Source organism: Heteronotia binoei, chromosome 13 (assembly GCF_032191835.1).
Source record: "Heteronotia binoei isolate CCM8104 ecotype False Entrance Well chromosome 13, APGP_CSIRO_Hbin_v1, whole genome shotgun sequence".
NCBI classification, from domain to species: Eukaryota; Metazoa; Chordata; class Lepidosauria; order Squamata; family Gekkonidae; genus Heteronotia; species Heteronotia binoei.
This window is the reverse complement of record NC_083235.1, coordinates 36,704,554-36,775,437: the sequence shown is the minus strand read 5'-3', so window position 1 is coordinate 36,775,437 and position 70,884 is coordinate 36,704,554. Positions and strand designations below refer to the sequence as shown.

The 70,884-nt window shown below is 46.6% G+C and overlaps 2 protein-coding genes across 2 annotated transcripts in view; both read left to right on the top strand.

Moving 5' to 3' along the window:
• Positions 1–16,099: 16,099 nt before the first annotated feature.
• Positions 16,100–62,630, top strand: LMBR1L (limb development membrane protein 1 like). Its single transcript, XM_060252372.1, has 17 exons — positions 16,100–16,483; positions 42,085–42,166; positions 43,680–43,716; positions 45,004–45,143; positions 46,380–46,483; positions 46,579–46,705; positions 47,748–47,816; positions 50,666–50,730; positions 52,802–52,877; positions 53,075–53,158; positions 54,630–54,706; positions 55,862–55,939; positions 56,957–57,030; positions 57,435–57,525; positions 58,453–58,519; positions 59,748–59,909; positions 60,424–62,630. The coding sequence occupies exons 1-17, from the start codon at positions 16,412–16,414 to the stop codon at positions 60,480–60,482; spliced, it is 1,464 nt and encodes a 487-aa protein (XP_060108355.1). The 5' UTR covers positions 16,100–16,411; the 3' UTR covers positions 60,483–62,630.
• Positions 62,631–66,465: 3,835 nt separating this feature from the next.
• The window catches only part of DHH (desert hedgehog signaling molecule), a 24,523-nt gene continuing 20,104 nt past the window's right edge, over positions 66,466–70,884 (top strand). The window contains exon 1 of the mRNA XM_060253112.1: positions 66,466–66,778. Coding sequence (XP_060109095.1) covers positions 66,470–66,778 — 309 coding nt within the window. The 5' untranslated portion in view covers positions 66,466–66,469. The remainder of the gene's footprint in view (positions 66,779–70,884) is intronic.

Here is a 70,884-nt window from a genome sequence, read left to right as displayed (position 1 = left end):
TAGTTTTTGCCTCTGCAACCTGTTCCTTCCAAGCTCAGATTCATGAAAGCTAGCTGCAGTTACTCAAGGAAACTCACCCTGTGTGTGCTCAGAAGCGCTCTCATTATTGTCTGTATTTTGAACTGAGCCCTGGCATTTGAAACAAGGTTTGGAGAGGGGTTTTCATTCGAATTCAGCCCTGATTAAAACTCTGGAAACTGCATAACTGTTGAAAAGAGACAAATTCTCTAATAATGAAGAGGCAAGTGGCTACTTGAAAGATTAACTGAGGTGCCACTAACCTCTTGTTTATTAAAGAAATGTTGGCTTATAAGTAGCCACTGAGCTTTAATTATTTTTTTAAATTTTTTACAGCAATAAAATGACCACTCCTCCAAGCTGCTATTTTGTGCAGATCCTCTAGATGGCACTACATACATTTGGTTATTATTGGGTGGAACTGGAACTTTGTTTCAGGGAGATGGACAGAAAAACTCGTTCCCATGAATTGCAGTCATCAGATTACCAGAAAACTGGATTCTATCGTAGCAGATTGTAAGCAGCTGTCTCCCTGCGACCTGCTATATAATAAAAACACATGATACCATCTATTGTTTGAAACACTTCAGTCATTTATGTGCCATATAGTGAATCTTGCATTCACTACATAGCTGCTTGAATGAATTGTAGCTAGGGTTGCCAGCTCTGGATTGGTAAATACCTGGAAATCTAGAGAGCAGTACCTGGGGAGTGGGTTTTGAGGTGGAGAGACCTCAGCAGAGTATACTGCCATAGAACCCACCCTTCAAAGCAGCCATTTCCTCCAGGGGAACTGATTTTGTTTGTCTGACGATCAATTGTAGTCACAGATTTCCAGGTGCCACCTGGAGATTGGCAAGCCTACATATATAGCAGTAAGGCAGCAGTATCCCCTGCTATCCCTGTTTCCACATGGTTGTGAAAGGGTAATGCTTGTTATGGATCTGCTCATTCACTGAGATCATCCTCTGAAGTCCTTCTGTGGGTAGTCCTGCTTTTAGGGACTATGTGGGTGGCAGCTAGGGGAAAATCTTATCTATATGTATGCAGCCTGTGTTGTAATCAGTACAATCCTAAGCAGTTACTGTCTTCTAATTCCACCAACATCAGTAACAGGGCTAGCCTGTCCACTAGGCAATAGGTGATCACCTAGGGTGCCAGAACTGGGGGGAGGCAAAAAGAATTAGAAGGCACAAAATTAGAAGATGCACAAAAGCTTATACCCAGAATGAAACCTTGTTGGTCTTAAAGGTGTCACTGAACTCAAACATTGTTCTACATGCAGCATCCCTTTATGGTTGTCAGCTGTGCCTTCTCAGAAGTAAATCCCAGTGTTTTCAATGGGATTTACTCCCAGGTGAGCATGCTTAGGATTGCAGTCCTTGGAATGTGACAGCCGATGTTTCATGTTTATTTATGTATGTATGATGAATGGGGGACATGAAGTCATAGTCTGCCCGAGGTGTTTGGGTCAGCCCTGATCTATGAGCTTAGAGGAGTATAATTCTACTCAGAATTGTACTATTAGGCTCAGGGGTCCCTCCTTGAAGTTTCACAAACTGAAGAAGTTAAAATTTGATGATTCTCCCCCAGCAGATCAGTGACTCCCTCTAAGCTAATCGTGGGGTCCCTCATCTATTGGGAGCAAAATGTTGAGGGTTGTTTTGGGCTGCACTCACCACAAGTGAGAATTTTTGCATCTGTTAAAATGGGGGGTTTTTTGTTCAGTCGCAGTCAAGTTCAACTCTTTGAGACCCCATGGACCAAGTCATGCCAGGCCCTCCTGTCTTCCTCCATCCTCTGAAGTCCACTCAAATTCATGTCAGTTACATCAGTAATGCTGTCCAGCCATCTGATCTTTTGTCGTCTCCTTCTTTTGCCTTCTGTCTTTCCCAGCATCAGGGTCTTCTCCAGTGAGTGCTGCCTTCTCATTTGGTGGCCAAAGTATTTGAGCTTCAGCATCTGACCTTCCAGGGAACAGTCAGGGTTGATTTCCCTTAGGACTGGAAATGTTAGGTGGGATCAAAGACCAAATTAAAACAATATTCTCTCAAGCTCTCATTATTATTTTTGTTATCCTGCTTTTTCTTAATTTTGTATTGCCAAAGGTATGTTAATTGCATTTAATTTGCTTATTACTGATGGGAAGTTGTCTCCAGTCTTCTTTGTGGAAAAGTGGGAGAAGAACAGTATAATGTACTGAGTTGCGAGACGGGTTGAAGGCAACATGTTTTATTCAGTGGTACATTACAAGAAAGGGAACATGCGGGCCGGGTCCCACTTATATATATTTCCCGGAACTGCCCCCAGTCTGACCAGTCCAATCCTGGTCAGTCAAACTTCCCGCCACAGATCTTGATGGGGGGGCCTCTGGCGAGCTACATCCGGGGACCCGTGGGGTCGCCTCTGTAGCGATCGCCATGCGGTACATCAGCTTATGTTTCAAGACATAACACTCCTTCCCCCCCCCCTAGTTCAGCACACATAGTCTTGTAAGTAAGCGGGGGCCTTGCGTTCCCGGGTTGACCTCCTTGGGGTTACTTGTGGAATAGGAGCGGTCACCAGGGCCGCGGCTGCCATGGCGGATGGGGCGGCAGTTTCCCCGCGTGGGAGTAGCACCGGCCTATGGTTGTCCGCGCCCTGCTGCTCTTCTGGTGTCCCTACTCTTGGGGTTTCTCCCCTGCTCCAGTGTGGTCCTTCTGCCTGAACGGTCAGAGCGGTCAGCAGGGGCGGGGTAGCTCTCAGCGGAGGTGCAGCTGCTGGTTCCTCCTCGTTCCATACTGCAGCCAGCTCTTCCAGCAAGGTGCGGCAGCGTATCTGATCTATATGCCTTCGCAGGATTTGGCTCCCCTCCATTGAGACGTCATAGTGGCGGGACCCCGTCACGCGCAGCACCTGACCCGCTACCCACTCGGGGCCACTAGCGTAGTTCCTGGCGTATACCGGATCCCCCGGAAAGAACCCCCTAGCCACTTCCCTGATCTCGGGAGAGCTGCGGAAATCGGTCCAACCTTGTGATCAGCTTCCTGCACTATGCGTCCCAGGGCCTCTTTAGTGGTGTGTACCATCCGCTCTGCTTGGCCGTTGGTGGCCGGATGGAAGGGGGCGGACCATATGTGTTTTATTAGGTATCTCTGCAAGAACTCCCGGAATTCCTGGGAGGTGAACGCGGTCCCATTATCCGAGACGATGGTGTCAGGAATCCCGTGTGTGCAAAGGACCCTGTGCAATGCTCGGACTGCCGCCGCCGTTGAGGTGGAGGCTACGGGGATGACCTCCAACCACTTGGTGTAAGCGCCCACCAGAATGAAGAATGTTTGGCCCTGAAATGGCCTCGCAAAGTCAATATGTAACCTAGACCACGGCCTCTTATGGGCTTCCCAGCAGTGGATCGGGGCACTGGGCAGTTCGGGCCGGGACTCCTGGCAGGCTTGGCACCTTCGAACCCACCCCTCGATCTCTTCGTCCATTCCCAACCACCATACATAACTGCGCGTTAGGGCCTTCATCCGTACAATCCCGGGATGATTTTCGTGTAGGGCCTCCAGCACTTGTTTCTGCAATGGGGGGGGGGGGACTACCACCCTGCTTCCCCAGAGAAGACACCCCTTGTGCGAGAAGAGTTCTTCCCTGCGAGATGTGAATGCCCTGAATTCTTCGGCCTGTTTTCCCTCGGGCCAGTCGAGAACCCGCGCGAGTATTTTGTCCCGCCCCGTGGCCTTCGCTACCTCGGTGGCATGTAGAGGTCTCTCCGGTAGTGTTTCAATGAGCATCACATGGTGGGCTGGGGCTGGGACCGGATCCATGGAGGGCAGTGGAAGGCGACTGAGGGCGTCCGCATGACCCATCGCCTTGCCCGGGTGGTGGACCAGGGCATATGAGTAAGAGTTCAGGAACCGATTCCACCGCAGGATGCGCTGTGACAGAATCTGTGGCGTCTGGGGCGAGGAGTCCCAGGAGTGGCTTGTGATCCGTGGCGATCATAAAACGTCTACCGTACAGGTAGTCATTAAATTTATGAGCCCCCGCCACGATTGCCAAGGCCTCCTTATCAATCTGGGCATAGTTGCGCTCCACGGGGGTAAGGGTTCTGGAGTAATATGCTATCGGGACCTCCCTCCCGTCAGGGAGTTAGTGGCCCAGGACGATGCCCACCCCATATGGTGATGCATCGCACGCTAAGACGACCGGCAGGGCTTCATCAAAATGGTGGAGCACGTTATTGGATATGAGAAGCTCCTTGACCGCCTGAAAAGCGGCTTCCTGCTTCTTTCCCCAGACCCACGGGGCGTTTTTATCTAAGAGCCTATGGAGGAGTTCTGCTAAGGCCACTTTGTGGGGCAAGAATGAATGACAAAAATTTAATAACCCCAAGAAACTTTGTAGCTCCGCCCTGCACGTGGGGGCCGGGGCCTCCACAATGGCCTTGGTTTTGTCGGCCATCGGGTGGATCCCTGCAGCGTCCACCGCAAACCCTAAGAACTCCACCCTCGGCACCCCGAGGGAACATTTTTCCCACTTGACCTTCAGTCTGGCCGCCTGGAACCTGCGGAGGACCTCTCACAGCCAGTTGCTGAATTCCTCCGCATCTGGTGCGGCGATTAGAACATCATCGAAAAACGGTTGCACCCCGGGGATCCCTTTGAGGAGAGAATCCATCAGGCTCTGAAAGACCCCCGGAGCCACACTCACCCCAAATTGCAACCGCCGCACCCTGAAAGCCCCCTTATGGGTCACTATGGTCTGGGCTTCCGCCGTATTGGCGTCCACTGGGAGCTGCTGGTACGCCTGGGCCAAGTCCAGCTTCCCAAAATTTTTTGACCCCGCTAGTGCTGCCAAAACGTGACTGACTACTGGGACGGGGTAGGGGTTATCTTGTAGTGCCTTGTTTATGGTGCACTTGTAGTCAGCGCATATGCGCACGTCCCCATTTGGCTTCACCGGGGTTACTATCGGGGTTTCCCATGTGGCATAGGAAACCAGTTCTAGCACTCCCTGGGCTGTGAGGCAGTCCAGCTCTGCTTCGATTTTGGGCTTCAGAGCGAACGGAACCCGCCTGGCCTTTAGCCGTATCGGCCGCACGTGGGGGTCGAGGGGTAAGGCTATAGGAGGACCCTTGTAGCACCCTAGGGCCCCATCAAACACCTCCGGAAATTCCCTGCACACATGCTGAAACCCTTGCATCCCCAGCTGCTGCACCCCCACGATCTGAATTCCCAACGGATGAAACCATGCCAGCTCCAACAGTGTGGTGAGCTGGCGTTTGACCACAAGTATATCCAATTTCCCCCTAAAGCTGTTAAACTCCACCCCCACCGTGGCCCATCCCAGGATCTGTACGGGGTTCTTTTGGAAGTCCCGTAGTATGAAACCAGCCAGTCGCAGTCTGGGCCGACCACGTGGGCACAGTTTTCTTAGGGACTCCTCCAAAATTATGGAGATGGAGGAGCCCGAGTCCAATTCCATCAGGCAGCGGCTGCCCTTGATCCTGATCGATACCTTGACCTTGTCGGGGGTATTGTTGGGCAAGTTCATTATCTGCAGGTTGGTTGAGGCGGTCGAGTAGTCCTCGGTCGAGTCTTGGTTGGTGGACTGGCATCTGCGGGCGGCCTTGGCCTGGCAAGCCTGCGCAATGTGCAGCCGGCCTTGGCCCGGCAAGCCTGCGCATTTTCCCGCAGTTCCTGCAGTCCACGTTGTGATAAGGGCAGTCCCGATGCTCGTGCGGGTCCCTGCAGCTTGCGCACTTGGTGATGATTGGTTTCGCCGACACTCCGCCGCTGGGTCGCTCTCGGTCCCGTCCCTGGTGGGCAGCGTAGCTGGTGCGTCTCCTCCTCCTCTGGGTGACTCTGCGCCGTCTTCTCCTGGTGGACAGCTTCTGCCCTCGGGTTGTGGAAAGCTTTAGTGGCTCTCTCGAATGTGGTGACCTCGTTGAAGGCGCCTTGGAGGGTGAGCTCTTCCTTTGCAAAGAGCTTCTGCTGTAGTCTTTCGTCCCTCAGGCCCCAGGCGAAACGGTCCCTCAGGGCCTCCTCTAGCTTGTCGAAGCTACAGTTTCCCGCAATTTGGCGGAGAGCGGCCAGGTATTCGGCTGTCGTCTCTCCCGCCTCTTGGTCCCTCTTGTGGAAGAGGAATCGGCGGGCAGTGATTGAGGGCTGGGGCAAGAAGTGCCCCATGAGCAGTCGGACTATCTCCTCATACGTCTTCTCCGTGATTCTTGCGGGGGCCGAGAAACCCTTGGCGATCTCGAATGTGGCCTCTCCTCAGACGCTCAGGAGCACGTCTCTTTTCCGGCTGTTGTCCGTTATCACGTTTGCTCGAAGGTAGCAATCGACCCGCTCCGTGTAGGTCCCCCACCTCTCCGGTTTAGCGGGGTTGAACTCTTCGAGGCGACCCGTCGCTCCGCTCGGGTTAGCCATGGCGGCTGCGGCAGCGGTGCTTTCGTTTCCCTGGACGGCGTGCCTTCTCCATCTCCGGCCAGCTCCACGAAGGTCCTCTTCAGGAGTTACCTGGCTAGGATCCCATCCTCGTCGCCACTATAATGTATTGAGTTGCGACAGTATGTTTTCAGTGCAATCCTAAGAACACTTTCCTGGGAGTAGGTCTTGTTGAATGGATCTGAGTAGGATTCTGAGTAGACCTACTTTGGATTGCTCTGCTACTGTGCAAATCACTTGCTCCACCACATGGTCAGGCACTAGAGACAATCAGCTCTCCATACAGGTACATCTCACCACACGGTGGCTCTAATGTCCATGTTGCAAATGGTTGATGGAACCCTCATGTTCTTGGGTCGCATTACAAGCTGTACTTTCACAGTGGCACACAGCAATGCTCACTCATGCTTCCAGAGTGGGGAAAACGAGAAGCTGTTTACTTCCAAGACTGTTTTTTTCTGCCATGTCAAATACCCCTCATTCAATCAGGAGTTTCATTTCTTCCAATGCACTTCAGAAGAGGATGAAACTTGATAGAATATTTAGCACAACTAGAAATCAAAATACGTTTCTAAAAATACAAGATGTTAAAAACTAAAAGTTAAGATTGATTGGATGACTGATTTGCTGTTCCACTGTAAATTTATCCCACCCAGGTATGCAACCTACATTGAAACCTCATACATCATACTGTTTTTATCTCTACTCTACTCTTCTGCAAGATGGTACAAAAATCTTTCAAAGTAATGCATTTGGCTAATCTATCTCAATTGATCTCTCATGCTTTCTGCACACCAGCTGCTCTTGGGAATTTGATCCTTTGACAACCGTTAACTCCTCAGAGGACTTGTTCAGCATGTTCCTTGCTCTTTCTAACTGGCCTCAGATTTTATCTCCATGTTTTAACAGTTTCTGCAAAAGAGAAAGGAAATGTGACCTGGATTTGTAGGGATATACAGAAACAGCAATAGAATTTCAGTGTAATCCTATGCAGAGTAACTCCATTGTAAACCCAATGGGTATGGTGAACTTAGACTGGTGTAACTTTGTATAGGATTGCATTGCTAGACATGCAGATAAATAAATCATAACTAGTGATACACTGAATTACAACAGAGGATGCCCACAGCAATTTCATACTAATTAGAAGATTATCATAAGGGCACTTGCCTAATTAAATATCAAGCAGCAAATAGTTTGTGCACCAGTAGTGGAAACCAAGAGGAAGTTCAGGGAAGGATGATTGTGCAAGAAGCATTCCTATGACACAAATGAATCAAGCTGCATGTAATTAGTTTCTTCATTCTGCCATAGACTGGACAAACCTTTGCAATACACATTGACTAGCTGTAATGTACCGTGGCTGGAGACGATGATAAGGCAACATGTTTTATTGGTGGCACATCACAAGAAGGAAGCACGCGGGCCGGGTCCCGCTTATATACATTACCCGGAACCACCTCCCAGGCCGGCCAGTCCAATCCCGGCCAGTTAAACTTCCCGCCACTGATGGTGATAGGCGGAGTACTGCGCGCGCTGCGCGGAGTCGCCTGGGGCTTCCCCAGTCACCTCCTCTGCATGGCCGCGCGGCTATGGCTAACGCCTTGGCGTCATAACGTAATAACGTAATAGTGTATTATTGCCATACACTACACTCCTCCCCCCCTGGTTAATGTACAAAGTCCTGTAGGTAGGCAGGAGCCCGGCGCTCCCGGGTTGATCGCCTAGGGGCTGCTTGTGGTGTTGGAGTGGCTTCCGTAGCGGGAGTCTCCCCCGGGAGTGACGCCTCTGGTGGCTGTCAGACTGGTTCCGCTGGGGGCTCTGGTTCTGCCGGTCCCGGGGAATCGTGCGCGGTCAGGATCGGCTTTGGTGCGGCCGCTTCCGGCCGGCCCGTGGTTGGCTTATCCCTGGGCCTCGCTTCCCCTGCCTCTGTGGGTTCCTCCAGCGGGGTGCGGCGGCGCATCTGATCAATGTGCTATCTTAGAATCTGGCCCCCCTCCGTTGACACATCATAATGGCAGGACCCTACTACGCGCAGCACTCGCCCCGCAACCCATTCCGGGCCCTTCGTGTAGTTCCTGGCGAACACTGGATCCCCCGCAAAGAAACTCCTGGCCGCATCCCTGATCTCGGGGGACCCGCGGACGTCCGAGGCTCTGTCAGGATGCATCCTGTCCAACCTTGTGGTGAGCTTGCGCCCCATGAGGAGCTCCGCCGGGCTAACCCCCGTGACTGGGTTGGGATTACCCTGTTATCAAACAGGAAGGCGGCTAGCCGGTGGTCCCAATTGCCCTGCACGATCCGACCCAGGGCCTCCTTAGTGGTGCGCACCATGCGCTCCTCCTGGCCGTTGGTGGCCGGGTGGAATGGGGCGGACCGTATGTGTTTGATTAGGTACCTCTGGAGGAACGCCTGGAATTCCCCAGAGGTAAAAGCCGTCCCGTTATCTGACACTATTGTGTCCGGGATGTCGTGTGTGCTCAGGGTTCTGCGCAGTGCTCTCATTGCGGCTGCTGATGAGGTGGACGCTACAGGAATGACCTCCAGCCACTTGGTGTAAGCGTCCACCACAATCAAGAATATCTTACCCTGGAAGGGGCCCGCAAAGTCTATGTGGAGCCTCGACCATGGTTTTCGGTTGGTTTCTCATCTTGTGGCGGGGGCGCTGGGCGGTTTGGGTCGAGATTCCTGGCACACGCTACACCTCTGAACCCAGTTCTCTATCTCCTCGTCCATCCCCGGCCACCAGACATAGCTCCGCGCTAGGGCTTTCATTCTTACTATTCCTGGGTGGGTTTCGTGGAGCGACTCTAGAACTCGCTTCTGTAGTGGGGGGGGGGAACCACCACCCTGCTTCCCCACAAGAGGCACCCTTTGTGAGCGGCGAGTTCCTCCCTCCTTATGTTGTATAGCTTGAACTCTTCCCCCATCTTCCCATCTGGCCACCCCCTAACCACCCAGTTGAGAACACTCGCCAGTGTTTTATTCTTCGCCGTGGCTTTTGCAACCTCAGCCGCGTGTAGGGGCTGCTCCGGGAGTGTTTCGACTAACATAACATGGTGGGCCGGGGTTGGGTCTGGGTCCATGGCGGGTAGCGGCAAATGGCTGAGCGCGTCCGCGTGGCCCATTGCCTTGCCGGGCCGGTGGACCAAGGTGTACGTGTATGAGTTAAGGAATTGGTTCCACCTCAACACGCGCTGCGATAGGATTTGTGGGGTTTGGCGGTCCGGGGCTAACAGACCCAAGAGTGGCTTGTGGTCTGTGGCTATGGTGAACCTCCTCCCATACAAATAATCATTGAACTTGTGGACCCCCGCTACGATTGCCAGAGCCTCTTTGTCTATTTGAGCGTAATTACGCTCTGCTGGTGTTAGTGTTCGGGAGTAATACGCCACAGGAACCTCCCTCCCGTCCGGGAGTTGGTGCCCCAGGACTGCGCCCACCCCATATGGCGACGCATCGCAAGCCAGGATCACAGGGAGGCTCTCGTCAAAGTGGTGGAGCACTGCGTTTGAGACAAGGATGTCTTTCACTGCCTGGAACGCGGCGGCTTGTCGCTTGCCCCATTCCCAAGGGGCTTGTTTGTCCAGCAGCCGGTGAAGTGGTTCCGCGATGGCTGCTTTATGGGGCAGGAACGAATGATAGAAGTTGAGCAATCCTAAGAAGCTCTGTAGCTCCGCCTTGCATGTGGGGGCCGGGGCTTGCACGATGGCTCGGGTCTTGTCCTCTGTTGGGTGGATTCCCGTGGTGTCCACGGCGAACCCCAGAAATTCCACCCGCGGTACCCCTAGCAAGCATTTCTCCCTCTTGACCTTAAGCCCCGCCGCTTGGAACCGGCGGAGTACCTCTCTTAGGCGGTTGCTGAACTCCTCTGGGTCCAGGGCGGCGATTAAAACATCGTCGAAAAATGGTTGAACTCCGGGGATCCCTTTGAGAAGAGAGTCCATTATGCTCTGGAAAATCCCCGGAGCTACACTGACCCCAAACTGCAGCCTCCTCACCCTGAAGGCCCCCCTGTGGGTCACTATTGTCTGGGCCTCAGCTGTTTTGGCGTCTACTGGGAGCTGTTGGTAGGCTTGTGCCAGATCCAGCTTCCCGAATATCTTGGGCCCAGCTAAGGCCTCCAATACGTGGCTGACCACCGGTACGGGGTAGGGATTGTCCTGCAATGCCTTGTTTATTGTGCACTTGTAGTCTGCACATATCCGCACCTCCCCGTTGGGCTTCACCGGGGTCACTATGGGAGTTTCCCACGTGGCATAATCAACTGGTTCCAGGACCCCTTGGGCTGGTGAGGCGGTCCAGTTCTGCCTCGATTTTGGGTTTCAAGGCGAACGGGACCCGCCTAGCCTTAAGCCGAATCGGTCTGACTGTGGGGTCGAGCGGTAGGGAGATGGCTGGCCCTTTGTAGCTCCCCAGGGACCCATCGAACACGTCGGGGAACTCGCAACATACCTCCCCGAACCCCCTGGTTGTCTGGATTTGCCCCACACCCTCTAAACGGATCCCCAAAGGGCGAAACCATGCCAGCCCGAGCAAGGTGGTGAGCTGGCGCTTGACCACCAGGATTTCCAGTGGTCCCCGGAAAGCCCCTCTCTCCACTTGCACCCGGGCCCACCCCACGATGTGCACCGGGTTTTTTTGAAAGTCCCGCAGGATAAAGTCCGCCAGCCTCAGTTGGAGCCGGTGGCGGGGGCACAGTTTCCTCAGGGTTTCCTCCGCAATTATGGAAATAGAGGAACCCGAGTCCACTTCCATGATGCATGGGGCCCCTTCAATGAGGACCGCCATTTTGACCTTGTCGGGGGTGGCGAGGGGCAAGTTCAGTACCTGTAGACTGGTGGATGCTGTCGTGTGGGTCTCCGCTGACTCGTGATGAGTGGTCGGTCTTCTGCGGCTGGACTTGGCTCGGCAAGCCCGCACAATGTGGCCGGTCTTCCCGCAGCTCCGGCAGGCCCAGTTCTGGTACTGGCAGTCCCTTCGTTCGTGGGGGTCGCCGCAGCTGGCGCACTTCGTTGCGGGTGGCCTCTCTGACGTCCGGGGTCACGGTGGCGCTCGGGTGGTTGCCCCGGCGGAGCGGCGCAGCTGGAACGCTTCTCCTTCTTCCTGTCGGTCGGGGTCCAGCTCCTCTCGATGGACCATGTCGGCTCTCGCCTTGGGGAAGGGTCCTCGTGGTCCTTTCGAACGCCACGGCTTCACTGAAGGCGATCTGGAGGGTGAGCTCTTCCTTCGCGAAGAGCTTCTGTTGGAGCCTCTCGTCTCGTAGGCCCCACGTGAATCGGTCCGCCAGGGTCTCCTCCAGCTGTGTGAAGCTGCAGTTTTCTGAGATCTGGCGGAGGGCCGCCAGGTAGTTGGCGGCCGATTCCCCTACTGCCTGGTCCCTCTGGTGGAAGAGGAAACGGCGGGCCACTCTTGAGGGTTGAGGAAAGAGGTCGCCGGTGAGGAGTCTGACGATTTCCTCGTAGGACTTCTCCGTGATTCTTGCGGGAGCCGAGATACCCTTGGCGATCTCGAACGTGGCCGCCCCGCAGATGCTCAGGAGAATGTCCCTCTTCATACTGTTCTCTGTAATTCGGTTGGCCCTCAGGTAGCACTCAACCCGTTCCGAGTAGGACTCCCAGCCCTCTGGATTCGAGGGGTTGAACGCCTCGACGTGACCGATGGTTCCGCTCTGGCTAGCCATGGTGGCTGTGGCGGCGGCGGTCGTTGCCTGTGGGTTGCCCTTGAGTCTCCGATGTAGGCCGGTTACCCGGCTAGTATCCCACCTTCGTCGCCACTGTAATGTACCGTGGCTGGAGACGATGATAGGGCAACATGCTTTATTGGTGGCACATCACAAGAAGGAAGCACGTGGGCCAGGTCCCGCTTATATACATTACCCGGAACCACCTCCCAGTCCAATCCCGACCAGTTAAACTTACCGCCACTGATGGTGATAGGCGGAGTACTTCGCGCGCTGCGCGGAGTCGCCTGGGGCTTCCCCAGTCACCTCCGCTGCATGGCCGCATGGCTATGGCTAACGCCTTGGCGTCCTAACGTAATAACGTAATAGTGTATTATTGCCATACACTACACTAGCATAATATGCAAATTATTGAGCAAAAGGAGAGCTACATATATCACAGAAGTGGAATGGTTGTCACAGCCTGTAGTTAAGATAAGAAGGAGCAGAGATAGACTTGTGGCCCCTGCTTCATTTGCCCAGATAACGTCTGCTAGAATTTCAGCAGATGGGCCAGGCTTTCTACTTTCAGGCATTCACACTGTGGTGTTCCTTGCCAAGAGAAGCCTGCATAAAAGTACTTCGCTACCAGATGTAGAGTCCTCCATAAAAGTACTTCGCTACGAGATGTAGAGTCCGTTTTTGTTTTGAAAGAGCTTATGCTGGTAGTTAATACCACCAGCAGGGTTTTTTTTTCTGGGGGGAACGCAGCTGAACAGAATTCTATAACCTCTTAATGGAACCAAAATTCTCCAAAAAAGTTTAAAAGTTCATGAGGGGCACCCGTGTGTTTCTCCTTCATTTCCCTTTTGAGAGTTTTAGCTCCTCCTTTCCCAGAAGAAAAGCCCTGACCACCAGTGATTATTTTTATTGAGTTACTTCATAAGTTACCCTGCATTGCTCCCCAATGGGGGGCCAAAACAACTTATATCATTCCGCCCTCCTCCATTTTACCCTCACAATAGCAACCCTGTGAGGTTGGCCAGAGTCAAAGTGAGCGACTGGCTGGTCCTCCAGCAAACTTCCATGGCATGGTGGGAATCTAAATCTGTGTCTTCTGGGTCCTATTTCAGCATTCTAACCCACTATACCACACTGGCTGCCACTAATATCAATGGGCTTTTTGTTGATGACTCAGATTTTCTACTTTTGTTACGGTTTTATTGTTGATTTTACTGATGGTTTTCTTTGTCTTTAATTCTGCATTCTGTAACTGTTTATATCCCTGTTTACTGTTCAGATTGTGTACTGTTTATGGATTAGATTTTTGTAAGTATTTTAATATTTTAATTTAGGTGAAGGTATGTTTTCAAATTGCCTTCCATTTGTGGGCAGAGAAATCAATTTTAAAATGTTGAAACAAACCCAATAAATATTCCATGTTCTCAAGCTGATGCCGGTACACAGCCAGGTTGGGCATCTAACTGGGACCACATGGACTTGCCAAGCTCTTGTATGATCTACATACCCCCCAAAACTGTGGAACAATAATGAAACAATATTTCAAAAACAGTGATTCTTATATCTATTATACCATTTATAAATAGAAATTATTGTAGTCAATCTATAATAACAAGCAGGGGTGGAATTCTAGCAGGAGCTCCTTTGCATATTAGGCCACACAACGCTGATGTAGCCAATCCTCCAAGAGCTTACAAAAAAGAGCCTTATAGGCTCTTGGAGGATTGGCTAAGCTCTTGGAGGATTGGCTACATCAGGGGTGTGTGGCCTAATATGTAAAGGAGCCCCTGCTAGAATTCTACCCCTGATAATAAGAAAACACAGTAAAGAATACTAAAATGTTCAAAGTTTCAAATAAGCGTGTCCGTTTCCGACTTCAAATACTTCAGACGATTTGCCCCCTCCTATGGGGAAATCAGTGCTCCAATGATTCCGTGCATTTCAATTCCTTACAGTCTTGAGTGTTTTCTTTCGGGATTTCAAGTCGCAAGGTTGAAAGCTTTGCAAATTCAAAAGACGGTTTTCTTCAACAGTGGGTATCACAGTAGCCTCAACAGCAACGCTAGCATGTGTTACTGTTTCTGATAACACCTTCTTCATGGAGGCATTTCCCACACATCAGTTAACATTGGATCACTTCACATAGCACTATGCATGGAGAAAGAATTTGAAACTTTGAACATTTTAGTATTCTTTACTGTGATTTCTTGTTATTATAGATTGACTACAATAATTTCTATTTATAAATAGTATAATTGATATAAGAATAACTGTTTTTGGAACATTGTTTCGTTATTGTTCCACAGTTTTTTGGGGTTTGTTAGAGTTGCTTATTACTGTGGTACTCTTGGCTTACCAAGCTCTTCTATGGAGTAGAAGACATCCTTCCCTCAAGGCCTCTTCTCTCCCAGGGGAACAGGGCCGGTGCTAGGCTTTCTGGCACCCTAGGCGAATCACCCACTAGCGCCTCCCCGTTATTAAAAAATATAGGGAAAATGAAGAGTGCCAAACTTGAAACTTTTCACATTTTTAATTTACTGATTTTTAATTTTAATTTTTTTAAAAAAATGTGATGTTATTTATAAAATTGTGAGAATAAGTGCTTGCCAGCCATGCCAGGAAGGAGGATGGCAGGATAAGATGAGGTGGGAGGCCAAGTTGCACATCGGAGAGAGGCGGGGTGGCATGGCTTTGTCGAGGGCAGCTTGATGATGGGAGGGGACAACTTGACAGTGGTCAGGAGCCAGAGTCATGTGTCGGGGAGGGGAGGGGGCGCCCAGTGGTGTCCCCTAGGCCAGGTAGCGTAGGCAACTGCCTATTTTGCCTACTCCCACACACCGGCCCTGTGGGGGAATTAAGCATGAAAATGAAAGAGCTGCAGTTCTTTTTTTCCTGAGGGAAGAGGTAAATTTCTTACCCCCCAAGCCTTGAAACTTAAGTCCATCCAGTAACAAATAAATACTTCTTAGTCCAGCTCTAACAAAGTATAATTCTTCTCCCGTGGTTCTAGGCCGTTCAGCCTTTAGCACTTATACAACACGACTAGAAGAAGGTTAAAGTGCCGAAGCAGAGTTACAACTTAACATCAAAAAGACAGAAAAAGTGTATATCGAGAAATCACACAATTTTAAGGTTGATAATGAAGAAATTGTCAAAGGTTTTCTATTCCTTGGCTCCATCATCCATTAAAAGGGAGACTGCAACCAAGAACTCAAAAGGAGATGGAGACTTGGAGTGGCAACCACAAAGGAACTAAAACATCTTTAAGTGTAAAGGTTCAAGATAATTCATACCATGGTATTCCCTATTACCATGAATGGATGTGAAAACTGGACAGTGAATAAAGCTGATTAATCTGAAATGTGGTATAATAACAACAACAACAACTTTTTATTTGTATCCCGCCCTCCCCGCAAGCAGGCTCAGGGCGGCTCACAACATGTGAGGACGAGTTTTACTAACCACCAAATAGTCCCTCCGCTAAGCAAATAAGTCTCTTCTTGATCAAATCAAGCTTGAATTCTCCACAGAAAATATCGATTTCTAAATAACTAAATTGAAGCTTTCCTATTTTGGTCAGATAAGACAAACCACAGTGGAACAGACAATACTGCTAGGGTAAGCTGAAGGCAGCAGGAAAAGAGGAAAACCGCCCAACATGTTGATAAGTTGGCTCAGTAAAGGAAGCCACGCCCTCAGTTTGCAAGACAGGCTGTAAAAGGACGTTTAGGTCCAATTAAACCTCCCCCCCCCCCCATTTTTAAAATGAGAAGCTGGCGGCTGCAACAAAGTACTTGAATCCCGGGGGAGAACAAGAGCACCCAAGTCACTGTGGAGAGCAGGCAGCGGGGAGGCTGTTCAAGACATAAAGAACGCTGAGCTCAGCCTATCAGATTGAGGACTGGTCTCCCTAGCCAGCCAATGAGGAGCGGATCATTTCGCCCTTAGCCAGCCAATCGGCGCCCTCTCTGGCACGGCTTCGGAGGTGGAGGCTCTTCCCGTTCCTTTGCTGTCCGGCGGCGAAGAGAGGAGGGCAGTGGCGGTCGGCTGGCGCGCGGGGGGCGTCTCTGGGCGAGAGGAACGCGGCGGGGGATGCCTTTGTGACGTGACTGGAACGCTGAAGCGTTTTAAAAGTTGCGCTTGGAAGAGCGAGTGGGGAAACGGCCCGCCGCCTCCTTCCAGCGTGGCTCCCCCTTTGGGGCTCTGGGATCTTCGGTCCCTGCTTCCCCAGGCGCCGCTGCTGCCCACCCTTTTAACCTTCAGCCATGCTGACCAGAGAATGGACTCGGGGGAGTACGATGTGTTGTCGGTGCGGGAGCAGCTCTTTCACGAGAGGGTCCGGGAATGCATCGTGAGTACTGGCGGGCTGCATCGGTTTGTATTGGGGGAGAGGGGGAAAGCTGGCTGGGCTTGGTGACCTGGTTCGGGATGAGTGGTGGCCAGAAATATTCAGGAAGGGTTGTAGCAACAAGTTCGGTGAGATTTGCTTAGCCTCGTTCCGGGCTTGCGTGCAGTACCGACGAGGTCTGGGTGGGCGGTTAGTGACAAACAGATTTCGCTTACAGCAGTCGCTATGACTGTTTTAAGTTCTCCGTTGCTGTTTGGTTTATCTTAAAACTTCTGCATCACCTTTCTTCGGGCAAAGGTGGTTTGCTGGTGGGTAAACTGACGGATAACAGGTAGGCTGCGGGCAATGTTCCCTTTAAGCTGCACAGTCTGGTGAGCAAAAATTCTACTTCGTGAGCTACTGGTATTAAAGTTGTGAGCAACTGCAGAAATTAGTGTGCTTCCTGAGCTAAGACAAAATGTGTGAGCTGGAGGCTAAAAATCTGTGAGCTAGCTCACGCTAACTCAGTTTAGAGGGAACACTGGCTGCGGGTGGGCCACATCGGGACCCCCCCCCCGGGCCATTTCAGATAGGAAAAGTTATGGGAAAGGAGGCATAAACCCCTTCTCGTTGGGTGCAGAGGGCCTGATCCGGCTGTGCTGGACATTCACATACTTGGAAATTCAGCTCCAACACCTGTGTATTTTTGACAGGCTGCTTGGTGAATAGGGGATTACTCATAAATAGTGTGGCCGACTTTCCCCAAGATGGTCCAGCCAGCTTAGAATTGGTACCTAGCTTTTAAAAAAAAAATCCAAGTGGCACCATAAATGGGTTGATCTATATATAGAATATCATAACAAAAAACAAAATGGGTTCCTGTCCTGAAAGTCTTAAGATCTGGATGCTTCTCTACAATATTTTTACTTAAATGTTGTGTCCACCTAGCTGAATGGAGAAAGAAGATGATACTGGATTTATATCCCATCCTATACTCTGAATCTCAGAGCAGTCACAAGCTGCTTTACCTTCTCCCCCCCCCCCACCCACAACAGACACCCTGTGAGGGACTGAGAGAGCTCTTGCAGCAGCTGCCCTTTCAAGGACAACTCCTTGTGAAAGCTATGGCTGACCCAAGGCCATTACAACAAGTGCAAGTGGAGGAGTGGGGAATCAAACCCATTTTTCCCAGATAAGAGTCAGCACACTTAAGCACTACACCAAACTGGCTCTCTATAAGAAAGCCTTTGGCCATGACTTTGTCTGACCAAGAAAAATCTTTTTAGTAGCAGAGCATATGTTCCAGACTGACATTCTAAAGCAAGAGGTCCCCAATTTGCATAAATAGCTCTTCTTTATGCTTGCTTTTGGCAGTGGTGGAGTCAAGAGGCAATACAAGCAGATAGCCAAAGGTGGTCTATTCCAGGGTGAAGGCATCTTTGTTTTACACTGAAGAAATTTGTGTGGCAAAAGCTTATACCCAGAATTAAACGTTGTGGCACTGGACTCAAACTTTGTTCTCTTAAAAAATCTTGTCTGGCTAGGTGACCTTTGCTTCCTGATGCAATCTGTGTGCTTTCCATTGAATTAGAGGAATGTTTTCTTTGTGGTCCCTTTGTTGAATTGATTGTTTATCCTTTGTTCCTTTAAAGATAATGTTGCTCTCTCACTGCTTTGGAGATTCTCTTTGTAACTTTGCATTCATACCTTGAGAGGCAGTGACTCTCAGTTTCTCTACCCCATCATTCTCCTGACCCTTTTATTTACTCCCCTCTTCTATCTGCTTTAAGAGCCCCATGGCGCAGAGTGATAAAGCTGCAGTACAGCAGTCAGAGTCCTCTGCTCACGACCTGAGTTCGAGTCCAGCAGAAGCTGGTTCAGGCAGCTGGCTCAAGGTTGACTCAGCCTTTCATCCTTCCGAGGTTGGTAAAATGAGTACCCAGCTTGCTGGGGGGAAAGTGTAATGACCAGGGAAGGCAATAGCAAACCATCCCATAAAAAGGTCTGCCGTGAAAATGTTGTGAAAGCAGCGTCACCCCAGAGTCGGACGACTGGTGCTTGCACAGGGGACCCTTCCATTTCCTTTTCTATCTGCTTTGGGGACAAATCCAAGTGGGCAGCCATGTTGGTCTGAAGCAGTTGAACAAAGCAGAAGTCAAGTTGCACCTTTAAGACCAACTAATTTTTATTTAGAATGTAAATTTTCGTGTGCTCTTAAGCACAGTTTATCAGACGAGGAATCCAGCACAGTGAACAAAGCCCACTCACACAAATCCAGCTCACTGTGCTGGATTCCTCGTCTGATGACGTGTGCTTAAGAGCACACGAAAGCTTATTAAAAAAAAATTGGTTGGTCTTAAAGGTGCAGCTTGACTCCTGCTTTGTTCAACTGCTTTGGGGACATGCTTTGCATCCTGTTTCGTACAGCAGATAGGAGTGGGGCAGAAAAGGGTGTAGAGCAGCCAGGACAAACCATGGTTGCATCATATGTCCAACAGTGAGTTCAAAGGTACTGGGATGAATTTCTAGGTTGTGACCTGGCAACAGCTAATGTTTCAAGGCTGCTTACTGTGTTACCCTGATCATTTATTTTACACTAAGTCAAATATACATTTCAATTAAGATAAGTTCTCCATCTTACAGTTAAAATTAATGCTTAAGGGACAAAAGCAGAAGTCAAGGCCTTCTCAAGAGCATGCATAATCGCACCAGTGTTTGCCTTTAGGGATGTAAATTTTATGTTAAAAAAAGCAACATGAAACTATTAAAGCTGTAAATGTTAACTAGAAACAGCCCCAGGTAAGGGAATCAGCCCTGCATATCTTCTTGTTTTCTCTCTCTACTTTAAATAGCAGATGTTCCCTGCTTATCACTGGCCTTATTGATCAAGCATTTAGACCCACATTTACATTAAATGAATTTGTAATAGCTCAGTAATTTACTTCTCCTCTTGCATTACTCAATTGCTGTCTCTCTCCAAGCGTTTTTGAGTGCTCCATCCCACCCCAAGCATCTGGTTCTGAATTCTTCTTTATGTGTGCTGACTTCATTGTGTGGTTTCTATGATGTCCTCAGAGACATCTGGGCGTATTTTGGTTACTGGGGTGGGATAGAAATTAAAGGTAATAATAATAAATAATAATAATAATAATAATAGCTCTTAAGAAGCAGGGGCAGAACATTATCATTGTGATGTACTATCGAGCACCCCAAATGTATTGCAGTCTCTCTCAACCCACATGCATGGACAGCAACTCCCACTGTGATAAACTCTGTTTTTGCCCTGTGAACATTTATGCCCCCCAGAAAGTCAGTTTCAAGTAACACAAGCATTTTGTCTGTTTTTTTGAGAGAGATTCCAGATGATTAGTTATTTTTTTGTTTTTAGGCTGTGCTATGTTTTCTTGTTTGCTTAGCCGGAATCCACATTTGGGTCTCTTAATTCTGGGAAACCAGATAGGGACTTTGCTTTGTGAAAGCCTGTCACAGCGTTGGGAACTCCTAGAAAGCAGCAATTATGATGTGCAGTTGGGCATTCAAGCTGAATGGGAGTGCATCTGAGCTGTACCTTGCTTGCAAAAATTGGTGGGCTTACTTGGTTCTCTCTCTAATGCAATGCTGTTGCCTTCATCTGCAAGGGAATAGCCTCTGTTTGACCTGCTTGGGATATTATCCTGGCCTGGCCCATAGTTTAAATAAGGATTCTGCTGTGTTGCAGGGAGCAGCAAGCCTGAGTCTTCCTGAAAGCTTGCAAAGAGCTATATTTTGATACCTGATGCCAAGTGGCTCAGTTTCAGAGTGCTTGGCGCAGGTTCTCAGATAGTGATACAGCAAATGGCATCTTTATTTGTAGGCCCATCTCTGCCCAGAGACTGCCACCCACACAGCTTGTGCATGATATGAGAGGGTTGGCAAGTGGAGAGATTCTTGGCATCTTTCTCTGGGGAGAGGGCCAGGGAGTTCATCCTTCCCAGCATGGCTTTGTGTGCTAAAGGTGAGTCCAGAGTCCCGTCTGCAGACTCTAGCATATTTGCAGGGATTTGGAGTTTGATCATGGCTGCAGTTATCCGCTTAGCAGGGAGAGCTCAGTGAGGTATGAAAAAGGAGCGGCTAGTCCTGGGGTGCCAAGTTGGCATTAGGGGTTGGTTTCAGAGGTTCCTGCCCATCCAGGAGGAGCTAACTTTGAGTTATACTGACAGCGGAGGAGAAAACATTTAGTTCCTCAGGGAGTAAACAGCGGGGGAAGAAAATTTTTGGATTAGCTTTAGTGTTTCATAGTGCTGCAGAAGATTATATATAAACAGGGGTAATCATTTGGTGCCTGGGGTCTGTACTAAGCGATAGAGCCAGTACTATTTGCCCGTCTGCCTATATACTACCTCAGTTTATACTCTCACAGGTACGGAGAGGCAATCATTCAAACATGAAAACCAGCATCTTTCCCTTTGGCTCCTGTGGTCTGTGACTCCTTTACTGTTGAGCTAGTACTGCCATGCCCTAAGAGAGCAGCCATCATGCGGAATTTTTGATGAACCCAGCAGAGGTTTCTATTCACAGTAGGGCCACACATGTGATTGTGGTTCTGCTATAGAGCAAGACTGGACTGACCAGTTTCTGGTGAGCCAGTGAGGCTGCTGGTATTCTTGTAGACCAGATGGACCTTAATCTGATTCAGTCTGATGTCTTTAAGCAAGATTGTCTATGCTCATGGCCAGTGGGTGGGAGTAGGTGAAGTAGGCGGCTGCCTCAGGTGCCACCTTGCCACAGGGCATCTTCAGGCACCCTCTCCCACTGCTCTGAGAGTTGCGGGATTGCAAGCCAGTGTGTGCTCTCCTCCAAGCAGGGCTTGGTGGAGAATGGCCTCGCTCTTGGGCTGCCTCCTCTTGCAGTGGAGGCAGCCTCAGAGCAAGGCACAGTAGTCCCGCGGCCCCTTTCGCCCGCCCAGTACCTGGGCAGATGAAAGAGGCTGCACGGCCTCATTCGTGGCTGCTTCCCCTGCAAGAAGAGACAGCCTTGGAATGAGGCACAGCAGCCGCATGGCCCATTTCGTCCACCTGGCATCCGGGTGGACGAAGAAGGCACTGCTGCCTCTCTCTGACATCGTGGTGGCCTGGGGCGGAAAAAAACCCAGTTTCACCCCTGTCCAGGCTAGCCTATTTTGGAAGTTAGGCTGGACTGGCCCTGGTTAGTTCTTGGATAGGAAACCACTAAGGAGGTGCAGGATTGCTGTGCAGAGGCAGGCAATGGCAAACCACCTTTGTTAGTCGCTTGCTATGAGTCACCATAAATCAGCTGCAACTTGAATGTACTTTCCAGGATGCAGGATTGCATAAGGTAGATAAGTTTTGCCTAGTGCCTAGTGCCTTTGCCCAGGCTGGGCTAAGGACAACTGATGCTCTAAGCACGTCCCAGCAATGGTGGCCCTCAAACCTTCCATTGCTTAGCTGACAAGTCATTAAGACTGAGGCCCTGACCTGACCTGGATAGCCCAGGCAAGCCTGATCTCATCAGATCTCAGGAAGCTGAGCAGCGTTGACTGTGGTTAGCACTTGGATGGGAGGACTGACCTTGAAATACCAGCTGTTGGGAGGACAGAGGGAAGGCTCTCTTCAGCCACCCCTCTGAATATCCTCCAGGCCCCCAGTAGGGGTCAGTCACCAAGAAGTTGCCATGACTTCCAGGTGCAGCCACACACACAAGAAAATACCAAAAGAAAAAAAACTTTCCAACCTTAATCTGGCATAACAAATCTGTTTTTATGCCTAGCAGAGACAAGGCATCCAGACTGTCTTGTCGCATAGGTGTTCTGTGGGATTTTTAACGTGCTTGAGCTGAGAAAATAAATGCTCAGCTGTACAATTTGTGACCTTTAATTTTAAAAAATATATGCAAGGCAATGTCTACATTTGGAAATGCACACTCAATTTTGTCTTTGAAAAATTATTTTATAAAGTTCAGCATGACAGAATCTGCTTTTTACAGTTGTTGTTGCACTGAATTTATGGTGCACGAGTGAGTGAAACTGCTGAAGCTCAGCAGAGAGATTAGTGTCCGAGTACTCTGGGTAAGCATCAGTTGTCTTTTGAGAACACAGAGTACCTTTCAGTTTCAGTGGATGAAGTGGCATTATTTGCCAGTTCACTTAGAAAATAAAAGATGCCCGCTATTTCTTTGTACACCTCTCCTCTACTTCTCATCTGGGTTTCTGATTTGTCAAAAATGGTATAAAAGGTGGTGATACAAAGTTTATCTCTGGCATTCAGGTCTACTTGTGGTGCATCTCCGTCTTTAGGTACCTTCTTTCTGATTTGGGTATCTTCTTTCTGATATGTTTGCAAGTTTGAGCTGCATTATAATCAACATCTGGTAGTATTTCCTTTGCGAGTGCTTCAGATCTTTCATACTCAAAAGTGGCACTGAAAGAGTGAAGGGCATTATAACTAGAGAAAACAAAAATCTGTGGCTCCCCTTCCCTTGGTGCCCTAAGCACATGCTTATTTTGCATAATGGTTAATCCAGGGCAGCCTTTGCAGGATATACGTTTCTGTTAAATATGCATAAAAGCACAATATTTCAGTAGACCATGAAGATTTTTTGTGTGTTTTTTTAAATAGGCCATACAAGGCTGAAGTAAGTCCATTCTTGCTCTAGATTATACACAGTATTTTCCAGGGAACATTCATTTATAACGCCTATAAATTATGTCACAACTTGAACATGCATTTATCACAGTCTGAGGGTTAAGTTGTTATAATATGTCCTCCTTTGTCTTCCTCCTTGACTTTTTAGTTATTTCAAGGTCATTCTGAGTTTGGATCAGGAGAGACGGTAATATTTACCTAGCCTTAAGCTGCTTTAGAGGCCTGGTACTCATATTAGTTTGGTGGTGGAGTTTATTTCTCTGATTTTTCTAGTTTATTAGATTCTTCTTTCTTGACAAACAGAGGAATACCATCTCTAAAGCATACTTTCTTATCCTTTCTATAGAATTTATATTTAGAGATTACATCCCATGGATTTTCTCCATTCTGCTAGATTTCTGAAATAACAATATACTTGAGTTTTAGGTGTCAAAAACTTTATCCTTGCCCCCAAGTTTGGGGTTTAGAATCTGCTAAAATTAGCACATATACATCTTTACATGTGTCCTTTTTCTCCAGGTGCTCTTTGTGCAACCCTTTGGTCTCCTATGTGACTGTCACTTCCTTCTCTGTGGCTGTTGCTTTTTCCCATTTAGATGAACTAGAATAGATCATTTGCACCGATAGATACAGCCAACTGATATGTTCCCTGGTGCAAGCTTGCTTCTTCCCCAAAGCAGAGGGCTTGTCTTGACTTTCTTTTATCCCTTGAATCACAAGGTGCTTCAGAAGACCCCACAAAGCATTCTCTCTGGGTCTACAGAGATTGCCTATTTGGAAATAGTAGCCTCCATCATAGGAGGACATCTTAAACAGAACCTCCAAACACTTTGTGATTGCCTTCCCATGGCAGCATCATGTGATTGAGCCCCGTCTCCGATGACAGCCATTTGGTAGTGATACCTACTGCTCTTTCTCAAAATTTGAAAACTATTCAACAAAGTAGGGTAATCCTGATTTACACTATTATCCTTTAGGGATAATTTTCTCTGCATTGGGCGGTCGTGTTGACTTTTTCTTGAAGTAGAGTTGCCATCTTTCCCCCTAGAGCATGATTGCCCGCTAATCCACTTGGGAAGGGCAGGTTATAAATAAAAAATAAATGAATAAAATAATAAATAAATAATGCTGATTGTTGCAGTGGGAAAAAGTAGGGGTTGGAAATTACATCCAAACCTGGAAGTGACAGTAACTAGGTAGGCACACCCCTGTATCTGTATGGACTGTATGGTTTAGACAAACATACCACCCACTTTCTCCTTCCACAGTGATCAGCAGGTCTGGCAACCTTATCCTGAAGTGTCCTCTTTTAATTTGAAATATCAGCTGTCCAGTTCCATTGTAATTTATGTTAGAGCCCATCTCTTTTGTTCCATATTTCATAACAAATCTAAGCCCTTCTTTCTGATACTGCCATGTCATCCAGATTCTGAAATGCTTCAACTCTACCTGCATATCTAGTCCTGTACATGAAATGGATAGCATTTTTTGTGGATGTTACCTTCAAGTTCTAGACCTCCAACATAGCAGCCTAAACTTTTCTTCCAGGACCACTTGACTGTTTCCCCCAGTGTTGTGGGTGTCGACATATATCATGACCCCCATTCAAGAATACTGGATTGGATCTTGCCTAGATTTCTGTAGGTGTGCAAGGAGGGTAAGAAGTTTTAGATTATTCCCACATTAACCTCAAATGCTGTTCTTTGGGGAATCCCCCATAATAGTTCGGGCAAATCTGATGTTTCTTGTTGGAGGCAGGGATTAGCAAAAATTGACCTGTGAAAATCTAGGCAGGATTCAAGCCAATGGCTCCTGAAAATATTGAGAACTTGTTCTGTATTACAAAATGTCTGTATCTTAATTTCTATTCTGCTGAAAATTTTGTAATTCTTCGCTTCTGGTTTATCCATCCCGTATGTTTCACAGGCCTTTTACTTTAAACAAAGAAACAGATCTGCCAAAGTATTCTCCTTCCTCCACCTTTGTCTCCTAATTACTTGAAGGAACATGCCCTTAACCCCAAGCATTCTTTCCTGATTCCCATTTGCCTTTTGGTGCTGATCTCCCAATTGGAGCCCTTCCCTTGTTCCTTCCCAGACTGTTCAGCAGCCAGCAAGCACCTGTGCTGCATCTTAACAGTTGTCTGCAGGGCTTCTTCAGATGTGCCAGTGCTGTGTCGGTGTACGTCACTTGGCACTCCTTCACAAGGTGAAGATGTTCGTCTCTTCTGTTTCCTTCCGCTTCGTCATGCTGCAGCTGAATGCACGCCTCCAGCACAGAATGGCACCAGCTGGTGCCCTTGAGAAATAGTGAGGAGGAACAAGTTGAGCCCCCCCTCTTGAAATTTCCTTCTCCAATCCGAGGAGTCTGAACACACTAATTCTGACTCCCTTCTTTCCCTTTGACTGACTCTCAGTGTTCTGTGCTTTCTGAAACATATTCAGCCCTCATGAGACTCTTTTGCTCTTGCTTAGGTTAATTTATCAAGTCACAGTTTTCTGTATACCTGAGTACTTGTCTGTGTCATAGATCCTGAGGAAGGAGGAGTTTGGGAGTTTGCATTTGGTAATTGTATGAATGTATGGTCCCCTGTTTTAAAACAGGACTCCTGTGCTACCTTTGAACTAACAAAAAAAATTCTAGTATAAGCATTTGTGAGTTACAACGTATTTCATCAGATGCATGTAGTGCACATAATTAGGTTGATCCCTTTACATAGGTAATCCCCAGTGTGGTGTCCTTTGAAGCTGCTTTATAGTGAATCAGACCCTTGGTCAATCAACAACAGTATTGTCTACTGGGAGTTGAAGCAGTTCTCCAGGGTCTCAGGCAGAGATCTTTCACATGGGCGATTGCCTGATTATTTTAGCTGGAGATACTGGGGTTGAAACTGAGAGACCTTCTTCATGCTAATCAGATGTTCAAACACTGAGCTGCTCCCCTCCCCATGCCATTTTGTTTCTTGGTGCCCGTTCACTTCTTGTATCTTGAGGAAAAATGTCAAACTATCTTGAATGGAACAGGAAAAAATAGTTCCAGGTTTCCAGCTGGTTGACTAGCAAAGCACTGAGTAGCTGTGCCACAGCTGTGCACCTTCAGTTTGGCCATAGATTTCCTTGTTTCTGAGTTTGGCAATTTCTTCCTTTGGCTGTGTGGGTAGGGAGCCCTCTCCTTTCTTTGGAAACTGGAAGCAGCACACCTGATCCTGCCCTCATTGGCAGCAATTTTGTGATGGCGCTGCCCCATTGGCAGACATTGTGGCTTGACCTCTCCGCTGCCATCTTGCTGTTGTACCCACTACGCTTTCTCAAAATACCAAGGGTCTTTTGTGGCTCAACAAGGATGGAGACCCCTGATTTATCTACACAACAGAAGGATGGGAAGGTAGAGAGGAAGATGCTTCAAAATGAGGCCAGTGTTCTCTTTTGATTGGATCTTGTTTTAATCAGTCCATTCAGAGTGAGTAAGGAAAGCTCCCAACTGTTAGGCAAAGTAGGATTAACACAAAACTTGTAGGATGGAACAAGATACACAGATAGAATAGGTCATTACTGAAGTATCATCTATAACACTGCTTGTAGTTTTCTCTCAAACAAGCTCAATGTGTTTGGTAGCCTGGATCTCCAAATACGGGAAACAATCACAACACTCCTGGAGCATGCAGAACTAATGTGACCCCAGCTCCCCACCCCAAAAAAGGTTAAGAACATAAGAGAAGCCATGTTGGATCAGGCCAGTGGCCCATCCAGTCCAACACTCTGTGTCACACAGTGGCCAAAAAAAAATTATATACACACACACACACACTGTGGCTAATAGCAACTGATGGACCTCTGCTCTATATTTTTATCTAACCCCCTCTTGAAGCTGGCTATGCTTGTAGCCGCTACCACCTCCTGTGGCAGTGAATTCCACATGTTAATCACCCTTTGGGTGAAGAAGTACCTCCTTTTATCCATTCTAACCCGACTGCTCAGCAATTTCATCGAATGCCCACAAGTTCTTGTAGTGTGAGAAAGGGAGAAAAGTACTTCTTTATCTTCTCCATCCCATGCATAATCTTGTAAACCTCTATCATGTCACCCCGAAGTCGATGTTTCTCCAAGCTAAAGAGCCCCAAGCGTTTTAACCTTTCTTCATAGGGAAAATATTCTAAACCCCTAATCATTCTAGTTGCCCTTTTCTGCACTTTTTCCAATGCTATAATATCCTTTTTGAGGTGCGGTGACCAGAATTGCACACAGGTTGTGTTATTCCTCTTGCTTTTTGTAAATGATGTCAGCTGTCCCTTGACTTGCAGTCTTTGGTTCATTTTCTTTTGTTTTTTTTTAAGCCTCTTGGCATTCTACCTACATGGCACATTGTTCAGACAAACAGCAACAGTCTGGAGTTGCCATCATTCATGCACAAGCACTTTTGGTTATCAGAAAGATTATTAAAATTGTTCTCTGGTCCCATCTGTGCTGGAGGTCTGAGACACCTGCGATGCTCTGGGGCTCCAGCCAACAACCCGGCGTTATTGGTTTTACGGCACTGAAGGGGGATGGGCCTTTTAATATAGGCCAGTTCTTGGCTTGGAGAATAGCTGAAGCAGCAAATACTGCACATGGAGCCAGAATAAAGTTGGACACAGCAGCTGTAGAAAGATAGATATGCAATGTCCAAGCTCCCAGCACTTTTACTTGGTAGTCTTGGAGAAAGCAGAAAGGCTTCTGGGAAGTTTGTTTTTTCTGTGCCAACAGGGAATAAATCCAGAGCCAGTGAAGCTTTATCCCAGAGGCAGGATGTCCAGCCTCAATGTCTTCCCTTTCTAAGCCAAGAGCCTCTACCCTTTGTATGTATACTGCCTCCATACTTCTTGTTTTGATAAGTCCTTCTCTGGTGATGAGAGGATATTTCATCCTGTCTTTTGGCTTCTTGCTTAACTTCTTGTGGGACATGGGGACTTCAGAGTCCTGCTTGAGGGTTCCAATAAACAAGCAACTGTAGATTCAGGCCAAAGTAGCAGAATGATAGAGCCTGGTATCTGAGAATCAACTTGTTAATTTTGTATTGGTTGTAAAATTCAGCATTTTGACATATCTTGGTTTTAATTTTTTTTTAAAAAAAAATTAAAGCCAAGATAATTTAAAAAAAAAAAATTAAAGCAAATTTATATCCTCCCTGGCGATGGAAACAGGAAGAGTGTATAATAGAACAATGGCTTGAAACTATGTGAGAATTTCCATGGGCGGAACGATTTCTGCTTGCAGAGCACCACTTTCTTGCCTCCTGCCCTCCTCTGCAGTCCAAAGTGCCCCTCTACTTCAGGGAGCTTTTTTTAGATGCAATGGTGGGTGGGAAAGTGAGGTTATGCTCTATGGGCAGAAATCTGGAAATGCTCTTTTTTAAAAATCCAAGTCAGAAGTCTGGTAGCAAGCTGGGAGCATGAGAGATCTGAGAATTTTCTGAGGGTTGTATGTGGGGCTTTTGGTGCACAGTGCAGACTGAGTAACATGCAGTGATTGGGTCTGTTTCTGCTACACGGATTGTCAATTGGGGTGTGTGTTTATATTCCTAAACATATAAAGCCCAATTCAGATCAGGAGGCAGGGACATTGGGCTTCCACCTCCCTGTGCCGTTTTCCCAGCCTGATAGGGCCCAAGGGGTGCTGTTTGTCCTGTTGAAGGTTCTATGTGTGCTGAAAGGGTGCACAAATTACATCCCTTTGGGTCATCTCAGGTCAGGAAAATGGCATAGGGGAAAGCTGTAAGCACCCTTTCTGCATGTGTCACAGTCCCAATTCACACAGGGCCCCATGCATCTGGAAATTGAATTCCCCACAGGGTGCTTGCAAATGTTGGTGAATCGAATGGGCTGGGACAAGAAACATAATGAGTAGTTAGGCCCTTAGTGTCAGGTGTTGTCGTTTCCTAACACAGAACAATGTAGAGTAGAGCCAAAGTTGTCTTGAACCCTGAAGAGGAGCTGGAAGGGTTAACAGACCTGGAAGAGTTGCCAGCCAGTTCCTCAGCTGAACAAACAGCAGCTAGCCCATCAATCACTTTCCAGGCACCAGTGTCAGCTGTTGACGATCAATCTCCTCCAAGCTCTCCTTCTCCCATCCCAAGAGTTCGAAGCAGGCTCCAGAAAGAACTTTCAGAGTGAAGACATGAGGCACACTGATGTTTCAGATCTCTCAGCCCTGAGTTCTAGCAGAGTCACTGCCACCCAGAGAGCAGGCTGATTGAGACTCCCATATAGCTCCCACCCAGGATCTAGTAACCTTGTGGAAGCAACAAGTCTATTCTCTGGCTTGCATCCACGCTCCTTCCTGATCCTGACCTGCTTGATTTCCTTGGCACCCTGACCTTTTGGCTTTTGGACATTGACTTCTGATTCTGGTTTGTGATTCTGCATTGGTGACTTGGCTGCTACTTGATTTCCTGGACTTTGACTTTGGACTGGCTTTGGACTCCTGCCTGCCTGCACTCTGAGAATGTGACAAAAGTAGTCTATCTCAAGTTAGCCAAGAGACTCTTACAGAATCTGAGTTACAGAACTCCCATGCTATGAAGGGCTGTTTTGAAAGTCAGCCAGTTTCTGGGAGCTGGCAGGTAAACATGGACTTGGTAGTCTTCCCTCCCATCTTGTTATGCTTGTATGCAAGTCGATTGCAGCACTTTTTGAATGTTAGCACTGGTCTCAAAACTTTGTCTGAGGCATAGATTATTATAGAAATCAGAGCAACATCTTTATAATACCTTTTTTGAGGAGCAGAGTAATGACACATAACTGTGTTTGAACTTTTGAGTTCATGATGATGCTGTGGCCCTCTTAGCAAGGGGGAGTGTACCTGCAGCAGCTGATCAAAAGGCAGATTTGTTTAATGTCCCTGGATTTATTTTTTTAGTATTCATGTTTCTTTGGTGCCCCATTTGTAGAAGGGTACCCATGAAGTTGCATCAGAATTTGACACATGCATGGCTTGTTGAGAGAGTCGGATGGTATATCACACTTTTTGTAGGATCTTCTCCCTGAAAAATCCCTGTTGATGATCAAATCCAGCTTGGCCTTTCTCAAGTATATCTGATTCCAAGCTAATCAGGGCTGTAGTTCAACACAAATAGAGCTGAAAGTCCCATTGACCAAGTTGGGACTTCCTTCTGAGTAACCATGCCTAAGGTTTCTCTGAGTGAAATTGATTGACTCGTTGTACAGGAATTGTAGAAGAGAGACTCCACGTTCACTTCTGTGAATGCAAATAAAGTCTTCATCTGTGTGACATCCCTAACACAAATCAGATAAGTGCATTTCTACTTGAGACCAATTCCCCTCCCCCAGTCAGACTCTGACCTGGGTTTTTTTCTTCTCTTCTGCTATCCACTGTGGCTAGAGTCTCCACTAGAAGTTCCTTGTCTCAGCACAGAGACAGCGTGGAGCTCTGACCTTTCAGCTTGTTCACTCTTGCATCAGTCCCCCATTGTGAAAGACAACATGGCAATAAAAATGTGTACCTGCCATTAACCTACCATTAATGTTATCTGCAAAGTTTCTAAAAAGAGTCCAGGGATCTCATGCCTGAGCCCCAAAACAGCAAACGTGTGCATGTTTAGCTGAGGGATTTAGAGTGCTCATTTGTAAAGGATCCTGACTGGAGGGGGGGGGCACGTACTTCCTCAGACATGCCAACATTTCTGTCAGCCAAAGGTTGTACTGTGAACATGCAGGCTTCCAGTATGCTGTGTTTCTTGGTTTCCCTTCTGCATTCTTAAATGGGAAAGTGATTCCTTCAACTGCTAATAAACTAGGATAGTGATGCATAGGCAACCAGAGTAGTGTTGTGGCTAGGGTGTGAGATCAGGATCTAGGAGCCTTGGGTCTGAATCCCCACTCTGCCGTGAAAACTCACCAGGTGGTCTTGAGCCTGTTGCATGCTATAACAGCACCCGCCTCATGGTCTTACTGGATCGCTTTTATGTGCTGTTTATGGCTACCCCAGCCCCTCTTTCTCCTCAGTTGTTCCTTTTAAAACTTTTACCTCAGGACTAAAGGGGTGGGTATGATATGGATTTCTCTGTACAAGTCTCTTCGGGGTTTTTGCTTTCAGATAGATATATATATTCACTTCGTAGGGGATCACAGCAGTTTTGTTAGTTTTCCCAAGTTATAGGCACCAGAGAACTTTAAAATAAACCAAAGATCTTTAATTAAACACAGTCTCAAACTGGGGATATGGGAGATATATACATGGGCTATCATGTATCTCTCACAGTTAACAAGTTGCTCAGTTGTTTCAGGCTTTCTAATATCTTTTCTTAGGTCTCTCAGGTTCACAGTTCCTCTATATAATACACTCTCCACCACTAGTATAGGCTGGCCTCTTGGGTGTAATGTGCCAAGTCTCTCAAGTCGACTGGAGCCTCTACTCCCAGCCCTTCAGACTCCTAGACCCACAAATGTTCCCTCAGCCACCTCTCTAGCTCTTAAGAGATGTTTATATATGTCTGTGACCGTTCAGGTCTTCAGTGACTCTCCTTAGTCACACACAGCCCCTTGCTGTTTTCATATAGAGCTAGCAGTCAGCTTTGCTTCTCTCCTCAGCTGCTGTCTCAGCTCCCTCAAAGACCAACTCTCTCCAGCTCTGTCAGGCCCCAACTCTCTCCGGCTCTGTCAGGCACTAACTGACTCTCTCAGCCTCTGTCAGACTTGCTGACTGACTCTCCTCAGCCGTTAGCTGTCAATCTCACTGAGAGTTCCAAGCACTCTGGCCCCCACCCTCAGATCACCTGACGCAGGCTTGGCGCGTCTTCAGTTTTCTGTTTAACCCATACCTTACTGTCACACATGCATTCAGCCTTGCCTATCTATGGGTGATGTTTTGCCTTCTCTGTATATAAATTTCCATTTTTGTGGGGGCTGCCAATGAGCTAGATAAGATTCCCATGTAGCCTTTCAGCCACCACGATAATCCTTGGTTGAAGAGGCTGTAAGCAAAGGAGGGCAAGCAAGCTTACAGAGTAATTATATGTCTCTGGAGCATAACCTCTGCATGCTGAGCCTTGACTCTACGCTTTCTTGTTTTCTCTGTCATGAAATCTGAGAGACAAAAAAGCAAGTGTGAAATCTGTAGCTAATCAGGAGGAGTCTGGGTTCTATCCTGGAAACCAAATGTCAGCAAAACAGCAAAGGGTGTTTGGGTTTTGTAGGACAGATCCATGCAAAGGCTACTCTTGAGCAGACAGCAGTTTAGCAACCTGATTATTGGCCATTTCATTCTCTGATAACAGCTCTGATTATTGGCCATTTCATTCTCTGATAACAGCTCTGATTATTGGCCATTTCATTCTCTGAAACAGCTTAGACATGTAATGCATCATGCTTGATCTTTCAGCCTTTGTCCTTTTATACATGGCTGCTCAATGTGGAATTGGGAAAGTGCTGTTCATTTCATTCGCAACTGCATGTGATGTGGGAAAGCAGTTTCTGGCTGTGGGGTTGCCACAGTCCTAGAGCAGGCTTTTCCTCTGATTTGTAAGAGGGAGGTAAGCCATGCTGAGCTTGGGCCTGAATCAGCTTGTTGTAGAAATGTTCTTCATTCGTGCAATGGTGACTCATACCTGTCTCCTCTGCAAGATAGGTAAAATATTTAGATATATACCAAGCATTTAAAAATGTGACATTTGTCCTATGAGGTTCCCACAAGATTCAGTTTTATCACCCATGCCTTTTAACTCTGTACGTTAAAGTCCCTGGAAGAGCTCATCCATGGTTTTGGTGTTGGAGGTTTGTCACTGTGCTGGTGACGCTCCAACTATGCATTTCTGATGCTGCTGGGACTATTCTCAGCCTGCACTTGCTTGCTGTAGTCAAGTTGCTAGAGGGGAACAAGTTTGGAACTGAATTCTGATGAGATGTAGGTGATGGTGGTTAGAAAAACTGAAGCATTGGAAGGTAATGTGCTTCCCACATTTGACAGGATACCACCAACTCAGTGAGGCACCTTGGAGATTTTACCTGGTCCAGCACCATTACTGGAGAAACAGAATTCAGCCATGAAAAAAAATGCCTTCTATTTTAATCTGGCACAGAGATTGGCTCCCAACTATAACCACCTGATCTAGTCTTGTGGATCCATTCCAGCATAACCTCGAGAGTCTTAAGGCTGCTGTAACATACTCTACATGGGACTACCCCTGAAGACTGTTCAGAAACCTCAGCTTGTACAAAATGTTGCAACCTGATTCTTAACCAGAAACAAGATGGAATTAACATGTTACACCCATTTTTGCAATCACTTCACTGCTTGCCAATTAGTTTCTGGGTTACATTCAAGGTGCTGGTTATTACCTATAGCCTAGGAGTCGCGTATCTTCCAGAATGCCTCTCCCTTTATTCATCTGGATAGCACACTTGGGCCTCTTTGGGGTTTTGACTCTTGCCTGGTGGAACAACTTTCAAGGGAAGTTAGGAAAGCCCCCATACTGCTGTCTTTCTCCAGACTCTGAAAACAAAACTTTTTTTAAAAGGGGTTTCTTTTAAATTGGGGTGCTGTTTTTATAGTGTTTTATAGATTATAAAACAATATTGTGGTTATGATACACCTTGAGTATTTTTGAGAAAGGCAGACTAGAAATGCTGTAGAATAAATGAGACTAAAGTTAAGCTTTTTTCATTGTAAACATAGTATTTGAAGCATCCTTTTTGTTGTTGAGGGATACTGTTGCCCTCTTCTAGTATTAAGAACATAAGAGCCCTGCTGGATCAGACCAGTGGTTCATCTGGTCCAGCATCCTGCCTCACACAATGGCTGAACAGTTCCTCTGGAGGGCCAACAACAGAGTATAGAGGTCAAGGCTTTCCCTTGATGTTGCTTCCTGGTTCTGGGATTCAGAGGTTTAGTGCCACTGAGTGTAGAGGTTCCCCTCAGCCACCATGGCTAGTAGCTATTGATAGACATCCTCATTAATTCATCTAATCCTCTTTTAAATCTGTTTATTCCTATGGCCATCATTGCATCCTCTGGCAGCAAACCCCATATTTGAATCACTCTCTGTGTAAAGTAGTATTTCTTTTTTAAAGATCCTGAACCTATTGCTCATCAGGAGGAGGGGGCTGAAGTTTAAAGATGTAGTGGTTCAGGACTTGAGCCTAGACATCTGAGATTTGTCATTGAAGCATTACGTTCTGTGGGCCATCACAATTTGATGGGTCGGTACTGTAGATCAAAATGTATGTAATACCATATCAGTACCAAACAAAATATCCCAAAACACTGTGCAGGCTTTCACGTTCTCCATCAGGTAGTATGTTTTTAATATATTCATCAGGTTGTATGTTTTTTAAACAGTGGTGGGGAGGGAGAAAACAGATGCTTTAGGCCATAATTTTCCTTTTTGTATACTTCTGTTTGGTAAGTCCTGTGGCCTTAAGAAGCATTGCCAGGTGGGGAAGAGTTAAATCAGGTGCCCTTAGCCTTTTGAGAAAGTTCTCAAGAAGACATCTGAAGAAGAGGAGGAGGAAGAGATCGGATTTATACCCCTCCCTTTACTACCTGAAGGAGTCTCAGAGTGGTTTACAATCTCCTTTCCCTTCTGCTTCCCACAACAGGACACCCTGTGAGCTAGGAGGCACTGAAAGAAACTGCTCTTGAGAGGAACAGCTCTGTGAGAACTTGTGACTGACTCAAGGTCACATCAGCAGATGCATGTGGAAGAGTGGGGAATCAAACCTGATTCTCCCAGATAAGAGACAGCACACAACCACTACACCAAATTGGTTTAACCACAGGGTTAAACAAACAAAGAGTTAACTTTTATTCATTTTATTATTATTTATGGATTATTGATAACACTAAAGAAAGTCAGGTAAGAAGTTATAAGGTTTCTTTTCCAACTGAACCTTTGAACTGCTTCCCTATTCCATCATTTGGGATTTTTTTCCATTCAGCTTTAAGCTGTGCTTTGCCACAACTTTTCTCAATCAGACACACTTTCTGCTCCCCAGCTGCTCTCATCCACTGTCTTAACTGCTTTTTTCATTGTCAGCTCCCATTTGTGGTTCTTAGGGAGAAACAGAACTTAAACTGTCTGTCACACCCTTCCTTTTTGTGTGTGCTAACATCAAGGCTGGTGAAGAATCCTGGAGGACTCAAAAGTTAGTGTTGTGCCAGTCTTAGTGATTTTACTTATAACTTCCTGTCCCACTTGGGGACCCAAAATGACTTACAGCCTCCTTTGTTTTATCCTTCCAACTACACCCCCATGAAATAGATTGGATGGGGAGAGAGAGTGGGTCAAGATCACTCAGCAAGCTTCAGTGGCAGAGAACGGATTCAAACCTGGATTGCCCAAATATTAGTGTGGCACTCCAAGCACTGGTTCTCATAGTATCATGCATGTGTTTCTTTGGCCTCCGTGGATATCTGGAATGTATATTGATGTCAGTGATGTTTATAATGGCAGTGGTCAGTGTCTTTCAGGTGGAGGCAGCTCTGTTTTAATAGGGACATGCTGTGTTTTGTATATTAATAGGAGACTCTTGGTCAAAGCCAGTGAGCCTCTTGCTTGTTACTAAAGACAACAAGTAGAGGGCTGCCCAGATTCTTTTGTTTGGGATGGGCCTGTCTCCATTCTTTGTGGCTCAAGCAGTTCAGGGCACCTTTTAGAAACCACCTCAACCTGCCCTGCTGCATAGCTTCCTGCTACATCATCTCCCAGGCAGGAACTTCCAGCCCTCAAAACACAGGATGTCAATTTACTAGCATAATCATCTTTTTGCACACTTCTGCTTTCTTTACCTCTGTGGAAGAAATGGTACATAGATAAATGTGGATTATGTGGTGAATGGCGCTTTGTCATTAGAGAAGGGTTAGTAGACAAGGAAAGATGATGCAGACCTATGTGAAAGTTAGAGGGCCATTTCCTAATCCAGTGCAACTACTTTTCATTTCTCTCCTTTGAGACTTGATTGCTAGAGATGCTTCCATGCTTTTGCAGTGTTCCCAGTAGCACAAACTGAGATGCCATGTTTACTTTATCTATTCTACTCATATGCAAAATACACCTGGCCCTTATTTCCTGTCAGGCTAACTGTGGAGGCTGTTTGAAGTAGTTCCATCAATGCTTATTCCTCTGGTCCTGATGGAACCAGGCTGCTGGCGCTTAAAATCAAAAAGGTGGCAGAGCAGTTTTTAAACTAAATCTTGGGGGAAAGCCGACAGGAGATGAAATGTCTCTGGTTCGGGAGGACTCGTATCAAAGAGATGAAGGGTTGGCTGCTATTTTTCTACCGGGTAACGGATCAGAGTTGTCCACTGTGATAGTGACAAACAGTATGGACTGTCTGCCAGAGTCTCGAGGCAGCAGGAGGATGGTGGCGGGCCTAGCTTGCCTGGGAAATTATAGATGTTTGTATGCAAATGCTAGAAGTGTTCGAAGTAAAATTAGTGAGTTGGAATGTTTAGTGTTGGGAGAAAACATAGACATTGTGGGAATTTCAGAAACTTGGTGGAATGAGGAGAATCAGTGGGACACGGTGATTCCTGGATATAAGCTATATCGGAAGGATAGGGAGGGAAGGGTTGGAGGTGGGGTGGCTCTGTATGTCAGAGAGGATATACGGTCCAGTAAGACTGAGGTCAGAGAATTAGATTCCCTTTTAGAAATGTTTTGGGTTGAAATAGAGGGCCCAAAAGGAAATTTAACTATGGGAGTTTATCGCCCACCAAATCAAAAGAGAGAGGACAATTATAATATGATGGAAGGCTTAAAGATAGCGGCTAAACGTAAAAACTGTGTCGTAATAGGTAATTTTAACTACCTGCAGATTGATTGGGTCAATATGTGTTCAGGTCGAGAGAAAGAGATTGAGTTTCTTGATGCTCTCAATGACTGTGCTATGGAGCAGATGGTCTCAGAACCTACCTGGGGTGGGGCAATCCTGGATTTGGTCCTAAGTAATGCCCAAGACTTAATGAGAGATGTAAAAGTGATTGTGCCACTTGGGAGCAGTGACCGTAATGTTATTGATTTCACCGTTTGTATAAATAGGGAGTTGCCCAAAAAGACCGCCACAACCACGTTTAACTTTAAAAGGGGTAAATTCTCTGAGATGAGGAGGCATGTGAGGAGGAAACTGAAAGGAAAGATAAATACGGTCAAAACCCTTGGGGAAGCTGGGAGACTATTTAAAACTATAATCCTAGAAGCTCAGATAAAATACATACCACAAGTTAGGAAAGGCACAAACAGGCATAAGAAAAGGCCTGCATGGTTAACAAACAAAGTAATGGAAGCTGTAAAAGATAAGAAGGACTCCTTTAAGCAGTGGAAAACAAGTTCAAGTGAGATTAGTAAAAGGGAACACAGGCTGTGGCAAATGAAATGCAAGACTGTGATCAGGCAGGCAAAAAGGCACCATGAGGAGTATATTGCAAAAAACATAAAGACCAACAATAAAAATTTCCTCAAATATATTAGAAGTAGGAAACCAGCCAGGGAGGCAGTGGGGCCCTTGGATGACCATGGGGTAAAAGAATTACTGAAGGAGGATAGAGAAATGGCTGAGAAGCTGAATGCATTTTTTGCCTCTGTCTTCACTGTGGAAGATGAGAACTTTTTGCCCGCCCCAGAACCACTAATTTTGGAAGGGGTGTTGAAAGACCTGAGTCAGATTGAGGTGACAAAAGAGGAGGTCCTACAACTGATAGACAAATTAAAAACTAATAAGTCACCGGGTCCGGATGGGGTACATCCGAGAGTTCTGAAAGAACTCAAAGTTGAACTTGTGGATCTTCTGACAAAAATCTGTAATCTTTCATTGAAATCTGCCTCCGTTCCTGAGGACTGGAAGGTAGCAAATGTCACCCCCATCTTTAAAAAGGGTTCCAGAGGAGATCCGGGAAATTACAGGCCAGTCAGTCTGACTTCAATACCGGGAAAGTTGGTAGAAAGCATTATCAAGGACAGAATGAATAGGCACATTGATGAACACAGGTTATTGAGGAAGACTCAGCATGGGTTCTGTAAGGGAAGATCTTGCCTCACTAACCTGTTACATTTCTTTGAGGGAGTGAACAAACATGTGGATAAAGGAGACCCGATAGACGTTGTTTACCATGACTTCCAGAAAGCTTTTGATAAAGTTCCTCATCAAAGGCTCCTTAGAAAGCTTGAGAGTCGTGGAGTAAAAGGACCGGTTCTCTTGTGGATCAAAAACTGGCTGAGTAATAGGAAGCAGAGAGTGAGTATAAATGGGCAGTCTTCGCAGTGGAGGACGGTAAGCAGTGAGGTGCCGCAAGGCTCGGTACTGGGTCCCATGCTCTTTAACTTGTTCATAAATGATTTAGAGTTGGGAGTGAGCAGTGAAGTGGGCAAGTTTGTGGATGACACTAAATTGTTCAGGGTGGTGAGAACCAGAGAGGATTGTGAGGAACTGCAAAGGGATCTGTTGAGGCTGGGTGAGTGGGTGTCAACATGGCAGATGCGGTTCAATGTGGCCAAGTGCAAAGTAATGCACATTGGGGCCAAGGATCCCAGCTACAAATACAAGTTGATGGGGTGTGAACTGGCAGAGACTGACCAAGAGAGAGATCTTGGGGTCGTGGTAGATAACTCACTGAAAATGTCAAGACAGTGTGCGTTTGCAATAAAAAAGGCCAACGCCATGCTGGGAATTATTAGGAAGGGAATTGAAAACAAATCAGCCAGTATCATAATGCCCCTGTATAAATCGATGGTGCGGTCTCATTTGGAGTACTGTGTGCAGTTCTGGTCGCCGCACCTCAAAAAGGATATTATAGCATTAGAGAAAGTCCAGAAAAGGACAACTAGAATGATTAAAGGGCTGGAACACTTTCCCTATGAAGAAAGGTTGAAACGCTTGGGACTCTTTAGCTTGGAGAAACGTCGACTGCGGGGTGACATGATAGAGGTTTACAAGATAATGCATGGGATGGAGAAAGTAGAGAAAAGTACTTTTCTCCCTTTCTCACAATACAAGAACTGGTGGGCATTCGATGAAATTGCTGAGCAGACAGGTTAAAACGGATAAAAGGAAGTACTTCTTCACCCAAAGGGTGATTAACATGTGAAATTCACTGCCACAGGAGGTGGTGGCGGCCACAAGCATAGCCACCTTCAAGAGGGGTTTAGATAAAAATATGGAGCAGAGGTCCTTCAGTGGCTATTAGCCACAGTGTCTGTGTGTGTATGTGTGTGTATATATATATATTTTGGCCACTGTGTGACACAGAGTGTTGGACTGGATGGGCCATTGGCCTGATCTAACATGGCTTCTCTTATGTTCTTATGGTCCTCTTTGAATCCAATGTACATTCAGACTTTTCCCCCCATGCTAGGCAAAGTTGTAATACATGCTGTAAGAGAAAGACCTTACAGGCTTGGGCCAATACTTTTTATTAATATTGTGGGAATAATCAGCCATGGTTTAAAATCTGTTTTATTGTCATTTTTAATTGTGAATTTCCTGGCTGCCTTAAGTTTATTAATTACTGCCTTTCTCTGAAAGGTGTGTCTGTGGCTTCTGTAGTGTTTGGCATTCTCATGCTGGGAATATGCTTCCCATTTTGGTCCCTCAAGGAGGACCCTGTCTTACAAACTCATGCAACTTGGTCCCTGAGCGGTATTATGCTGCTATTTCTAGAAAGTAGCATCTCTTTATCTACTGCACAGAGAGAGCAAGAGAGACCTGAACGCTTGTTGCAGGAGAATGGAAATATACTGAAATGATCCTTGCTTTGTTGTTTGAGGGACACTTTTATAGGATTGTTGAATAATGTGGACCTGGAGTGGGATTAGAAATTCATGTGTGTGAGGGTCTTTTCAGTTCCTCTTTTCTAGCAGGAGCCTCCCTGTGACCCATAATGGGATCTTCTGGAGCAACATCCTCTGAAGCATGAGGGGTTGTTTCAGGAAGAAAACAATCAGCCGCTCAAATCCCCCATGTCTGCATAGAAATGTTTATTATAATCTCACACAGGTCTCTTTGGATTCAGGCCTTGGTGTGTCCTGTTGATAAGCACTGTTTTATTTGTGGACCACCCTTCACAGGTTGGACTGGTACCTGTCACTGCTTTTATAGAAGCAGAAGCCTGAAACGTGAGCACAAAAAGAGAAGACGATGTTTAAAATTAAATCTGGCAGGTTTAATCACTACAGCCAGAATGCTCTAACTCTACCTAACAAACACCATGTGACAGGTGAAACATCAGTGAATTCTGGAAGGGTGACCTGTTCCTGTTGGCCAACTCTGTGCTGGCAATTTAATGCTCCTCTTGAGTCCAGCAAGAGGAGGTGGATGTTAGGGGTGTTAGGCAAATGTTTTCGGAAATGTTTGTGCAGAGTGCTAGGCAAGAGCTGAATTTTTCAGGTTTAGCCCTGCCTGCCTTGTTCATATGGACACTTGGGTGTTTCCATTAATTTTTGGGCATTTATAACTGCAGTACTAAGCTCTGCTCTCGACCTGAGTTCGATCCCAGCAGAAGCTCAGGTAGCCGGCTCTAGGTTGACTCAGCCTTTCATCCTTCCGAGGTTGGTAAAATGAGTACCCAGCTTGCTGGGGGAAAGTGTAGATGACTGGGGAAGGCAATGGCAAACCACCCCATTAAAAGTCTGCTGTGAAAATGTCATGATGTGACGTCACCCCAGAGTTGGAAATGACTGGTGCTAGCACAGGGGACTACCTTTACCTTTTTTTATTTATAACTCATTCTTTTGTTCCTGTTATCCAAAGCAGCTTGCAAAATGTAAAACAGTTTTAAAAACGTGTAGCGTTCAAGGTGGGAAGAAGTAATTGTGTAACTGAACCCAACTCACAGCTTGAGCAATGTATGTATTGATCATGAGCCAAGTGCACAGTGAATGAACACAGCTGTTCCTATGGATTAGTTGAGCCTTTGGCTATCTCGTCCATTTGGCATTTCCTACATATGCTTCAGTGTTTATGATAGGGATGCTTGAACACCTACTAATTTGGTTCATGTCCTGTTTGCTGGATGGTTTGACTGTTTCCTTACCTGTTTGGCAAGGCTACTACAGTAATAATGCATGAAAAACCAATAATGCAGTTGGTTTTTCATGCAGCCATACCACCAGAAGTTTCTCAATAGCATTTACTTATTTTTAAAAGCTTCTCCTCCAAAGCCTTTTGGTGGCACTGTAGACAAAAAATGGAGGGGGGGGGATATTGCCTCACCATATGGGTATAGCCATTTGTAGCTGAATCAGTCATAAATAAATTTAGCATGTGGATGGAATGTGGAGGGGAACAAAGTGTGTGTGTGGGGGGGAAGCAACAGCAATTCTGCCTAACTTTTGGGAGGAGGGGTTTGATTACTCCTTGAGCTCCACACTGGCTACCCTTTTTAATGTACCATGAATCAGGGTCATCAGTAGCAGGAATGTGGTTGCTATAGCTATGTAGGCTGTTTGGAGGAATTCTGTTTATATCTTTCCCCATGCATTGATGAGGGAAATACGTTTAGTCACGTCTGGAGGTGATGTGCAATATTGACAGAGGTTAGATAGAATTTTCTGAATTTGCAGGTCAGGAGGAAGATTATTTTTGCCATCTTTTGAAATCCACACAGAGTTGTCTCTTTGGGTGCTGCTTTTCTTTAGGGGTCAGCAGAAAAGTTGACATTAGGCCCCTGGTTAGCATCTTAGTACTAGTTAGTACTGAAGTTCTAAGCTCTGCTCACGACCTGAGTTCGATCCCTGGTGGAAGCTGGGTTTTCAGGTAGCCAGCTCAAAGTTGACTCAGCCTTCCATCCTTCCGAGGTCAGTAAAATGAGTAACCAGCTTGCTGGGGGGAAAGCGTAGATGACTGGGGAAGGCAATGGCAAACCACCCCGTAAAAAGTCTGCCATGAAAATGTTGTGAAAGCAACATTACCCCAGAGTCGGAAACGACTGGTGCTTCTACAGGGGACCTTTCCTTTTCCTTTCTTAGCATCTTAACCTGCATCGTTTTGTTTTCTTGCAGATCTGCACCCTTCTCTTTGCCAGCCTCTACATCCTCTGCCACTTCATTCTAACCCGCTTCAAAAGGCACACAGACTTCACTGGTAAGTGAGAGAGTGGGAACTTGTATAGTACAAGGCTGTGGCTCGTGAGCCTGCTTGGTTTGGAAAGCTTATCAGTTGTGGGGGGGAGTAGCAGTGCCTCTCTGATCTCTCTCCCCATGTGTGTTACGACTATAACAGGAGGTCTCAACCCCATTGGTGTGTGGGATACAGCAAACTTTGTTCCCTACTCTGCATTCAGGATTTGTTGGGGAGGTGTCTGCCATTTGATGTAATAAATAAATATAAATTTCAATTCTTCTGAAAACTTTTTGAATCCCTGGTGTTTTCTGCTTGGCCAAGATAAAAGCATCTTGCCAAGGTAAAAGCATCTTGCAAGATAGTGTCTCCCTTTTTTTTTCTTTTTGAAGTACTTGCTTAAATTCAAAGCAACAGCAACAAAAGTTCCAGTGAGAACCCTGACATCTTTTAAGCTCTGTTGATGCAAGAATAACCCAGTCTAAGAACCCCTGCTGTAGACCAATAAAGTTTTCTGCCTCCAGCAATGGATAACTTGCAGAACTGTTATCTGAGAGGAGAGGGCTAGCAACACTGGGGTTTCTTTTCCAATGTGATCTCGGGATGCTTGGTCTTCCTTTTCCCTCTCCCATCCTGCACCTCCCAAGATCTCCAGTGTGACCTTGGCTTTCTGGACATGACTGCTTTACTTTAAAGCAGCCCCTAAAACTGGTCTACAGTGGCCCTTCAAGGCATTTCACTGGCTAATGTTTGAGTTTGCCTGGAGAGGAAGGAGAGGGAGAATCCAGCTGATTATCACTTGCTGTGAACTGGATCAGTCCTTTTGAATCTCTTGCCTGCTGTACAGAATCCAGCCTCTTTCAAGCAAAGCCAGCAGTGACTGTGCATCTCTCCTTCCCCCAGTAGGTTGCATTAGGGAGGCCACATTCTCTAGGGCCCTACCTCTTTCCAAACAGTAGTTTATATATCTGTAACCATCCCCTATGGAAAGGGCTCTCCGTTCTCATCAGGGACTGTTTTGTGCTGTTGTTTAACCAAATTGCTGTGGCAGCAGTGAGCCTAGGAAACGTGGCCCTTGGGATGCAAGGCTGGCAGCCTTTGCCATGCTTCCAAATTGTCATCAGTTTTGTAGTTTGATGTTGGAGAAAACGTCCAAATTTTCACTTCTTAACATCTGGGAGGCTGGCATGAGGTCACTGATTGCAATAACTGAATACATACTATTTTGTTTGCATTAGGCAGGTTAGTATCAGTGTGATGGTCCATTGTATTTTGTGCTGGACTTGCAGAGAGCAAAACGTACCTGTTGTGTACAAGCTACACAGAGGAGCCGAAGGTTCTCCTGGCATCACAGTGTCCAGTGAGACCTGTGCAAAGCAGTCCTATACTAAACCTGTGGCAGGAAACAGATTGAAAATCACATTCGTATTGCTAAACCGAAATGCCTTTTGAGTCTCTTCCTAGCCAGTAGTGTTGCAGATGGGCTTGGAAGTGGAGCCTCAACTAACAGGACATCTCTTTTCCTCTGTTCTCTTAGTTGACGAAGACGAGGATGCTGCTGTCAACAGAATTGCGTAAGTTCCTTTATGCATCCTGTATTCATCTTTGGTCTCTCGTTTCCTCTTGCTGAACCCAATAACAGCCTTCAGTGTGCCTGTTTTCCCTCTCCCCTTTAAAGCAAGTTTGCAGTACAATTGAAATGACAACTGAACAGTAAATTATAAAAGTACCAGCACTTCTTGGCATAACACCTACAAATAGGTACAGGGAGTCAAGTTTGCATCCCATCTTCAGCTGGCCTGCACAACATGTTTAACAACTAAAGGCTGCTTTGCATTTTGCGTTAATTACATCCATCCAAAATAACAAATGAATCAAGAATTCTGTGAGCCTCTGAAAAAGTGACTGTTTTCTCTCAAAAAAGGCTCAAAGATTATTGCCTACGTTTCTTCAAACATTAGACATGTTTGTGTGTAAAATTTTTATAAGTTTCCAGTATCATTGTGAAGGGTACAAATATTCTGATGTTTCCGTTCCATTGCTAGAAGACACTGTTGTGCTAGCACAAGGAATTTTTGTCTCCTTGAAGGAGGAAGTGAAACCTAGCAAGTGTAGAAGCAAGGGCAGGAGCTTAGGATCCCTTGGTCATGTTGGTTATGTCATGTGAGAAGGGGAACAGGTTGTTAGAATAGAAAAGGAGCAGTGACTAGACAACAGGTGGTGAGATCTCCTTTGGGGAGGGTGGGAGAAATGGTATTTGGCTGTGCTGGTGCCACAGCTGGCCATCTTAGGCCTGATTCAGGCATGCCGGGGGGAGGAGAAAGTATTTGCTGAACCAGAAGAATGAATGGTATTCCTTCAAACTGCAGGGTGGAGGATCCCCCTCTGTTTAAAGACTCTCTGTAAACAGAAGGCCAGAGTAGTTTGGCAGCTTGATGCTCCTGAGGATTGTTGCCACAAATAACAGAACATCTTTAAAATGATGGAATGTTTAGATTTGCAGGTCTGAGCTCAGCATGTGGGGCATGTTTTGGTCTGATAGGGATGTGTATAAGTTGCAAAACTTAAGTGTCTAAATTTGAGGCTGCCCTTGAGCTCGAGGCCAAATGGCCCCCCTGACCTTTTCTCTGATAGGCTCTGTTCGGCATGCACACAAACTTCAGGGTCATTTCCCCCGTGGAGCTTTCATGCAAAGAATTGTTCAAAGTTGGCATGCACCACTTGCAAGCCATCCTGCTGCCTCCTTCTCCAGCCTGTGCAAACCAGGCTTTCTTCCTGAAGGAGGGGAGTTGTGTCACTCGGAAGGGGGACATGTGAGAGCAGTTTTCAGAGGTATGACTCTCTCTTCCTCCTATCCCCAGGCTGTGGCTGTGCACCTTCACCTTGGCGGTCTCTCTTGGTGCTGTGCTCCTATTGCCTTTCTCCATCATCAGCAATGAAGTCCTGCTGTCATTTCCACAGAACTATTACATCCAGTGGCTGAATGGCTCCCTCATCCATGGTGAGCTCCCCTAAGCTTACCCAATGCAAGCAGTTGGTTTCTCAGCAGTTTTCTTTGCATTAGAAGGGCACAGGGGTGTACTTTGCTTACAGAAATGGAGGAGCTGCGCATGCCATGGGTCCTTTTGGTAATAGTGAGGGATATAATGTGCAGTATTGCTTCTGTTTGACTGGAAATATCACAGTGATGTCCAGAACCTGGCATTCACCAGGTTGCAGAGACTTATACCTTTGCGTCCTGAAGGGGCCAAGCTTCTAGTTCCTGTGGCTGCTTGGGTGAGATTTACAAACGAAAGCCACTGCAATAGATGACTGAATTCTTTAAAGTGCCCAGTCTGTCTCCATTCCTGGTTTCACTGCTGCGCATTGCGGCTCATCAGTGTTCCTTGAGCTCCATTTCCCCCTACAAAATGGCAATCAAGCCCATTACAAATGATCTCAGCCTGTATCAGCCCTCTGAACAGAAGCTGGAGTTTTCCCACAATTCTCTCTGTTCCTGCAACACCCAGAGAGGCCCTTCCTGGGATTTTAGCATCTCTATGGAAAAGCAGTTATGGGACTGGAGTGAGGGAAGGACCAGGGGATGAATTCTCTCTTCTTCCACAAGAGCAGCTGCTGAGAAGAGAGGGCAGTTTCATCCTCCCGGTCCCTCCTTGTTTCAGCATACACACCCCTTGATCCAGGCAGCTGTCTCAAAACTCCAGGAATGGCCTTGCCAGGAGCTGAAAGATACAGGAATAGAGATTATGTTGTTGTCTGCATAGGAATGATTGCCCAGAAGCCATTGTCTCAGGCAAACTGTTCCTTATAGCTGTTAACATCCGGTGTCTCTTTTGGGGAGGAAATTGAATTTTATGTTTCATTCACTGGCTCAACGACAGTTGGCATTGTTTGTGTACTTATATAACTGTTCAACAATGCATTTCCAGAATTTGGCTTTCTGAATGCCAAGCATAGTTGTGTGCTCGTGTGTGTGTGTGTGTGTGTGTGTGTGCTGTTGCTTGGCTTGAGAGCAGACTAAGCCCTTAGGTAATATTTTGGAAGTGAAAAGGGCAGGCAGGGTCCAGTTCTGAAAGGAGGGGGAGAAATGACCTGGCATAAGTTTATGGCCGTGGGACTTGATCTCCATTCGTAGAATGGGACAGGTGAGGGGGGAAACAGAGCAAACCTGGGGAAGTAGTCGCTCCATGTTCAGAGATTTGCCTTTGTTCAAATAAGCCTTTCTCCTCCTCTGCAGGGCTCTGGAATCTGGTTTTCCTCTTCTCCAACCTCTCCCTTGTCTTCCTTATGCCTTTTGCCTACTTCTTCACTGAGGCTGAAGGCTTCGCAGGATCAAAGAAGGTACCGGCAGTCCCTCCAACATGTCCCCCGCCCTGATTCTGTCTGCCTCCAGTCTTGAAGCAGCACAGCCCCTTCTGCATCCTTTCTTTCAACAGGGGATCATGGCTCGCGTCTATGAGACCTTTGTGGTGCTCCTGTTGCTAACCTTGTTGGTGCTGGGAATGGTCTGGGTTGCATCAGCCATCGTGGACAATGATGCAGCCAGCAGGGAATCTCTGTATGGTGAGTGGCACCTCCTGCATTCCCCATTGTTGAGGCATGGGTACTCTGGAGAGAAGTGGAGACAATCCTCTGTTGAGGCTTGTGTACTCAAAAGAGGAGACGAATGCTACAAATGAATAAACAGACATACAGACCAGGCTGTAAGCTCCTTTACCGCAAGCAATAATCGGAGGGGTTGGTCTAATGCAGAGGTTTAGAACAAGTTGACTGGAAATACACAGCATTATACACCCACTTATGTGGAAATGGAATTGGGCGCCTCAAGCCTGGAATTCAGCCTGTAAACAGGACTCTTCTCTAATGAGTAAGCGATGACCTTGCTTTCATCAAAAGCCTGCCTGTTGAAAGCACACGATGAAAGCTAAATTAAGTCACTTGATCTACCTAGCTGCATCAAATGGGTTGGCCACTACTAGTGATGTTCTTTTGGTTTGGACATCCCTAGTAGGTTAGGGTGATGAGACTGTAAGCTATGAACACTACTCTTGGTTCCTGATGAAACTTCAGGAAGCGGAATTGTGAAGGCTAGTTGAAAATTTCTGGTCTGAACAAAGTTGGTGGTGTGGGCACCGTTGGGTTTGTGGGGAGGAGTTAAAATCTTGCAGGGCAGTAAGAGTTTTGGTTGAGTGTTTTGGTGATGCATGCAACGCTCCTGTAGACTGGAGAAGCACAGAAGAGGCTGTACTCAAGTGGCCCTGCTGGAACTGCTTTCCTTGGAAATTTTGAGAAGGGCACACAAAGAAAAAGGGGAGGAATTAATGATGATGCTACCAGGAGCCCGAATCCTTGGAGATGGCTCCCATGAGGGAGACTCAGGTTTTGTCCTGGGAGAACAGAGTTTGTGTATTGGAAAAATGGACTGGAAGTCTGGATTCCTGAGCTGCGCTTTTGATGAAGAGGTGCTAGAAGTGCTAAACTGGGAGGGAGCCTCAAGATTGGTCCGTGCTCAGAATTGTTGAATGGAGCATTGCACTCCCTGCCTCTTGCTCTCCACTGGCTTTGCCTGGACTAATGACTTGTTTCTTCAAATTGCCTCCCACAGACTTCTGGGAGTATTATCTCCCCTACCTCTATTCGTGCATCTCCCTGTTTGGTGTGCTGCTGCTGCTGTGTAAGTGATCTGATCCCTTGTTTGGGCGGGACTCTGGGGAAGAGGGAGAGCTCCATGCCAGACCCCAAATCTTGGCAGGAATGTTAAGATTGTAATTAGCCTGTGTTATGAAATTGTGCGTGATTAGTGCTGGGGCAGACCTAGGTGAATCAGGGCTTAAATCCTTGGTATGCCATGAATGTCATTGACTGGGCTTGGTCTGGTCTCTCTCTCTCTCTGTCTGTCTGTCTCTCTGCCTAACTTGCCTCACAGGGACAGTTGTGAAGATAAGAGCTGTTTCTGCCATTCAGAGCTCCTTGGAGGGAGGGTTGATAAAGATGAGATTCATGGAAGGGTTCTAAACGCTTCCGGTTCAGCTGTGTTTTTCTCCCCTGGGTAACAAATTTCTCCTGCATTCTGGTTTCCTTAGTTTAGGGAATGATGCACCATTCTTAACTTACCGTACATAACCTTTAAGAAAAACAGATCAGACAGCTCTTCCTGTCACGGCTGGGGCCGAGTCAGGCAAAGTCCAGGGGCAGTCCAAGGTCTGTAGCCAGTAAGCAGGAGGGTCCAAGACGCCAAATCCGAATCACTGTACAAGTATCGCAGGTCCGAGGTTCAGAAGCCGAGGTCAGGGAGTCCAGAAGTCACAAGCCAAAGTCAGGGAGTCCAGAAACCAAAGTCAAGCTGGAGTGGATGCTAGAACATCAGGGAGATGACTAGTTGCTTCCACAAAGCCTCCTCCCAAAGCCTACAACTATATAGCCCTCTGCTGGCTGTTGCCCATTTGGGCTAATTGCTGGCTCAGAGAGGCAGTCAGGATCCTGTTACAACTCAAGCATCCTTGCTCTTAGAAGGGCCAGAATCCTCTCAAAACTCAGGGCTCAGGGAGCGTCTTGCTTGTGAGCGTGCCGCCCTCCTCCGATCCCTGAGGTCCTGATGGAGGCAGTCACGCACACGCGCCACCCGAGAGGGCGAGGCAGGGGGGCTGGGATCTTCTCCAGCAGGAGGCAGGGGCACTGGTGCAGGTGGCAGGGGCACAGTTTCTTCTGCAGGGTCCCCAGCACCCATGACACTTCCTGCCTTTGTGCAACATTTAAAGGGCTCCTTAAGACATAATGTCATTTCTGCTCTTAGAAGCAAATTCATGAATTGGATGAAAATCACATGCCTGTCTGTTTGGGTGCATGCCTATACAGCAGAAATGCCTTCCAGGCTGTAAGGTCAAGGTAGTCCCCTGTGCAAGTACCAGTCGTTTCTGAGTTTGGGGTGACGTCGCATCACAACGTTTTCATGGCAGACTTTTTATGGGGTGGTTTGCCATTGCCTTACCCAGTCATCTACACTTTCCCCCCAGCAAGCTGGGTACTCATTTTACTGACCTTGGAACAATGGGAGGCTGAGTCAACCTTGAGCCGGCTACCTGAGCCCAGATTCCGCCAGGATCAATTCCAGGTCGTGAGCAGAGAGTTTGGACTGCAGTACTACAGCTTTACCACTCTGTGCCACGGGGCTGTAGCTTTATCCAAATGGACCTAATACTATTAAGGCCAATCTCTCTCTGCCTCTCCCATGTTTCTTACATCTCAGAACCTTAGGAAACCATACATTGTTTATCTCCTTTCTTCCCTTTCACCCCTTGTGACAACACTATGAGAGAGGATAGGATGAGAGGGAGGAATTGGCCCTGACCCAGGGTCACCCTGTAAACATGCCTGAATGGATCCAGGTCGGCAACCGTGTTGCTCTGAAGCAGAAGAATGGATGTTGAGTCCAGTGGCACCTTTAAGATCAACAAAAGTTTATTCAAGGGATGAACTTTCACATGTGCTCACACTTCACTGAAGATTTTACTAAGGGGTCTTAGCCCAGCATATGAACTATGTTGCTACACTGACTCAAGCATGCTCACCCTGTGGTTTTGGTCTCTGACTTGAATGTAGATGTCATGAGGAGCCGTAGTGGGGAGATCATTTGCTGTGCAGTCCTCAGCAGAGTTACAACTTTCTAAGCCCATTGCTTATAATGGACTTGGAAAGAAGTCACTTTGCTGAGAATTGCACAATTAGTTCCTTTATTGCCTGGAGAAGTGAGAGTGGAAAAGCCTTCTTTTTGTTCCTCTAGGAGGAATTCATGGTGATGCGGTCAGATATTGGCTGTTTAGAAAGGAAAATAACTGCTTAGTCTATTTCAAGAGTGGATTTGTCACATTTAACTGCCAGTAGGACCAATAGTTGCTTTTCATGGAATTAAAAAAGTGATCAGTGAATCACTAAGATGTGCCTCCCCATATTCCATGTTCTCCCCACTATATCTGTATTATGACTCTGCTCATCAAACAAATGGGCAGAATTGCCGTCAAGAGATCCCAGAAATGACCAGCTCTTTTGCCTCGAGCTGAATTAGTATTATTCCAGAGCCTTGAGCAGCCTAGCTTGGGTTTCTGCCAGACTGCATGTACCTTCCAGGCAGTACTGTCTCTTGGCTGGACAGGGTGTGCTCAGGTTTCCTTCAATTAATTCTTTATGGGCTCAAAAAAAGCAAGGTGTTGGGGGAGGGCTGGGGTTGGCACAGACTCTCCCTGGTTTGAAGAGTCCAACAGCAGATGCACTGCAGAAAGAGGAGGACATTTCAGAGTAAGCTGGATTTCCAGAATTTTCCCAGTTGCAAGAGATGGCTTGCCTTTGACCCAGCACAAGCGAAAGAGAAGGGTCCTGGGGCACAACAGGCTGAGGCTTCCACTCCTGTAATTGCATGCAGGTCCTTGAGAGTGGAGACTGATGCCATCTCCTGGCAGTTTGCATTATGGATTTATGCCATGTTGTTTGTGCTTGACATTTTTTTCTTTTTTGCCCACCTCACCACAGTGTGCACACCCTTTGGCCTGTCACGAATGTTCACCGTTACGGGGACACTACTGGTGAAGCCCAGGGTAAGATCAGAGATGGTTTTAGCCAGGGTTTTTTTTTTTTTTTAGCAGGAACGTAGTTCCGGCTGGTTTGGTGTCAGGGGTGTGGCCTAATATGCAAATGAGTTCCTGCTGGGCCTTCTCTATTAAAAAGCCCTGTGTGAAACAAGGGTAATGTCAGAGGGTGTGGCCTAATATGCAACTGAGTTCCTGCTGGGCTTTTTCTACAAAAAAAGTCCTGGTTTTAGCATTTGCTAGGCCCAGTACAAAAAGTACAGAGGAGGGAGGGGACAGCCAGGAAAGCTAGATATTTTGTTGTTAAAAGATTGTTTGGATCCAGAGTGTAAACTTCTGAGGCATGTTCTATGATACTCAATTCCCCTTGTGGGAATTTCAGGACTAAACCTGGGCCAGGCATATATTTAGTAATCTATAAAATTATTTCATTATGGAATCATTTAAATTTCCAAAAACCAATGTACTGTCAATGATTAATCATGTGGTTTTAAATATATATATACACACACACACACATACATGGCTTTTTTTGTAGGATGGATGGATGGATGGATGGATGGATGGATGGATGGATGGATGGATGGATGGATGGATGGATGGATGGATGGATGGATGGATGGATGGATGGATGGATGGATGGATGGATGGATGGATGGATAGATGGATAGATGGATAGATGGATAGATGGATAGATAGATAGATAGATAGATAGATAGATAGATAGATAGATAGATAGATAGATAGATAGATAATTTTATTTGTATCCCGCCCTCCCCGCCGGAGCAGGCTCAGGGCGGCTAACAGCATTATATAAAAACAAAGTTATATCCAGCATTCAAATTCTGACAAGTTTAAAATCAATCAGTCAATTAAATTAAATTAATAAAAGTGCTATTGCTAGGAGAAATTCCTTTGCATATTAGGCTACACCCACCTCATGTAGCCAATCCTCCTGGGAACTTACAGGACTCCTAGTACAGGGCCTGCTGCAAGTTCTTGAAGGATGGGCTGCATCAGTCAGGTGTGGCCTAGTATGCAAAGGAGTTCCTGCTACAAAAAAAGCCCTCTGTGTGTGTGTGTAATTTTTTTTTACTTGTAATAGTCTGAATCTCAGTCAAAGAATGGGTGGGAGTGCTGGGAGAAGAGCACAGTCACTAGCTGCAGTGGGAGGCCTAAGAAAAGAGTGACGGAGCCAGTTGTGGCTCAGGCTCCGCACAGTGATGGGTATCTACAGGGAGTCACCCTGGAGAATTGCAGGGCAAATCTGCTGTGTCTTCTGACTGCTGTGCCTATGCGTTGCCCATCAAAGGGGTTGCCCACACGAATGTTATGTGGCATTTAAATTCAGGAATATCGGTCTGGGCTTCTTAAGAAAGCCTATCAAGAAAGCCAGATCAAGAAAGCCTTCTATCAAGAAAGCCAGATTCTAGGCTTTGTACTATGCAAGCTGCTATATAGGCCTTGTGTTAATTTGTTGGTTTATTCCAAGCAATATTTAAAGTTATTTATTTTTTTACTTAAGACAGCCCTCAGCATATCCCTGAATCACTGTGGCATGCTAAGGCTACCAGCTCTGGTCTAGGAAATAGCTTGAGATTTTTGGGGTGGGGCCTGGGGAGGGCAGGCTTTGGGGAGGTGAGGGACCTCAGCAGGGTATATTGTCATAGAGTCCACCCTCCAAAGCAGCCATTTTCTCCAAGGGAACTGATCTTGGTTACCTGGAGATCAGTTGCAACAGTGACAGATCTTCAGGTGCCACCTGGAGGTTGACAGCTCTGTTGCACGCTCTCAGGCTTTATCTTGGAAATCACCAGAACTAGCAACATGTCAGAACCCTGCAAGCTATACCAATTTTGGCTTTGTTATTAGGACCTAAATGGGTGAGGCTTTTACTCAATGGTTTTTTGACCTGAACCTAATATTTTGGCTTGCCATTTGAAATAATGGTGGAGGAAATCCTGCTTTCAATGGCACCCTTGAGTGTGTTGGAATGCCATCTTTGAAGGGGATACAGCGAGCAGATGCATAGCCAGCATCTCGACTGCTTTGTGCCTCATGTCTTTTTCCTTCTCTGCAGCTACTGGAGGATCTAGATGAGCAACTAAACTGTACAGGGTTTGAGGAAGCTGCCATTTGTCGTAAGATCAACTCGGGTGAGTATCCACCTGTGGCTGGGCAGAACTGTGAATGGGGTGATCCCAGCCAGAAATTTTGCATCCAGGGCTGGTAGAAGATTTGATTGGTGAATCTAATGCCTTCAGACTGAGGCTGGTGGAGCTGAGCATGGTAGCTCATACAGATTCACCATCTAACGGGGATCTGATTTGGCTTTATTTTGTGTATTGCACAGGGAAAACTTCCTGCTGGCTCAACCTTGACATGGACTTGTTGAGACAACAATATCTGGCAATCCACACGCACAGGATAACACTGGGTAAGGATAGGCAGAAATTGAACATGTATGGCAAACCGGTATAAATGCACAACTATGAGATCCTGGAATCCAGCATCCTTGGATTTGCTTTATTGAAGTACGTCTTTACTCTCTGTAGCCAGGCCTCTGTGTGCCCAAGAAAGTCTAATTTGAATAAAGCTAACATTTTGCTAAGCCTAGGGTGGAGTGAATGTGGAGAAGGAAGGGAGGGAAAGATGTTCTCACTAGGTATATTCCACATGTTTTCTAGCCATGAGGGTATACGCCTATTTTTTTTTGGGGGGGGGGGGGGTTGGAATGAAATCTAAGACTGCCCGAATGCTGGATTCTGCCTATTCATATTATTACTGTTTTCTGTTCAGTGTGACCTTTATAATTTACAGTCTTAATTTTTCCAGTTTTTTATTTAAGACAGCATAGATGGAATCATATTTTTGCTTCTTTTAAAAGCCTGTCTTATAAAGTTGTACAACAGTTGGCTGACTTTCTGAAGGAGAAGGTTCTTTCACTGTAGGGCTATAACTAAGGAAACCCAATTCCTTTGTTCCCCACCTTCAGTCTGTTTATTTAAAGCATTTATATGTCAGGAAGCTTACTACATAGGTAACAATAAACCAGTCAAATCATTAAAAGAAGCACCATGTCAGTTATAACACCAGTCAGAACAGCTTGTCTTGAGTATTTGAAGGGGCTTGTGAGAGATACGGTATACACAGGAACTCCTCTGTTCACTGTGGAGGATGCTTTAAAACATGTGAACAGAGCTTGATCAGGTCTTGAAGACAAGGGATAAAGAAGGCTCAGTGGCGGAGCTCATATACTCCTGCTCAGTGGCCTGTCCTACAAGGGGCTACTTCTATCTAGGCTGCTTCTCCCTTCAGTCTTCCTACTCCCAGTCTCTATCTAATGTTTCCATCCTTTCATTGTAAAACAGACTTCCCAAATTCTCTTTCCTGTGTATTGCTGTGTTAGATTGATGGAAGAAACAGGATCCTAGCCACACTCTGCTGCAGGAGTTCTATCTTGTTGCACCTGTTTGTGCTTTTGAAATTTTGAGAACATGTAGTGAGTTGCAGCACAAATAGACTTCCTGCCAGACTTAGTCATCTACAAAATGATTGGCATTGGAGCTGGGGCCAATCACACAATGTTGGGAGGTTCCAAGCTAAGTGTTATCCCACAAGGGGACAGCTGCTTCCTAATGGGTGCTACACGACCTACAGATAAAATGCTAGAGCCTCTGAATTACCTCCAGCTTCAGGGAGATAGAAGAAGGCGAGGTTTGGTTTGATGTTTTGGGCACCAGAAAAGGCATTAGTGAGCACCATATGAGGAATCATCGTTCTGCTGTGTGGTGTTCAATCATCATCTTGGTGGAGAGGATGGAGTAAACATGGTGGCTTTGGCCACTGCGTAAGAAGTGTTAATCTTCAAGTGACTCAATTCCTATATACATTGTGCTTTTTGACAGAAACACGCCGCAAGGCCTCCGCTTGGCAAAGGAACCTGGGCTACCCACTAGCCATGCTTTCTCTTCTCTCTCTGACGGTAAATATTGGGGCTGGGAAGGTGGTGGGCTTACAGGTTGCTTATGTTGTGCTGTACACCCGCCTGAGCTGGGTCATAGTCTAAATCCACAGGTTTTAACCTTCCTACATTGATAGACCCAGTTCACTCCCCCATCTGCCCAGGAACTTCTGCAGATTGCTGAGGCATGTTCTATGATACTCACTCCACATGTAGCCTTAGCCAGGCCTGTTTTGCTTTCTTTGTCATTTTGCATGAGCCACAGATGTAGCTTTGAATCTCCCCATAATCTGTTGCAGCTGCCCATTAGTGGTAAGCAAGCTGTGTCTCTTTTGCACTTCTGGTTCAAAAACTGCTATAGGGGTCTGAGGAATTCTGATAGGCTTCCCCACAACATAGTTTGAAAACCACTAGTCTAAGCTATCCTGTGTTGCATGATGTGGAGCCAGTAGATTGACTTCTTTGCATGGAGGGTGACTGAGCTGATCAAATGAAAGTGGCTGCATGTTGCCCCTGTGCTATAATAGGAGAAGAGAGATGGTTGAGTACTATTCTTTGTCCCCAGCACCTGGCAATTGGCTTCTGTGGAATATGTATGTTCCAATCTGTAGTTATGGTTAATTGATGGTCCTGCTCTCTGTCAACATGTTTAGTCCTTTTCTAAAGTTGTGTAAACCAAGAGAAAGAAGCAGAAGAGTGAGCTTGCATATAATGGTATTCCCCAAATGCTAAAGAGCATCATACTTTTAAATGGTATGCCTAAGTCTGCTCCTGAGAATTGCTGTGCTGCCACTCTGAACAAAGAGGAGTTTTGTGTAATGCTTTGAATTACAAGATCTCTTGTTGCAGAGCAGCATAAATGGAATTGGTGAAACACAAAAGTATTGCATCCTGGAGGGAAGCCACTAGGGTGCAGCAAAGAGGCACTTCAAAACTTTCACCAAAAAAAGATGTCACAAAAACATTTGGACATTGTCTGAAATACAGTTCTCTGAGAACCAGGTTCAGTTGAGCCAGGCATGCTCCCTTGTGTTGTCACATTTAAGCAAAACTACTTCCTTGAGAATTCAGTTTCAGAAAAGGCTTGGATGCATCCTCAAGCCCTGCACGTTTCCAGCTGTTATGGCGTGCAGTGAAAGCGCTGTATTCATTTTTCTTCCCCACCTGCTTTTCCAGGGTATCTCTGTTCTTGTGGTCTGCTTCCATGTCTTGGAGCTGTTGTTAGATGATGCAGCAATGCCCCGAGGAATCCAGGTGAGAGTGGGTGTGGACTTCCTATCCAGTGCCTCAACTGGAGCTTTTCTGCACATAGATAAAAGAGAGGTGTGCTCATTTAGAGTCAATAGCAGAGACAATCCTTTGCTTAAAAACAAAAACTAACCCCCTTCTCTCTCAAAGGGCTCGACAATGAATTTAAAGCGTATGAGTCAGAATTAAAAACAAATTACAAACATGGGCAATGATTGTGGTTGGGAAGCTAGAGGTTTACAAGATTATGCATGGGATAGAGAAGGCAGAGAAAGAAATATTTTTCTCCCTTTCTCACAATACAAGAACTCATGGACATTCAATTAAATTGCTGAGCAGTCGGGTTAGAACTGATAAAAGGAAGTACTTCTTCACCGAAAGGGTGATTAACACATGGAATTCATTGCCACAGGAGGTAGTGGCAGCTGCAAGCATAGCTTCATGAGGAGATTGGATAAACATATGGAGCAGAGGTCCATCAGTGGCTATTAGTCACAGCATATTGTTGGAACTCTCTGTCTGGGACAGTGATACTCTGTAGTCTTGGTGCTTGGTGGGGGGCACAGTGGGAGGGCTTCTAGTGTCCTGGCCCCACTGATGGACCTCCTGATAGTGCCTGAGTTTTTTTGCCACTGTGTGACACAGTGTTGGACTGGATGGGCCATTGGCCTGATCCAACATGGCTTCTCCTATGTTCTTAAGCTGGCTGCTGCAACCTGTGGGCTAATTTTTAAAAAAAGTGCATAGACTGTGCTAATTAGGGGGAAGACTTGTGAGCAGGCACAGAAAGGCTTACTCAGTGGTCCTTTTCTTGATATTCTGCCCCCACACACACACTTCCAGCTGTTATCTGGCATGGTTGCAAACTTGTGGTGTGTGGCAGAGACCACTGTTGTACCATTTTTCCTGGTAAACAGTCTGAACACAAGAAAAATCCCAAAAGGATTCTGGGACTACATCTTTCTTTCAGATGAGCCTAATTTTTCATGTCTTTTCTCTCCCTCGTCCACCCCAATGTCACAGGAGGCACCGCTGGGGAAAGTTTCCTTCTCTGTCTTTGGCTCCTTTGGGGCAGCCATGCAGGTGGTTCTGATATTGTATCCTTTTCAAGTATGGCATTTGAGTGCCAGGATCTGCATGCTATCAGGGCAGTTTATCTAGCATCTCTGCTTTTACCTCATTTCCCATTTGTATTTTCTGTGCCATTTTTCTCCCACGCAGTTTGTTCCTACCTTCCTTAGTATTGAGCTTGTCCTAGATCTCTTACTGCTGTTTCATTTTCAGAGCCAGTATACCTCTGAATGCCTTTTGCTTGGGGAGGGTGGGAAACTAATGGTGAAACTGTGCCCCTTCTGTAGGCCCGCTGAGGTCATTTGGGTGGCCACTGTTGGGAACAGGATGGGTGCTGGACTACACGGACCATTGGTTTGCTTTGCTGGAATTTTGCTGCCATTAGTGAGTCTCGTTCTCCACCATTTTCCTTAATGTCATACTGTCTTAGCTATCTAATGATTTCCTCCGTTGTGGGGTTCTATAGTTCTCCTCTCTTCACCAAACTGCTGCCTGAACAACATGACACAACTATGACCAAGGTATGTCTTGTTTTATCTGCTGCACGTTTCACATTTGAATACTGTTGTGCAATGTTCCCTCTAAGCTGAGTTAGTGTGAGCTAGTGTGAGAATTTTCACAAGACTCTGCAGCTTAGAGGGAATATTGCTGTTCTGGGTGTCTTCCTCCTACACCAGCTAATGGCTGAGCTGCTGGGATACCTTGGCGATATAGAATTGGAAACTGCGTAGAGGGAGGATCAGTCACAGAATGTCAACAAACCCAAGGAGCAGAGAGGTGATGCAGTGGAGGCTGGATGGAATATGAGTTAATAGTACACATTTGCAAGGCACAGATCCCTGTTTTCGAGTGGATTCACGAGTTTTGATGAAGTATCCTCATCAGTTTCTCCCCCTAAATCACATGGGTCTTCCCATCCCCCTTCTCAAAATAAATGCCTGGAGAGGAGTTCAAAAGGAACTAGCAGTTTCTTTGTCACCTGCCTTTGCTGCCTCTCCCCCACTCCTTGCAGCTGAGGGTTGTCTTCATCTTTTAATGTGCAGAAGGTGTAAAAAGGCTTGCCAGCAAATGTTTGCATTGTAAGGCTGTCTGCTTCAGAGCAGAGACTTGACCATCAAATGTGCACAGGCACACCTCTGCAGTCACCCTCCGAAAGTAGACACGTGGCTCAGTGAAGGTCCACAATTCAAAAAGGGTAGCTGGTCTTCTCAGTTCTTCTGCCCCCCCAAGGGAAATCATACTGATTATGGTAGCATTTAAAAGGTAGTATAGCCAAGTACGATCAGACATTTTTCATTAATGGCGGATGACTGGGGAGGTGGGATCTGCTATCTTGCAGAGTGGACATTAACGAGCAAGGGGAAAGTAGCATATGTTACGTGTAGGGGCTGAGTGGGTAAAATCCAGAGATGAGCTGGCTTGATTTGTCTGGATAAATTTCCCTGCAGATTATCGGGAACTGTGTCTCCCTGTTGGTGTTGAGCTCAGCGCTCCCTGTTTTGTCTCGTACACTGGGTGAGTCATCCTTCACATGAACCATATCTTTTCTGGGGTTGCATTAGAAGACGAAGAACTATTTAAAAAATTGCCACCTACAGCTAGGGTAGTATGTAAGAGTGTGTCCCAAATTCTGCCTCAATAGTATTGCAAAAAGTGCATTTCAGCAACCTCATCGTTTAACATATCGCATGTGCATATTTATGCACATATATACAACAGTGTGCAAATAGTCCAAATCATAAATAAGTCCAAATCATCCAAAAAGAGCTCCAATGGACCGCTAGCAGAGTAAAGCCCATTTTGGATGACCAGGTCCTTCCTCCAGGGAGCGTCTTGCAAAACTTGCGGTATATGTGTAGAAAATATTCACAATGTTCATATCTTTCACAAATTCATGCACAAAATTGGAACACTTCTGCCTCCCATCTGGTCAAGTTAATTGCATCCCTTTCTAACTATGCAGAGGGGTAAGGAATGATGGGGCACTAGAGTTCTGCCCCTGAAAACCCTTGCTCTTGCTTCTTAGTGCCCACATATTGTTTCTTCAGAGCTTTAGGGGTTAAAAATTTTGCTTTAAAAAATTAACATCAATGTTATCAGAACACTGCTTTCTGTACCTCCCTCTAAATGCCACACTTCCCCTCCCCCAGTAATGCAAATGGGAGGAACAAGCCTGTATGTACATTTTATGACAAACAAGGGCTCAAATAGTAGCAAGAAGTAACTTTGGAAGAGAGTGCTGTTAGCACAGCTGTGTGGAACTGGGATGGGGTAGCAAGAAGACCAGTGAATGGCTTGAGGTCTGGGAGTATCTTTTCTCCATTCTTTGCTGGGTGGTATCGTCTTGGTGAAACAGTGTGTAGTGATGGGGCTCCCTCACTTATGGAGTTACTGTAGGAGGAGTGTGTGAAATCAGGAAACAGGAATGCTGTCATATAGGGTATCATATGGTTGTATTATTGGAAATAGTTGGATAGGGAGCTCTGGCTGGCTGAGCTTCTAGGAGGGGGGCAGGTATGGCAAACAGAGGGTCCTGCCCTTTACAGGATCAAACTTGGGACCAAAGCTGTCTCTGAAAAATTGTTTCACATGTTAGTTTGAGAAAATTAATTGTTTTGGGTTTTTTGCAAAAGGTTAGGTGAGAAAGGATCCTTCTCTGTTTGCAGAACACAATGAGGAAATGATGTAATATTTGGGGCTGAAGCAGCGAATGTTACATGCTGTGCATCTCTCTCCCTTTTAGGGATCACGAGGTTTGACCTGCTAGGAGACTTTGGGAGGTTTAACTGGCTGGGAAACTTCTACATTGTCTTTCTCTACAACATGCTCTTTGCTGGCCTCACTACTCTTTGCCTGGTGAAGAAATTCACCTGGGCTGTACAAGCTGAACTCATCAGGGCCTTTGGTAAGCATACAGCATCCTTTTCCTCCAGCTTTCTGATGACGTTGGGGAAGCGAGTCTGTTAACACTGATCTGCAATGAAGGGAGCATCTCCCTAGGCAGAAAGGGAAGGAGGAAGGTCCCTGTGTGGCCACAGATTCTCTCCTTGGGTTTTGCTGTACATAGTAAGTCCTAAAAGATGCCTGGGACTCTACTGTGACCCTTCCAAATAGAGCTGTCACTGCCCTAGCAAACCTTCCTGTCTCTCTAGCTGCCAACTCAGTGCAGAAGTTTCCACAGATACATCTTCTGTTTATCTCGTTTTGAGTTAGGCTCTCTGTTCTTTTGGGGGGGTGCAAAAACCGAGGGTGCTTTCGCACATGCTAAGCAATGCAGTTTCAATCCACTTCAAAGTGGACGTTGCCATTTCACACAGCAAAATCCAGTTGCAAAGTGCACTGCAAGTGCATTATTTAGTGTGTGTGAAGGAGCCCTATGTAGGTCTTCAGCCTCTCACCAGCTATCTCATTCCTCCTAGGCCTCCACAAGCTGCCTCTGCCCGTGACACGATCCCAGCAGCCGAGCAAACTCAGCTAGAACCATCATCAGTGCCTGAATGTAGCCTGGGGCAAGGTGACATTGGCCTGCCAGCTGCTGCAAAGACATTCTTGACCTGGACATCATGACTGTGTTTTATCCTCTGAGCCACGGTCCTTGCAGTAGGAAGAGGGCAGTGGGCATCTTACTGTTGCCCGTATTTGACCAATGACTTGATGAAACTTGAAGGATTGGGGGGGGGGGTGTTTGTAGACTCCCCCCTCCGCTTCTCACTGTGTCCCAGAAGCCTGAGGAGAGGATGAGCTTGAACCACTAAAGAGAGCTCAGTGTCTTCGATTCCCATCGACCAAGGGAGCCTCTTGCAGTTCCTCCTCGTGAAGGACTGAAGCAGTAGGGGACTGACTGTGGAGAAGGAGGCACTGAACTGTGCTGGAGAGACTTTAATGTGAAACTGGCCCTCGGGGTGATGTAAGGGAGCAAAGCCCAAGGGCATTGGCTGATGGGCAAAGTGCCTGGTGACCCTGGTTTCAGCAGGGAACACTAAAAATACTGCTTTTGCTCCCCTCCCTTGTTTACATTCTCTGTTTTAAACCTCATGCCTGCCTTGCCCTCACTTCTGACACTAGATCCTGTGGCCTAAAGCAGTCGGCGGTGGTGGGGGGCAGGCATCTTTCCCCTTGAATTTTGAGCCAGTTCCAAATAGTAGTTGTGAACTCTGTTCCATGTTTACATACCTCACTTAAGTGCAATAGGAGCTGGTGCAGTTGGGCCAGATATCCCCTTGCCTTTCCACTGAACTCTGTGCATGTTGGGTGTGTGGATGTATGTGTGCTTGCCTGTGCTTTCAGTATTTACCTTCCTCTTCCATAACGGTGGGCATCAGAGTAATGTGGACACGTTCCCCTCTCCTCTTCCCAGTGACCGATGAAAAACTCAGTAAGATCCATTGAGGGTGCTGCCTGTAAGAGCAGTCAATTGAGCACCACTGCTCTCAGCTGTGTCATTGCAGGGTAGTGAATGTGGGCTTTTCTGAAGCTGGCCAAGAGACAAGGCCATGTCCCATACTCCAGCCCACTGCCTTGTTACAGGGGAGTTTGATCCTGCAATGGATAACTCCGTAGCCCCCTCTGCCCAGCATTTCCCCCTTGTCTCTCCTGAAGTTCCTGGTCCTAGCAACAGCTCCATTATTGTGTGTGGGAAGAGGCGCAGTAAAGTTTGGATCTTGAATGATATGGAGGTAATTGTACTAAATCAGATGAAACAGGTTAAGCATTCTAGAGAAATTCATGTTGGAAGCCATTCTACCTTTTCCTGCTTACAACAAGCAAACACAAGCTCATCTTCATTGTAGTGACATAGTTGTGGATCCCTTGAGTGCTTCTTCTGGGTATCTGTTACAGCTATGGGGTCCCAGGTTGACTCCCCCAGTTTGTACGAGCCTGTATTGAACAAGGGAAAGATGAGCAAATGTAATTCCCAAATTAAAAGGAAAGGATAGAATATAGAAATTCAGCTGAGGAAATGAGGAGAGGGCAGGTGTCCAACAGGCTACCACAGATGGCAAGCCATCATGCCTTCCAGAAACTAGAGTGTATGTATATAGAGTAGTTGGTGGGTTGTGCCTTTTGGTTAGGAGTTGCTTCTCCTTGTGTCCGTTTCCACTGTACTGTAGTACTGTTGTCCTGCTCTGTGTGTGTGTGTGTGTGTGTTTTGCTGCCAGGGTTCAGGTGCCAGTGTAAGACTGTAACTTTCCCATCCATATTGGAAATACAAGCAAAAGTTTGCATCAAGGCAAGCAGCTCTCCCAAACAGCTCCTGAGTGCCCCTTGCAGCTGATTTGGAGAATTACAGATTGTCAAACCCAGATGCAATGTAAGGCATCTGTAATCTAAGCTTAATTGTATAGCGGAATTTAAGAGGGCTGAGTATTTAAGCCCTGCGTCCTCCACACCACCTAGCATTGGCTAGGAAGAGAGCTGTGTGCTGTGAATTTTTTTGCTTCATGAACACACAGCATTGTAGGTCCTACCGCAGTATGTGTGTGGAGGCAACATAACTGAAGAACTGTGAACCTGCCTGTATTTTGCTTTGGTTGCACATTATGCTTGCCTGGTTTCAGTTACTGCACTGTTCTTGGGGCTTTTACCCATTTAAGCAATAAATTGCCTGGTTGGTTTTTCCTTCCCACTCTGACTGGTTGTGTTGTACATGACAGAAGAAGCCTGCTGTTCTGTTGTGGTAGGTGAAGGCAGTGGGGAACACTTGGCTTCACACACTGAGCATTCGGGGTTATGGAGCTTGATGACTTTTCACACCTGAATGGCCTTTTGAGCCCCTCTTATGTTTTTCATGTGCTCATCTTGCCATTACTAATTGAAGAGGGAGAATTTTAATGCCCATGAAATTCTGGTTGGTAGACATAACCTTTTTTTTGCATTTCAAATTGGAACAGCAACTGCTCTAAGACAAGATACCATACAGTGAGTGATCTTACCAGGATCAGCCCTCTACAATGGATTACAAGCAGCGGCGATGCTAGGGTGCAGGCACAAAGCCAATGTGATGGGAAATACACGTTAAATTCAGAGGCTTAGAGTGGCAATAATTGGAGTTGAGGCTTAAGCTTATCAAAAGAAATAAAGTTTACTAGAAAACATCGGGATAGGGTACTTGGGATAAAAAAGGAAAACAATTTAGCATACCAGCTAGTCTAACTATGTCTGTCCTCTCCATGGCTACATTCTAACAACCCCTTTGTCTAACAGTTCTCCTTCCAAAGAGCATTTTGCCAGGAAGAAGAGCAATTCAACTTGCATACAAGATCAAAGCATTTCACACCTAACATCCTTTCTGACTAATGTTGTGTTTACATCTTTCGTGGGTAAAGAAAGATTCCGCTTACAATTGGGTTTAGGTTACCATACATCACTTCATCTTTCAGGTAAACAAACAGTTAACTCTATAATGTGCAACACAATGCCCCAGACAAGGCTCCACTGCCGCCACCCCCCTCATGGAGGAGCCTGACTGGCACCCTCTCCCAGGCCCGTACCCCTAGGCAGCTGCCTCATGCTGCCTTATAGACACACCAGGCCTGATTACGGCAAATGGATATAGCATGTGGGTGTGTTAATTGCTGTCAAGTTGCTTCTCACTTATTGACAACCTATGAATTAATAGATAAAACATAACTTACAGTAAAATCATAATCCACCCAAAATCACTACGACCACCTTAGTTCATAATATTGGCATATTCTGTATATTATCCAGCCCCATGCCTTGCTTTAACCAGAATGGTCTTGATGGCCATGTGAAGGACTCATACAAGCTTCCTTTGTGAGGGTGTCATACAGTCTTCCTTTTGAGAGGCCCCCGTGCTTGGGGTACAGGAGAAAACAATTATTACTAAACAAAGATGTCACATGCTCTTATAGTTTTGTTTTGCTTCCCTAGTCACTCCTGCCCACTCTAATTGGAAGCAAAGTAGCCTAAATTATTCCAAGCCTATGAAATTGTTTTTAGACCTTTCCCTGAGATCATGGAGAATTGCTTGCCAGTCATATTGAACAGTACCAAACTGGATAGAGCAAGGGGTTTGAGATTCAGTCCTAAGGCTCCTTTGTCCATCTGTGGTTGCTCAGTAACAGAGCTCTGACCCCTGGCGTGTTCTCACTATGGTACACCTTCCAGCAAGCATCTTGCATTTCCTTTCTGCAGCTCTTTACGTCTACTGCCTACAGTCCTTGTTTTAATAGCAGCATAATCATAACTCAGGTTCCCCCCCTTTCTGTCATGTGATGTCACATGCTTGCAGTTCAGTAGGTACCAGGTTGCAAAAGGCTGAAGAGTGCTGTCGTAGAAGCTATTGCTGTATACTTTTGTTGTGAGATGTAGATTTTATACTACAGTTAGCCCCCTCTCTTCCTGTGAGAATGGTCTGCCAGGATGCTTGAATTCACATTGTCATCAACATGTTTGATAGCTCACTCTTGCAGCTAGTAAAAAATATAGTAGAGAAGATGGCATTTCCCACCATCACTGCCTTCATGCCCAGCAGTTGATAGAGCGAAGACAGGCAAGGCAAAGGTTCTCCGTAAAGGGAGGGAGCTGAGCTGTGACATAAGAGGCTTGGGCTGCTTGATGCATTTATACCCTGCTTTTCTTCCTAATGGGAGACTAAAGTGGCTGGCCAACATCCTTTCCCCCTCCTCTGTTTTATCCAAAAAGCACTGGGGGGTTGGTTAAGCTGAGAGAAAGTAACTGGCCTAGGGGGACTGCAATACTGCAGGTTTACCACTGCACCACCAGGCTGCTCTTTCCCCAATAGTGACCCCTAAAGTAGCTTATTCCATTGTTGTGATAAAATGAAGGGGAGAACAACAACCCTGTGAGGTAGGTTAGCAATAGAGTGTGACTGGCCCTTATTCATTTACTGAGCTTCTGTGGCAGAGTGGAAATCCATGCTACAGTCTTCAAGCTTCAACTCTGAAATGCTGTAACTGGAACAGCCTCTTGAACTATTTATATTTTTCTTAAAGCCCTCAGTTTTCCACCAGTAACCTCGGGGGCGCCTGTGAGTTTCCTTGCCTATTCCTTATCCAATAAGAGGGTGAGGAAGAGGAGATGAGAGAAGTCGGGATCATCTTGGACGCTTCCTAACAGACTGGGGGTTTTATATGGCTGAAGGGAACCAAGTTCTAGATGGTAGGAAGTGAAATTCTAGCCTACCTCAGTGCGCCTTACCCAGTGACCTCAGGGCCGGATTAACAATTAGGCTAAGCAGACACCGGCCTATGGGGCCCGCACCTTTAGAGGCCCTGGGCCAGCTTCCCCCCACCCCCCTTGCATTCCTCTCAGCCTGCATGCAGCCAGCAACTGAGCTGCTCTTTGCCTGACTTGCCTGGTGTGGCTGCTGTTGGTGTTGCCAAGTTTGCCTCTTTCTGCCTCTCCCCTGCAGTTTTGTCAAAGGGGCTTCTGAGGAGGTGCCTGCAGGCTGCAGCGGGGGCTATGGGTGGCGGGGCAGGTGCTGTGACTCCACAGGGTTTAATCTGGCACTGGGTGACCTGACCCTGATTCCCACCCTGACCTTCCCCGTGTGAAGAAGGAAGGACGTGTAAATCAAGATGAAGAGAAAAGAGAACTGGCAGGGAGGGGAGGAATTACATTAATGACAGGAGGCCGAGCCTAGCAGGAGAGTGAAAGGGTCTATCCCGTAGGCTTCCTTCTGCCGCGACTCCGGGAGAAGGGAAGGCCACTAAAAAAAAAAGTCGCGGGAATACTTCTAGCGCAGAACAACAATCCCGTTTCGACCACTCTTAGCCTGTCCAAATGCGGACGCTGCAATGAGGGAAAAGAGGTCTTGCCTTTCCGTCTGGGGGCGCCGTACAGACAGTTAAAGTGGGGGGGCGCCTCCCGAAGCTGGCTGGGCGCTGTGCGGAAGAAATGCGCTGAGGCTAGGTGGCGCACGGCGGCGGCAGGAGTGGAAGATGAAGCGGGAGTTGGCACTGCTGGGCGGGAGAGATGACTGCCGGGCATGGCCCGTGGCTCTTCTTGTGGGGGCGGCACAGTTCCTCGGGGAGGCTGGACTGAAAGGCGGAGCTGGGCTGCAGGAGCTTTGGAAGAACGCGGCTGACTTGCCCCGCATCGAGAGAGGAGGGCAGCGCTGCTCCTTTGCCCGGCGCTCTTGGGCTTTTGCCGCACGGGGCGCAGTTTGGCGAAGGAGGGGGAGGGGGGCGGGCACTGGGTTGGCTCTTTGCAGGGCAGCGGCTGGTCGCTAGACGGTGCTGGTAGGGGGCGGTGGTTGACTTTAGAGGGACTCTCTGCAGGTTGGCATTGGGGGGGGGGGCAGAGTTTCCAGGGGCATCGCGTTAGGAGAGCACCCCGGTGCGGGGGCACGGTGGGGGAGGGAGGCTGTCGGAGCGCCCCAGCCTGGAGGTGATGATGCCCAGCCCATCCGACGGCACTCCTGGGGACTGACGGGAGACCTCCCAAGAGCCAGGGAAGCGCGCTGGGCACCTGCTGGACATGGCGCCGCCCAGGCTGGCCTTGCTCGGGCTCTGCTGGGCTAGCTGCCTCCTACTGCCCCTTGCTCTGGGCTGTGGGCCGGGCAGGGGGCCGGTGGGGCAGAAGCCCTACAACCGCAAGCCTCTCACGGCGCTGCAGTACAAGCAGTCGGTGCCCGACGTTGCCGAGCAGACGCTGGGGGCCAGCGGGAAAGCCGAGGGCAAGATCAGCCGCGACTCGGAGCGTTTCAAGGACTTGGTGCCCAATTATAACCCCGACATCATCTTTAAGGATGAAGAGAACACGGGGGCCGACCGGCTGATGACCGAGGTGAGTGCTCTAGTCTTGGAGGGCCGGGGATAGAGCCCAGACCTCCAGATCCTTAGATTTCATCTCAGCTAAGCCTCCGCCCTAGGATATCTGAAACAGTCGTTAAAAAGCAGGTCCTCTGAGCAGTGTTCAATTTAAGCTGAGTGTGTGAGCTAGCTCACAGATTTTTAGCCTCCAGCTCACACATTTTTGTCTTCGCTCAGAGGAAATGGCCCCGGAGCACACTCATTTATTCAGTAGCTCACAATTTTAATGCCAGCAGCTCACAAAGTAGAATTTTTGCTCACAAGACTCCACAGCTTAGAGGGAACATTGCCCCTGAGCATGTGCTGATTCTCTTTCCATTTCCTTGCTAATGAAGAAAGCAGAGCAAGCATTGGAGCTTCTAAGACAGGAGTGGTCAAACTGCAGCTTGGGAGTCACAAGTGGATCCTTCACACATATTTTGGGGCTCTTGAAGCCCCCACTGCACTGTCGGCTGGCTTGGAGAAGACATTTCTCTCTTTAAATCACTTCCCCAAGCAAAGCCAGCCAGTGGCTTGGAAAATGCATTTAAAGTTAAAGTTGCATTCTTTCCACCTCTCCCTCCCTCATCTATTTGCCTGCCTTCTTTCCTACCTTCCTTCAGTCAGTTTGGTGAAGTGGTTAAGTGTGTGGACTCTTATCTAGGAGAACTGGGTTTGATTCCCCACTCTTCCACATACACCTGCCAATGTGACCTTGGGTCAGCCACAAGCTCTCTCAAGGCTGTTCTGCTCAAGAGCATTTCTGGGAGAGCTCTCTCAGTCCCACCTACCTCATAGGGTATCTGTTGTGGGGAGGGGAAGGGAAAGGAAATTTGTAAGCTGCTCTGAGACTCCTTTGGTTAGCGAAGGGCCACGTGGAGTATAAATCCAATGTCTTCTTCTCTTCTCCTTCTCCTTTCTTCCTTCTTTCCATCTTGCAGTTCTCAAACTTCTGAAGTTCGTGTCTTTCAGCTCTCAAGCATCTGATGTTTATTCTATGTGGCTCTTATGTTAAGAAAGTTTGGCCACCTCTGCTCTAAGATCTGGGAACAGGTCTGGCCAGGACTTTAGGTTTACACCATTCTCCCCCTTCTATCATCCTCACAATAACCCTGTGAGGTAGATAATTTATTTGTTTACTTTAAATTTCCATCCTGCCCTCTCCGCAAGCAGACTCAGGGTGGCTAACAACATTCATATTTACAAGTTAAAACTAATAAAAATAGTTACAATTTAAAACCATTTCGTGGTGCTGTGTGTGACCGGCCTAGGTTATCTCAGCAAGCTTCCATAGCAGAGGAGGGGTTCGAACCCAGATCCTAGACCAGCACTAACCACAGCATCACGTTGGCTCCTTTCACATACTAACTGCTTGATTGTCCCACAGTTCAGTTGCAGAAATTGCTGCTTGACTTGTGCTCAGATAAGACAGCCATAGCTCCTAGTCAGCGAACCTTGATCTCTCCCCCTGCTTTTTTTTTGGTCAGGATCTTATAGTTCAGAGGAAAGCACAGACTAGCAAATCTGCAGATTTGCACAGTTTTATCCAGAGAGATCCCTTTGTTGGTTATGCAGGCAGGGGAGTGCTTTGACCTGCTAGGCTCATTCCTTGCTTAAAGGCAACTGTATAGAGAAATTCTTTGATAAGCATAATCCTTATGTGTTGCCAGTACTTTGGCGTTTACTGTATGCAGCTCTCTTGAAAACAGTAATGGGGGTTGGGAGGTAAAACCGGAGGCAGTGACATGCAAGCTATTTGCTTGTCTTGGACAAGGCTGAAGTTGGTTCCAGGATTTCTGCCCTCCAGGGGGGTTTCTTCTATTCCCCAGCTTAAAGTCTGGTTGTAATGCTAACTGCTGCAAAATGTGATGCCCCCCACTGGGGAAATGAACCCTAAGAAACTTTGAGAAACAGAAACCCCATCCTGAATCAGCTTTGGGCCAGGGATCAGTTTATGTCCCCTTGCAGTGTACAATCTCCAGAGTCTTGAAGGTGCATAAATTAGGGTGGCTTAAACCTTTTTTTGAGTTGCATCTTCCATTCAGTTTCATAATAACAATTTTGCCGGGGGCACCTCATTTTAGAGCCATTTTAGAGCCATAAAATCAAGGGTTAGATTGGGGCACAACATGGGTTCCCCTACAGGGCACAGTCCCCTGAGTCTTGCAATGTATAATGCGGGATAGCCCACGGCTTATTTTGCGGTTCAGAGCCTTTTAATTGTCATCAATATCTGTGATAGGATTCTCGACTAAGGAACTAGGGATAAGAGACAGAGAAGCAACTTCAGGCTCATTTGTCTTGGATCGTTTGGTAGCAGTGAACTTTGCCTGGGGAATGTCCTCTTTGCAATCAGGTTCCTGGGAAAAACATTACAAAGTTATATACACGGATTCCTCAAAGTGAAGGAGAGTGAGGAAGTGCAGACAATTGGGGCTAATCTAAAAATTTATGATTTATGATATCCACTAGACAAGAACAGAACAATTTAATCCTATTTTCCCTTTAAACTTCAGGTCATCCTCACATATCTGAATGTTTGCTTTAAGAAATAAGATATCAAGCAAGAGCTACACAGAGCTACATGTATCCAGTATGTATATCCATACACTGCTCCAAGTGACTTTCAAATGTCTCTTTCCTACTTTCATTTATGTAGAAACAACATTTACATATGGTAGAAAGAACATGAGAGAGACATAATAAATAAGCTTTTCAGTATTCTGTGTGAAAATGCCCTGAAGGTCTGCTTCACGCAAGAAGTTTCTCTTAGACTCTGAGAAGCATATTGCAAAAAACATAAATACCAACAATAAAAATTTCTTCAAATATATTAGAAGCAGGAAACCAGCCAGGGAGGCAGTGGGGCCCTTGGATGACCATGGGATAAAAGGATTACTGAAGCAGGATAGGGAAATGGCTGAGAAGCTGAATGCATTTTTTGCCTCTATCTTCACTATGGAAGATGAGAAGTGTTTGCCCACTCCAGAACCGCTAATTTTGGAAGGGGTGTTGAAAGTCCTGAGTCAGATTGAGGTGACAAGAGCGGAGGTCCTACAACTGATAGACAAATTAAAAACTAATAAGTCACCAGGTCCGGATGGCATACATCCAAGAGTTCTGAAAGAACTCAAAGGTGAATTTGTGGATCTCCTGACAAAAATATGTAATCTTTCATTGAAAACTGCCTCCGTTCCTGAGGACTGGAAGGTGGCAAATGTCACCCCCATCGTTAAAAAGGGTTCTAGAGGAGATTCAGGATATTACAGGCCAGTCAGTCTGACTTCAATACCGGGAAAGTTGGTAGAAACCATTATCAAGGACAGAATGAGTAGGCACATTGATGAACACAAGTTATTGAGGAAGACTTAGCATGGGTTCTGTAAGGGAAGATCTTGCCTCACTAACCTGTTACAGTTCTTTGAGGGGGTGAACAAACATGTGGACAAAGGGGACCCAATAGATGTTGTTTACCTTGACTTCCAGAAAGCTTTTGATAAAGTTCCTCATCAAAGGCTCCTTAGTAAACTTGAGAGTCATGGAGTAAAAGGACAAGTCCTCTTGTGGATCAAAAACTGGCTAATTAATAGGAAGCAGAGAGTGAGTATAAATGGGCAATCTTCGCAGTGGAAGACAGAAAGCAGTGGGGTGCCGCAGGCTCAGAACTGGGTCTCATGCTCTTTAACTTGTTCATTAAAGATTTGGAGTTGGGAGTAAGTAGTGAAGTGGCTAAGTTTGCAGATGACACTAAATTGTTCAGGGTGGTGAGAACCAGAGAGGATTGTGAGGAACTCCAAAGGGATCTGTTGAGCAGGGTGAGTGGGCGTCAATGTGGCTGATGAGGTTCAATGTGATCAAGTGCAAAGTAATGCACATTGGGGCCAAGAATCCCAGCTACAAATACAAGTTGATGGGGTGTGAACTGGCAGAGACTGACCAAGAGGGAGATCTTGGGGTTGTGGTAGATAACTCACTGAAAATGTCAAGACAGTGTCCGATTGCAATAAAAAAGGCCAACGCCATGCTGGGAATTATTAGGAAGGGAATTGAAAACAAATCAGCAAGTATCATAATGCCGCTGTATAAACCGATGGTGTGGTC

Bases quoted from the DNA above. Each gene is read 5' to 3' on its own strand.
- LMBR1L (XM_060252372.1), top strand. From the start codon at position 16,412: ATGGACTCGGGGGAGTACGATGTGTTGTCGGTGCGGGAGCAGCTCTTT. The intron at 16,484-42,084 runs GTGAGTACTGGC...GTTTTCTTGCAG, and splicing joins AGAGGGTCCGGGAATGCATC to ATCTGCACCCTTCTCTTTGC. The intron at 50,731-52,801 runs GTAAGATCAGAG...CCTTCTCTGCAG, and splicing joins CACTACTGGTGAAGCCCAGG to CTACTGGAGGATCTAGATGA.